The 72,089-nt window shown below is 37.5% G+C and overlaps 1 protein-coding gene across 1 annotated transcript; it reads right to left on the reverse strand.

Moving 5' to 3' along the window:
* Positions 1–299: 299 nt before the first annotated feature.
* BMP5 (bone morphogenetic protein 5) lies at positions 300–57,091 on the reverse strand. Its single transcript, XM_057372212.1, has 7 exons — positions 55,899–57,091; positions 32,021–32,213; positions 26,686–26,834; positions 16,032–16,229; positions 8,613–8,689; positions 6,650–6,760; positions 300–2,996 (listed from the first exon to the last, which is right to left on the reverse strand). The coding sequence occupies exons 1-7, from the start codon at positions 56,380–56,382 to the stop codon at positions 2,847–2,849; spliced, it is 1,362 nt and encodes a 453-aa protein (XP_057228195.1). The 5' UTR covers positions 56,383–57,091; the 3' UTR covers positions 300–2,846.
* Positions 57,092–72,089: the final 14,998 nt, after the last annotated feature.

The following is a 72,089-nucleotide window of genomic DNA, read 5'->3' on the forward strand; positions in this document are numbered from 1 at the left end:
AACTTAAACAACTTGRAAAAGAACACAGCTCTTGTGTCCTCAATGATAATGGAATGATTTTCATAGCTAGAGAAACAGATACAGCTGCAGTTAAGGGCATATATTTTATATAATTATGTACACATTGCATTAAATAYGAGTGTGTGTGTGTGTATGCTATGCATAAATATACATAAAATAATGGGTATGTGATATTATTTGACTATTTGACCAAGCAAAAGGACAAAAAGTCATGTGTTAGTAGGTACAACTGAAGAAGACTTTACCTGAACAAGTTTASATGAAAACATGCATTTATTTACTTCTCCAGAGACTGCAGAAAGTGTGGTGCCACTATCCTTCATTCTGAACAGAGGAATGACCAGTTATGGGTTTATTGACAATTTTAAAAAACATTTCTCCTATGTTTTGAATAGAGAGCCAGCGCTTGGAGGTATGATTTGAACACATAATTTTTATTACTACTGTAGATGKCTCACTGTTCGCTGTTTAAGAGGCAAAAAAAGAAAAGTAATTTTGCGAAATGTCTGTACTAGAAATGAACTGAAACAAAAGCTATCCATAGCCATTGGTGATCTCCTGCTTTTCCTTTTAAAAGGATACATCAAGTCAAGTGTCATTTTGTCATGTGTCTAAGAAGCAAAGTCACAGCAGAGGAAAATAGTATTACAGGTTTATTATGTCTCAAAATATAGAAATATATTCCAACAGCATATTTTAAAGAATAATAAACAATAATCTTCAGCTTCTTAGTCTCAAAATGGTACACCATTATTTAAAAATATATTACTTAATGTGCCCAGAATTTAGTATCCATCAAATTCCTTTTAGAATTTATTGAGTTCAAAAAAGCATATCCACCRACCCAATTTATACAACAAACAGTATTTTTTTTTAAGACAATAGAGGAATTTAACTTTTTTAAAATGGTAATTCAGGTGGAGACGTATTTTTCTATACACCCTTGTGCATCAACTGCAATTAAATGTAGGTGTTTAGGTAATGTCAGTATAAAATACAGATGAGAGTGTAAAATGGAACTGTTCTATTAAGCGGAAAGATTCCCGAGGCTGAAATCAGAATGGCTAATTTTTATTTATTTTTAAATTGAGTGTATGCAATGAAAGGATTTATGTGTTACTCCAATAGCAAATTAAAATAAATTAGTGTCTGCAAAAACGACAGCTGCCTATTCACATGCRTACATGCAGTCACACACACATGCTGGTTTTATCAGTCTGTAATCATCTGAGTTTTCTGAGATATGTTTTAAATAACCAGAGAAGTCAGAGTTTACGAGAACAGACTGTTCAGAAAAAAACTGATAAATCCTATCCATTTTTTAGCCACTCTTTGAGAATGGTTTAAAGAAAGCATTTTTAATGAAGGCAATTCATGATAAAAGCATAYGTTATAATGAGCCATGTAATAGAGAAAGGACAATTTCTGTTTTCCCATTTACATGAAAAAAGGGGTGCCCAAAGGCATTAAATGCAATTAATTAATCAAAATAAACATATATGTAGTAGTGGTAGGAATGGTAATCTGTAATTGGTTGTGCAATTCACAGCCAAAGTACTTAATTTGATGCCAAAATTTAGTGTGATTAAAAAGTTATTTATATAGATTTAAKAACTATCAAAGTTACAACAGTTAATGATAATTAGAAGGAAAAATATTCCGTATTGAGTCTCATTATTTAAACCAATCCCCACCAGATAGAAAAGAAGATGGGACTAAAAGTAGGCTGCAATATACCCAACAGCTTCTTATGAAAGGTGTTTTTTATCTTTGCCTGAAAACAGCCACCACCAGGGAAAAGGGTTTTTATTAAAAAGGTGACAGCAGCTGGATCCCCTGTGCCTTCCCTTGCACACTCATGAAACACATCCAGAAGTGGGAGCTAAATAAAGCAAAGCCCTTCCATACCCTGTATTCTGTATACTTTGTTTATATAGTAATTTGTGCATGTCATGGAAAGGTTTGCATGATTTTTTGTTTGATTTTGGCTTTTTACACACTATTATAAAATACCTGCTGGAGCAATGTAGTAGATAACAGATTGATATGATTTGAGGTAAGAACATTGTAGTTCAATTTTTAGTGTTAACTTGGTAAGTCACAGATAGAGGCAGGAGTCTGTCTACACAGAATTGCCAAAGCCTGGAGCCTTTTGCTAACTCTGCAGCTCATGAGCCAAAAAGTAACATATTCCTCCAGTTACACTCATCTTGTTAAAGAAAATAGTTATAACAATTATGTGCAATTTTTTCACTTCTATTTTTTATCTGCTATTTATTTACTTAAGTACTGTTCAACATTTCACTTTCTCTAATGGRGCAGAACTTCTAAAAGAAAAAATATGTTTCGCCAAGCAGTTTTGTTTTAGCTTTTTCCTCCTGCGCCTTTTTCTAAACAAATACCATGCCACAGTTTTCATTGGCACAATATGACCAAATGCATTTTAGTTCCTCTAACAATACAAAGCAGTTACAGAAGTTCTGAAGTTTCTAATTTAAAAAAAAATCTACACAGAAAGGCTTTACTTTACTATATTGAAATGGGATAAAACAGATTTCAGTATGGTCAATTGAAAAATTAATTTGTGAACTTTTACTGTTTAGTGAGGTGACCCATAAAATAAATGGTTCTGAAATTTTGCTCATACAAAAGAAACTATATACTTTTAAATAAATAAAAGCTACTATATACATTATACTGTACAATTAAATGAGAGATGACATGAAATGGAATAAATTTAGGCCTGCYTTTTCATCAGCAAGGCTCATATCTTGACTTTATTACAATTTGGAATAAAACCCTCTGCTTYAGATTAATTTTTTATTTCAGTGGCAGCCACATGAACGCACCACCATATTCCTGTATTTTTTTAAAATAACATTGGAACTGTCATCAAAGTAGAGCACGGAGATTGCGTTCAGTTTTGTTGGTGCACAGCATGGCTTTGGYACGTGATCAGGGAACATCAAATGAACCTGAAAGACAGATAAATACATAGCTCATATGAAACAGAAAGGTACAAGGACAATGTCAGTGCAAAACATGTCTTTGCAGTTCAATGAGGGCTGTGGTCACAAATTTTCCTCGGTTACAATGCTTACCTCCAGCACATTTCTCTGATTTCAATTGCATGGGCAGAGTTATACAATCAAAGCAGATGGAGAGATAAAGGAGGAGAAGGTGGCCAAGAYAGAAAGTGGGTTTTCAGATGAAATTTAGAGAAGAATTGAAGTTAGGCAGTGGCTCAGAAAAACATTCAAACACATTTTTCAGTACCATCTTTGCYGAGGGCAGGGCATAACATGAAGCAAAGGCTCAAGCCCCAGGTCTCACCAGGACTCCAAGACTTGCTAAAATGATTCCCTGTTTTGGGGGCTCAGTGTGGAGGAAAATCTATGGCAGACAGCAAAGGCTRTGCAGGCAAAGCCTCATACTGAAACTGTTTTCAGCCTATGCAATGGTAAGAAGTGGGGTCTCAGGCAGTATGAGTGCTTTTTAAGGTCTTATCTAACAGTGGATCCAATTCTACTTCCACTGAAAAAAAAAAATCAGTTCATAAGATGGGTGCCAGATGGAAAGAATGTTTGGGGAAGGGGCTGAGGCAGAGAAGCCTTTAAGTTCACTAGGCTGAAATATAACAATGAAAGGTTAAAGAGAACAGAGAGTTTTGAACAGCATCCCAGAGCAAACAAGATCTGGTGGAAATATCTGAAAATGGGGGAAATGCAAGTTCTTTGTACTTGAAAGAAGGTTGGATGTAATATTCTACACATGCTGAAGACTTGGAAACTGGGGAGGCCAGAGAAGAGGGAGTTGTAATAGAGAGGGCAAGAGATTATTAAGGCATGGATGAAGACTTCAGCAGTAATAGGTTTCATTTGTATGTTAAGTCTTTGTAAATCTGTTAGAGCCATCTGTCTTGCAGTGATATAAACCCAGAGCCTTTGCCAGACAACAGAGAACAGTCTATCAGGAAACGATTTTTACATAACAGTTACCATGAGAAGGCCTTTTGAAACGAGCAATAATAAATCCTGAAGTAGCAGTTTTGTAACAGTTTAGACACACATTTGAAAACTATTTAACAAATGAATAGCAAAGCACTGGAGAAAAGAATGATTGTGCCTCACCTAGGCAGATGTTTGCCCTGCCATAGATCCTGATCCCACCAGCCCCTGCCATCCCAGATGGAATTTCTGCAGCCCCACGATACCCCCATGGAAGTGATGTTCACAGCCTTTTCAAGAGTTTACCCCAAATTCAGTGMAAGCCAACCTGATGATCCACTGCCTTGCATGAGCAGGAAGTCATGTGCCTGTGCCTGTTCTGAGGGTGATGGGAAGTGAGAGAGGAGAATAAAGTTTATAGAACTCATTAAATGCACCCTGTCTTGTATTTATTTATATGCATCTGTATTGTCTGTTTTCCTGGGTTCAGTTGCAGAAAAGAGAGAGAGACAGAGAGARAGAGGTACTGGCCCAGTATTTCTCTTGTTCTTGTTACAAAAGAAAATGAAATAGCATCAGTAAGGCTTGGAGGGGTACCAAGGAACAATCTCTTCCCAACCCAAAGGGTAGGCTTTTTCAGGATGGTGTAATCGGTATGGCTGGGAGATGACTGCATTTGGATTAGGGTGGAGTTTATGAATAATTGCTTCCCAAGCCATCCCCATGTGCACACCTTGTGTAAGTCTGAATTTTATATAATTTAAACCAGAAAGCATTCAACTACTGTTATCTCATCTAATTTATGTACGGCTAAAATTTAATTAGCCTCACGATTTTTTGGCTGCACAACTGAATGCATGTGCAGTACATGCAGAGGGAGACACACTATTCCAAAATGGTCATAAAAGGGGGAAAATTAAGTATCCAATTTAAAAAACAGGACAAACTACACACATTTCTTAACAATGGGAAAATAATCATTTTGGGACAGGAGAGACACACAAGAGAAAGTAGCACTAGGCCAACTCTTATTTAACAGCCCATAATTGCCAGAGGGAACTCTAACCTGGGGCTCTCAGTGATATTGGCAACTTTTCTGGACAATGTTTCCATAATGCTAAATATTGCTTTGCTGACCTATTTATTTTCAGCTCAGGGCTGCAGATATGCTGTTCTGCATTGTCTTTTAAGCACATTGCTATATTCTTTGCCAACTGGCATTTTCTGTTCCCTTTCACCTGAACCCCTTAGCACACTTCTACTTATTTTCAGCCTCTGACATTTCCCCTTCTTTTTGTAAATCTTGCTGACTCGAATTGTAGTATAGAGGAATAATGTTGCATTGGTGACTAGACTTGGAGAAGGTGAGTAAATGAAAAGCTGGATGGAAGGGAAAAGGTCTCAGCACACGCTGAATTTTTTAAAATGTCCTTCTCGTGTAGAAATAATTGCCAATTTTCCCAAACAGAATTTGTTTTCTATCAGAAAGAAATCAAACTTTATTTTTGTTTGTATGCTTGTTTAGTTTCGGTTTGTTTTTTGGCSTGGGGTTTTAATTTGAGGGCAATACTGGGGGTGGTATCCCGGGTAGTATTTCCCCTCATTTCCCAAGGGGGAAAGATTTTTCAGGCCAAGACTTTTAATGTGAAAATCAAAGAAAAAGATCACTGTCCGTGGATAGACTCATCAGCATAATCTGATGGGCAGGAAACTTTACTATTATCAGTTTAAATCAGAGGGAATCTTAAGTCTGCACTTCAGTAATTGCAGTTGAGTGCCTTGACCTTTCCAGAAACTAACTGGGGATGGCAAYCCTTTCCTGTTCTAATTTCATGCTGTCACTTCCTTCTTGTGTGCGATCTCTCATTCCTCTCCTTCTCAATAATTCTGCTAATACCAGTTCTATTCAGAGCCAGTTCTTCAGCTGGCACAGGTGAAAAATCAGTTTTTAATCAGACTGACCAGRTTTTGGCCTCACAGCATTCCATTTAGTCATAATCTAAAGGTCATGGATTCTGTACTGAGCGCTGCTGGGTAGAGGAAGCCTAGCCAGCTGCCTCAACTAAGATCATCTTTTTGGCTKCTCTAGCTGAGGCACAGGACTAACATAAGAATTAGCAGAGGCAGAAAGCTGGCTGCAAATCCCCTTTTACATGTACCAGGCAGAGCAGCAGATCCAAACACACTTATTTTTAAATTGCATTTGTAAGCCAGGCATGACTGAACACAATTTCTTACATGCAAATGCATCTGTTTGCAAAGCTTCACATTAAATTACAGCGTAAGAATCTCTGCCAACAGTTGACAACAGAGGTCCTCAGAGTGGCCAAGTGTCATCATTTCTGGAAGGTATAACATGTAGATGTTAACACTGAGCTTCAATAAGCTGCAAAAACTCTTGGAAGTCAGACCAGGGGGCCCCTTTGGTTCCTGCCTACACAATTCTCCAGTAATATAATACAGTCTTCTCATGTCCTATTGCATTTGAAAYAGAGGTGAAACCTACTACACAGACCCCTCTGAGAAGCTCATCCTCTCTCCAAAACAATCACCAAAGCTGGGTTTTGAAATGAGCTATGATTTACCCGCAAATAATCAAAATTCAGTGGTAAACAGAAGAGTCAGACTGAGCAAAGACACAAAGTGCACCACAGGTAACTCTAGCACAGTCAGRGGCATACCAGAGTCTGAACAATGGCGTGGTTTGTTGCATTCATGTGGGCATTCAGGGGGAAAGAACACTCTCCATCACAGTAAAAYGCAGCGTAGCCCTCCGGTGCAATAATCCAATCCTAAAACAAGAACAAATAAATCAACTCGTTATATTTTCTCACTCAGGGAATTTATAACTATATCAAACTAAGACTTGCTCAACTACAGTGAACTTCAGAAGGTGGCATGTGAAATGAATGGGTTTTTTTTTTAAAAAAAAAAAAAAAAAACTTGCTCAAAAAGTTCATGCAAAATTGAGATGAAAATTAAATTAAATCTAAAAATCTGTACTGAATATCAACTAATGAGGCTATATGGGAGATTAAAGATTGAAATAAACTTGCAGAATACTTTTCCTTCCAGGCTTAAATTCTTGAGCACTTCTGATTGAACAAAAGTAATTGAAATGTATTCTCTTCCTTCAGCATACTCAGTACCATTAACTGTATTACTGTGTGAGACTGAGGGTTGTTAGTGATTACCCACTGGCATGTCAATGAATCATACATTTTCAGTATTTCAAGCAACACAGCATGGGCAAAAGACCACAAGAGGGAAAATATTTTAAAATGTTAATGAAAGCTGTGTGTTTAGTTTGCAGAATTCCTCCTTTGCCAGGTAATGGAGGTGCTGCAGGAAGGGYAGAGAGAAGCAAGTAGCTACTTCTTGGGATTTGTATCTTTTTTTTGTATCTTATTTCACTCTGGGTTTCACTGATCAAATATTTTACAGTATGGATCTGGCTTTCCAGATGAAACTTTTAACTATTTTAGTAGTTTTTGTGTAGATTTTTTTTTTATGTAGCTACCTTGGCCACTATGGCCACTGATCTGGGGGCCTTGCACATCTTGGAGCATACCAGAATTTACTGCTTTTTTTTTTAAAAAAACCCAAACTGTTGATAATTTGAAAAAAAAAAACCAAACCCCTGTAATCTAGAGACAATGGCTCACTTGTTCAGTGGTGTGAGTTCAATACCACAAGCCTACCCTGTGGCCCTGGACAGGGTAATCGTGCTTTGTAGGCTTGGGAAAACAGGCTCTGCCTACTTCTGCAGGCTGCTGTGGGGATAAATACACTACARAATATCAGACAGGATAATGAGGCCATGGGAGAATCTGGGCAAGGTACAGAAAGAATGAGCTGTCACTAAAGAGGTAGCATACTGTTTCTCCTCATAGACTTGTTCTGCTTCTGGAGAGTTTTTTTAAAATAATTCAGAGAAATGTGAAATTCATGGGCAGCCATCCCTGAGTTCTTACCTACATATGCAATAGTTATAGGTTGCWGATGGCCTTCTTGTTCTTTCTTTACAGAAAGTTCCTTGCTTTCTGGGAAAAAACCCTAGACTGATCTCTATTTTCTTTGACCAAGATGCCCTTCCTCTGACTTCATGACCTTTTACTGCAAGTGCATTATTTTTTTTGTTTCTGTATGGCAGGATGAGTTTTTCTCAGAAATTATATAAAATTAGCCATGGTGTTATAGAGATCATTGAGCGGTGATSCAAGATTTATTTCACTTAGAACCCTATCCCAGCAAAATCTCTATGACCTGCAGTAGACAACACTGAACCAGGGAGGTTTAAATCTGAAAATTTAAAGCATTTTATTACTTGGTGTGGGGATTTTGGTTTCATTTATTGCAGATTCATTCATCTCTTGAGCAGTAGTTCAAATTTATGTGAATAAATGCAAATCATGAAGCCCCAATGTATGCAATGTYTTTGAGAGAAGAGCAAAAAAAGTTATAGTGATAGCAATACTGATAAGGATTCATTGCAAAATGCATTTAAAGAATTTGTCTCACTGAAATACTAATTTCATCACTGAAATACTAATTTCCATAAAGAAAACACAGTGTAAATAATGGGGGAATTTAAAATAGATTGTCCCAATTTGAACTGATAGGAAAGAGCATTTATAATCATACCTGCCATCCTAAGTCTCGGAAACTCACATAAAGTTCATGTTTCTTACACGCTTGCTTTTGCTCGCTTGTGTTATAATCTACAAGAAGAAAACAACATTAATAAATTATTTGGAAGCATTGCTAGAAACTGACTAGATTTTGTACCAAGCTATACAAAGGAAAGGAAAACCATACTGTCATTTATATTYCTAGGGTTAGTTGTAAAGGCAACATGGACCTGGAAATACACAATCAGCACAGTCAGACTGGTACAATTTCTGTGCCCTGGCAAAATAATGCATACAGCATAAGGGGGAAGGGATTTACTAAATGTCTTTTTGCTGGCTACCTGGGTAACACCTCTGATAATAGGCACCCAGGTAATCAAAGARGATGAGGGACATCCTGATCCAAAATATGGGGAAGTCAACTGTACGTTGCCACACTTCATTGCCAGGTAGAGAAAGTAGCCCAATTCAAAAGGTAAATTAACAACAGTAAAAAATATCCTGAAGCCAGGGAATTTTCAGAAGTCTTTTAGTTCAACACATATTAGCACCTTTCATACTCCCTAATTTKAACCATATTTTCTGGAAATGTTCACCACCAGATGATCTTTAAATGATAATASTGGTGTAAACAATGTAGACTAACAGGTGCTTTTTAAAGGACTGAAAGCTCACTGCCACAGATGTGTCAGGATAGGACACAGACAACCCTTCATGCATGCTTCAATATGACAACTTTACTCCTGGACAAACTCTAGTTCTTGTTCCTTACTGCTCCTAAGTAACAGGAAAGGAAGGGAAGAGGTCCATCCCTTCATCACATCAGCTCCCAAATAAATCAGCTGGTTTATAAAGCTGATTGTGTGACACCATAAGAGAGGCATGTGACAGAGCAGGGAGTACAGGCTGTCTCCTCTGTTTCCAATTCAAGAATGCTTGAGGTGACTTTTTAGAACCAAAAAAAATAATTCTGGTAAAAAAAAAAGTTCACAAAAAATTCACAACAACAACATGAACAAACAAACAAAATTCCACAAAACCCAAAYAAGGAAGACATGGTAAAAGAAATAAATCTTTCTGTTTCAGGAAAASATATATTTTAAAAACATTTCTTTTTAACATTATAAGACTTGAGACTGAAATGGGAAGGTCTCTGAAAAAAATTTCAGGACAATTAAGAGAGAAACTCCTTTTGCACAAAAAATTTAAAGCATCTTCTACAGTCTAATCTGTGTAGTTCTTATGTATCCTTGCAGAAAACTCTTCCAAATATATGGCCTAGAGCAGTTTTTCCATAAATTTGCCAAGGGCCTCTTGTCAGCCATCCTGACCTCTGCTACCATTGCTTCTCTGGAATTCTCTGGGTTCTCTTCAGCTTCTCTGTTTCTTTCCCAAGATGTGATGGCCACAACCAAACACAGCGTAAAATAGAGTAAAGTAGTTATTTATTTATTATTTCAGCCTTATTTTTCTAGTAGYATAACCCAGAGTAACAGTTTTGCAGCAAAGCCACACTGTCAAATAATTAGCTTCCAAACTTTTTTTTTACTCCTGCCTCATCAGCTTAGGACTCTGTTGTAGTTATACAAATCAATGAATAAAGAACAAATTGGGGGTGAGGATGCTGATGAGAACTGAGCATGATGTAGCTGCAGCAACCATGGTAAAGTTTTAGGGATGGCATCAACAACAGCATTGCAACCTGTTGCAAGCCAAGCAAGTATGGCACAAATCCACAGTGGCTGACTAGGAAAACCTTGACTGAACTCAGATTCAAATAGGAAGCAAAAGTAATGTGCAATTGGGATGAACTACACAGAAATAATGTAAACAYATTGCCTGGACATGCAGGGATGGATATTAGGAAAGCTAAAGCTTAGCTGGAGTTGAAATGTGAGGGATGTGAAGGTCAACAAGAAGCACTTCTATACCTACATCCAYAGCAAAAAGAAAACATAAGAAAAATACAGCTTTGATGTTCAGGACAGAAAAGGACCTAGTGAMAAGGACTCAGAACAGGTTAACATGGTCAATTAATTCTTTGCCTTGTTTTTAACTGGAAAGATTCACCCTCAGAACTCCCAAAACTAGCRGCTGAAGCTCTATCTGCACTAAAAGAAATAAAGTTAGGAATCAGTTAAGCAACTTGAAGATACATCAGTCCATGAGARCAGAACAGATGAATTTCAGGGTGGGGAATGAGCTGATCAATATTGCAAGTCACTTCTTGCCATTTTTTGAGCATTCATACACGGAAAGGCATTTCAGATGATTCAAAATGGAAAATGTCACACCCATCTTCAAGAAGGCAAATCGGCTCAAACTCAGTTTCTTGGAAGTCTTTGGAACAAATTCTCATGGAAACTGTCCAGGCACACAAAGAACAAGAAGGKGTTTTGGGAACAGTCAGCATGAATTTACTTGTTCAAAATGTGCCTGACCAATCTGACTGTTTTCTGTGATTATCTGACTAGTTTTGTGGGCTTTGGAGGAGCTCTGTGTGTTGTTCCCTTTGCTTTTAGGAAGGTTTTGGATATGGCCTCCCATAGTATTCCTCAAGTCAAATTGGTCAAACCAATCAATAACTTTGATAGGGAAGAGAACCTTTGATAGATAAGAAGAATATAATGGGTGGAAACTTGGCTGGGACCAGAGAGTTGGGATCAGTGGTACAAAGTGCCCCTGGCAGTTGGTTACTGGGAATGTCCCTAAAGGATCAGTGCTGGTAATAAAAGCTTTGTTAACGACTTGGACAATAGAACAGAATGTGCTCTCTGGAAGTTCACAGAGGATATGAGATCTAGGAGGAGTGCTCAATCATCCAAATTACCAATAAAAGATTGGACTGAACCGGATCCAGAAGAGACTCGACAAGATGTCATTCAAAATACCCAAACAAATTTTTCTCTTATTGCTAACATGCTCTTTGAATAGGCTTTTTCTTTATTTTTTTAGATAGGCTGTACACCTACTTTCTATTCATACACATGGGCCTGATACAACTTCCAGAATTGTGACAAAAACTGTCCACAAGACAAGATATGTCCATTTGAAATACCAAATAACCATCAGGGATGTTAAGTTAGGCTTTCTAAGCTATAATACCTCAAATCCTCACACTTTTTAAAGGCAAACACTGCATTCTTTCCTATGGCATTTTCCTAGCYCTTCAATGACAGTCATGGAAGGATATCCACATGCAGCTGGTTATGTGTTGCTATCTCAGATACTCTCAGCTGTCCCAGTGCATGCAGGATCAAAATACACACCCACATCCCATGGGAATTCTCCAGTTTTCATGGAGTAGAAACTTTGAAAGCAAAGCAGGATTCCCTAGTCATCACAAGTTTTCAAAAATCTGTATGTCTTTAATGCAACCAAAACCCCTAACTAATGTCTTATGCTGAGTTGTCTGCAATAATCTAATATGTTCCTCTCACACTCCAGAAGTACAGTGAGGGTAGCTGAAAGTAAAGGAACTTAAAAAAAATAGAGTTGTGTTCATTGATCATTCTTCACAGGGAGCTATACGTCTATTTTCCCTGACATCAGTGCTCATAGGAGGTCAATATTGAGCTTTTCTGTCTCAGCTATTGGTGGGAATTGAAAAGTCATACATATAGAACACAAGCCACTTTGCAAAAAAACTGTGACTGAAAAATGTGGAAAAGATGCACATGAGAAAATCAGGAAAGTCATTATATGGTTTAAAATAGCATTCAAGCAAGCAAACAAGTGAAAACTGAAGATTGTGGTTGTGCCAACTTTCTCTGCAATGACATTTTCATATTCGAGAACATGTACAGAAATTTTAATGCCAGAATGCAGCAGAAATCCCTACAGTTAAAAGAAAAAGAAATATGTAAATTATCGCACAGATGTCRTTATTGTTGAGATATTCTGAACCATTTGAATATAGGTTCAAAGGATGTGTTGTCACACCAGAATGCCTGATAAAATGGCCTGCATATGCAGACTGTAAGCCACCTAACCCATTCCCCTACGAAGAAAGAGAGACTCAGGAAAATCTGTATTCCCTCCTTGAATTCTATCTTTTATATAAGACAAATGTTGTGTGTAATATAACATTTCATATAAGTATCAAATGTGACATTTATAATCAGATCTGGTGCCAAGGATTCAATTTCACATACTGTAGCTTCAAGGCCCATATACTTATTCTGTCAAGAATCAAAACCATAGGTTATTGTGATTGAGAAAACATTGTTCCTCAGCTTTGCAGGGACTGCACTTGGAATCTTAAGCCTTACATAGCAGAAAGAGCTGTGGAAGGAGGGCAATAAAATATATGTATAAGAAATTTCATGAGGGTTTTTTKKTTTTTTTCCAGGGGAAATAAAGACATAAAACATGTTTATACATGCTATTCCAAAGTACTATATTTTCAATCAGTTAGTGAAACACCAATCAATAACATACAAAAAAATGCAACCTTAAGTATTGTTTTCTGGTTTTATCTCACTGCATTATGAAAAAAAATATGTAGCTTTGGTTTTTAGTTTCCTGGTGTAAGTCAATATTCAGTGTTTAAATATGAATTTTCTCTAGTGTCCAGTTACACCGTAACTCTTTTTGGACAATGATAAAACAATAAAATTAAGGCAGGCTTTATTTAGGGGAGAGTTATGTGGTGTACTTTGTGAACAACTTGTCTGGTTTTGGTTTTGGTGTGGTTTGGGGTTTTAATTATTTTTTTCTATTATCTACAGTTTGACCATAGTCAAAGGCAGGTAGAGCCTGAATGCTAAGCTTAATTCTGGCTGTATTTACATTGCAYTTACATCATGTTTTCTTGAAATTCTTAGCAACACGGGGGTAATAACCCCAAGTCTGTTGACAATTTCCCAGCTGTTRTAATAACCAACACAGAAGATCTTATTTTCTTCATATTGTGATTGTGTATATAACAGAATCACAGAGTGTTACTTGGAAGTGACCTTAAAGATCATGGACAGGGACACYTTCCACTAGACCARGTTTCTTCTAAMCTAAACCATTCTATGTTTTTGTGAAACTTCACAAATAATTAAAATTGCCCTTTGGAAGGGAAGAGCTGAGTTGTCCAATGGGGCCTTCCTTTTTGACATGCTGAGCACACAATAAAGTTAATTGCTGAAATCCAAGAATTTAAAAAAAAAAAAAAAAGGATGACAAAAGGCAAGGGCAAAGGGAAACAGGAAAAAAAACAAAAGAAAAGGGAAAAAGGGAACAGAAAATGGAGAAGACAGAAGCAATGAGAAAATGAAGACATGATTGGGATAAAGTTGAGACTGATGTGTAGAGAGGGGTATATACAAAATCTGTGAGCTGTGAATGACAACACACCTATCTGGGTCTGGCTACATTACCTTTGGCTGTGTGAGTGAGCATTTTTCGCTGTCAATGTCTGTCTTAGATGCTGTAGATACATGATGATGGAAGAAGCTTAGAAACAAAAGACCTACATCACACAATTATCTTTTCCCAACACTGTGTCAAGTGTCTTGCATCAAGGAGTGAATGAGAACTGAATATAGTCTATGACAGTCTTCCATGAGAAAGATGATGGGCAGAATTCTTTGGTTTTTTATAAAAAAAAAAACTTTTGTGTTTAAATATTATGAGATGAATTATACTATTGAAGTTCTGCTCATTACTGGAAGCTGTAGAGAACTTGGAGAATTAGCCTTCTCTCAGAAACCTGAAGGGATGCAGTATATCCCCAGATATGCCATCTTCTCCAGCCCCCCCTCCAGGCAGTGGTCAATGCCTTGATTTTGATGCAATTGCATGTGAAATTACTTATTAACCAGTATGGTTTTCTTGAACTCCAATCTCTTTTGAAAGAGATCTGCCAGGAGTCAACATATGTAGTGATGTACTCTACGTTTATGTAGACCTTAAAAAAATTAGGAGAAAATTTGTTTCATAATGCACATTTCATTACAGATGTCCTGATTTTTTAATTTTTTTTTTTGTTTCTCAACAGGTCTGGAGCAAAACTGGATGCACAGGCAAGGTTGAAAAATATTTTGAGACTTACAAACAGCTCTCCCTGAGGTAATTCTCATGTCAATGCAACTTGCCAGCCCATGATAAGGTTGTGTTTTTCCCAGGTTAAACCAGCAAGGATCTTACATTCAGCTTTCCTGCTACAATCAACAAGACATAAGAATCTGTTCAATTCTCTTTTTTTTTCATTCACTAGATACATAGGATTCAATCTGAAAACGTGATGTTTGTATTTAGGTATCTTGTGTGTATTTATCTCATCTAAATATATCTTGTGATGTACTTAGATGATTTTTCCTTCACCCAAAATAATGTGATTCTCAAAATTAGCAGGCTTTTTACAMTATTACAAAAATATTTAAATAATTTCTTTGACTTCTTCAGCAACTCAATACTCRTTTTTGTTTGCTTTGGTAAAATTATATTTCTGCAAATTATCTGGGAAAGGCTTTTATATTGCATTAGAGTAGTCTCTAGCCTGCCTCTGCCAAGGTCCTGAGATGGATATAAGTAATCATATTGCTGATAACATTTCTCCTCAAACAAATGGGTCCCACCTCCAGGTTAAATTCCTTCCACAAAATGCTGATTTGCTTACTTGTAGACATCCATGGGGTTTAAGAACAGAGTTATATTAAGGTTTTGATATGCTGTTGTTAAATCTGCCATGGTTCTAGAAAGATACACTGTCCCACCCTTTTCCCAAAAATAGAAATGTTTGTTCAAAAGTGACTTATTTAGCAAGTGAATTTGTGCCTTCAGCTGAAAGGAGCGCTTTGGGAAAAACTGGAGCAAAACTTATTCCAGGCTCTAAAAGRATTGAGAACATTGTCATGTGCATCATTGTCAGAACATTTCAGGTGAGGGACCGAATTCACATCATAGAGGGATATATTCTATATTCACATCAATATTTGTCAGCTGATCTGAACTCATAACCAGTTTTACAATTTTTCAGATTGCTGAAGATTTCTCATTTCCAGYATTGAGATTTTTGTGTTATATCTCRTCTTCTTCAGCTGAGAGGCAGTTTAGTAAAAGTCTAAACATTGTCCTTTGCTGAGGCTTCCTAGACAAGTAATTAGGGTGCAATCCTTCTTTTTACCTTCTATTTTTTAATAATGCATAGCAAAAATATCATACAGTTACCTACTGCCTAGGACTAGTTTAAAATTCAGTCATARCCTGCCTTAAACCGCCTGGCCATTTCACCCTCCTGGGGCCCACGATAMAGGTGACTGCTCTGACTTACAGAAGGTCAATCATGCCTGCGGCCAGCATAACAAAAGAGGTGTGGGAATATGGTTTCGGAGAGTTCAGCTTATAAGCAGCATCTTTTTGAGCTGTTGTGACTTCATTGCATTTGAGCAGGTGCCCATAACTCGTATGAACAGACCAGGAAATGATAGCTCCATCTTACCCCCAACGCTGGGCATCCTGGAAGACTCCTGCTGACTACCGGATTTGCTGCGGTTCTGATTTTTCCTTTTATTGTTGGCTGCTCGGACAGAACGGAAAAGCACTTCGCTTGCCTTGAAGAATGCAACCATGAATGGCTGCTTTGACTGAGGTCCATGTCTTCCAACCAGGCCAGCAGATTTAACATTGATGCTTCGACCTATAAAGCAATGGAAATTACAAGTTTAAAGGTGAACTTGTGCCCSACCCAAAGCCACGGTGGGAGTTCARTCGCTGASTGAAGCATAGCAAGGAATTTGCWRTAATCCTGAATTTACATGATTAGGAATCTTCTTCGCACTTCGTTGAACAGAACATAAAAGACAAAAAACTCAACCACTTGCAAAAGTTTCAACAGCTTTATAGGTACAATTTGTTATTGYATGAAATTGCAGTCTCTGTGTGCTATATATCTTATTCATTGCACAGGCATTTTAATTCAGTCTCATGCATACATCTATAGAACTGAAAAATAAATGATCCCCGCTAAAGTCCATTTGCTACAGAAAKGATAATGTAATGCGGTCTTCTCATTTTTGCACCATTTCAGTGTGACGTGGAACCTTATATTCCCAAAGCAAATCAGTAGCAAATGGAACTGTAGATAATAAATATAATTCTGCTTTAAAAATAAATATTGTGCAGTGTTAGTCAAACTGATGTTCATTCACCAGTAAAGGCAGGAAACCATTCAGTCTTTCAAGAGAAGAGAGTTTGAAATATGTATGTTATTGACTCTGGTTCTGTTCCCAGGAGATGTGCATATTTCTTTAAAATATTTGTTCAGTCAGGACTGTGTGGTAACCTCACTATATTATGTGGTCTAAACCTCACTGAAAGAAAGGAAAGCAAAACAAGTCACTGAAACGGCATCAGTGACATTTTAGCAAATAAACCCTTGCTCTTAACAGAATTTATTTTGGCAGCATAAACACTTTTGTGCGTACGTGTATTATGCAGAGCCCTTCAAGCGTCAGAAAATGAGACAGTGTCATGTGAAGCTGTGCAGCTGTGCGGGGTGGGGGACACAGAGGTCCTTTACACGGGAAGGTACGGGCACAGGCACAGCGCCGGGCGGCATCGGGGCGCCTGGGGCTTCTCTAAACCCACTGGAAAAGTTTGCYACACGGGCAACCAAGGAGCATCTGCCTCACAAACCTATAATGCTGTTAACTCGAGCACCCTGGAAAAGAGCTTGCAAACAAGCATAGGAGCAAACCTTATAGAAATAAGCATATAGGCTTCCTTTTCAAACACAAACTTACAGTGGCTGCAYGCCAGAGTCTATATTTCTTAAAAAAACTCTATCACTGGCGTAAATGAAAGAGGCAGTTTGATTTGTGGTTAAAGTAGTTTCCATTCTACTTCCACTGTAACAAATGTATTAATTCAGCTCAGACTTCCTCCTTCTGGCAGCCCTTTTGCAGTAAAAAGAGAAATTAGAAGTTCCAGCCAAATACCATACCTTGAACTGACCCACTTCAATACATAAACACTTTTACAACATGTTTATTCAGGTGTAGCACTTTAAATTGGTTTAAGATGTTTCCAGTGACAGAGAGCCCAGCAAAGGCAARAGAAGAACTGAGAAAGTTAGCAGTTATGGAGCAGAGTAATTGGCAACATATTCTGAACAATTTTGATAATTACTTTTCTGACTGCAAGGGAAAAATATATTTGTTGAAGCTTCTGATTTCATTTTAAATGACTTTTTAGTCCTGTGTTTCTTTAATTCTTCTTTTCATGTGTTTGAGTTACTATTAAATAATTCAGTAACATTAATTTCTATATGTTCCAATCTTCTGTTGCAAGTCAGATATGAAAAACTGTACAGACTATTCTCTATTCATAACAACATGGACAAGCTAGCCTCTTACCACAAAGTTCCATGTTTCCCTTCATTTCTAGAAGGAATATTTTTACTATTTTTTTTTATTTTTCCTTCCAATGACTTTCAGAGTTTTAATTTTATCTGTAAAATATTAATGTTTTACTGGTGAACATTTTAAGAATGCTATTAGATTTATATATTGAGAACTGTAAARATGTGTGAAGCTTTTCTGAATTTGAATCTAGGTTCTCTGAATTTACAATGGTGGATATTGTGTGYGAAGCAAAATATCCTTCAAACCAACGTGAACTCCCTTTAAAATAACTTTTAATATTATTAAGTTTCCTCTGGGTTTCCTTTAGACTTCAGCAATGAGATGGCTATTAAGATTCCACAAGTTAAGGCTTACTTGGTTATCCAGGGTATAGAGATATACTATAAAAAATTAATCCTGTAACCCACAGTCTTTTTGCACACAGAAACAACTTATGTGACTTTATTCTTTTATGTGCTTGATCTTCCAAGCAGCCAGCATAAGTTTTTAGGACTCATTTGTTCAATTCATGAATGGTATATGAACTGGATCTGCTTCTAGTGCAGRGGAAAACTTTTATTGGCTCCTGTGGGTTCATCGCTAAACTTTTCTCTCTCAGTTTATCATAAACCTTAGCTTAACTGCAACTTGCAGAAGACGAAGCAATCAAAATATACACTGCCCTTGAGACACTATATTTCTTCCAAGGAAGATCTCTGAACTGTTTGGTTTGGAAATTCAAACTACATATGTTGTCTCCATTTTAGGTTGCTCCTTTTCAAAAGAAAGGTTGCATTTATAGAACTTCTATTATCCTTTATTTAAAAAAAATAAAGAAAGAAAAAGAAAAAGAGGTATACATATGGGATATTTTCCTTCAGTCTAAAAACACAAAGCACTGGCCCTTTTTGAACAGGAGGTATTTCAAAGTATCGTGCCTCTGAAAAGCATCAAGCCTTCTGCCACAGCAGTAGCTCCACTGTGTGTGCCATGGCCTTGTTAGGCAGTCTTTAATTTTGTCTGTAATATCAACTTCAGAATACATTAGGAAAAAAATTACTCTATCCTGAATTTCCCCTTGTAGCAAGAATTCATGTGCTTCATTTTTGTGAGTGGTTTTAAACTATCATTTCTTGTAAGCATTTGGAAAAGTCTTGGCTTCAAGGACAACTGAAAATCCAGGCCTCTCAGGCATGTAGCAGTTCCATACTGTGGCATTAAAGCAATATTTTCTAAAATCAGCTGAATGACTCAGGCTGACCTGCTTAACTACACTCAGAGCTTCAGCCAGATGAAACTTGTAAAACCAAACCAGCAAGGTTTGTCTTTCTGTTTCTCTTGAGCATTTCTGAACAAGAATTGAACATGGTCAAGAATTCTGAAAAATTGGTTTGGTTTTATCCTTCCATCATATCTTTAATTCTGAGGATTTCAAAAATTTTCTTCAGATTTCAGAAGAAAAGAAGAAAGTGCAAGTAACCACCAGTCAGCTTGTGCCTGCTCCACTAAACTTGGCCACTGCAATTGCCCCTGCACCTCGGAAAAAAACCCAAAAACATAACAGATGGATTTACTCTGTGCTGTGACAGTCCAGAGCCTTTGTATTCTTCACATTCCAGCATGCACTTTTCATTCCTGCTGTGACAATTAATTATCTCTTCTACATACTGGCAGGTATATTCGGAGACTAAGACTTATTTAAAGACTTATTAGTTAAATAACTAAGACTTATTTAAAGACTTATTTAAAGTCTTATTTAAAGACTTATTTAAAGCAAATTTATTTCAAATTTGCTGAACTCCTTAGTCCTTATTCATAGGATTCTGAGTCTTTGGCAAGATATATTTGTTTGACTTGGCATTTAAACTTTTTATTTTTTTGGCTTTTATACTATTTGATAGTAAAGTGCCCTTAGCAGTTTGCATAAAAGCTTGTATAGAAGTTCAGGTCTGACTGACTGAACTGAATGAATATTATTTGCCTTTTCACTTTATTTACCTTTTTGCCTTAAAAAAAGGTCCYATTTCAACAATCCTGATAATTTTGTGCTTTTTGGTTTTTTACCCACAAAACAGGAATAGCAATCAGGGTGATAAGTGCAGAACTATTTGCTGTGTCACTATGGCTGTTTTAGTGCTGTCACATGCAGTCATATCATGCAATTCTTTTCATGACCAGATCAAGTTCCATCTTAAAAGTTCATTTCCCCCCCAGCTGCTCCAAATGGAAATGCAAGAGCCCTTCAAGCTTTCAATAACAATCTGACTCGCAGTCTTGACCTGGAGACATATCCTTGTTTTTCATAACATTCAGAAAKCTGACTTTTTCTGAGATTGCCAGTGTGGATGCCAATGATGATGGTAAGATTTGTGCCTTGGCTTTATCTCCTCAGATAGTGTATATTTTATGTAAAACATTGATCAGACACTAATTTTGCAAGAGCTTTCAGCTATTATGCATCCTAGCCAGATTTACACTGGCAACACAGCACAATGAGTAATTCCAAAATTCATTATTTTGTCCTGAGTCATCAGACTGCAGCAAACCACTCATTTTGTTATGAAAAACCAACACTTATTTACTTTTWAAAAGTGTTCAAGGATACATTTCAAAAAATTCAATTTCACATTTTCAAGAAAAAACACATTTTACAGATTAACCACAACTTCTAGGTCACAGTAGTTATTTTGGTAATAATTTTACATATTTGTAATTAAGAATGAAACATTTACTGATTCTGAGAATTCATTTCAACATGGTTTGCTAAAAAAAATTAAATTCCAGTGCCACACCTATGGTTTCCTTCTTTTGGGGAGTGGCATCTGAAATGTGGATTGGGAAGGGCATTTTAAAGAAAGATCCTGGACATCCAAGGTCCAATAATATCCAGTATTATAGTATATTATGATATCCAATATTGGAGAAAAAAAAAACTGCCCGTAGGCTCTGAGTCTGAAAGCTCACAGAGTAGTTTTCAAAATTAGATAGAAACTTTTGTGGTTTCTCATGCCTGAACAGTACTCTGGAGAGCAATAGGACTTGAAACAAAAGAATTGAGGTAGAGTTTGGCTACCTAAGCTTATTTTTTAAAAGGAAAGAGAAAAGCTAATAATGCAAATGTGATGGTCCATATATAACACATCCTCAACACTCCAACTCCAAAGTATTTTTTACTGTCTCTATTGTATCGTCTACATAAACTGTTACACAAACTTTTCCTTGGGTGGACACATTTATCTACAACAACATAAAATATGCTTTTGACACAAGTTTTATGTGTTTTATTAACTCTTCTTCTCCCTGGAGGCTTTAAGGAATTCTGAAAAATGGGTGGTCTTGGATGGTCTGCTCTGCCTTTCCTAGGCTTCACAGTTTTAGTCAAAACTAAAGATTAATCTTTTGTTCAACAACTTTTGCATTTAGTTTTTTTTGCTSAGCTCATTTGAAGGAATTTTGGGTATCTTTTTGTGCTAATTTTGGTATTCATAAAGATGTTGAAGAAAGCACTTGGGAACAGTAAGAAACCCTGATATGCTGTATAATGTGGCAGTACCATGCATACTTACTCAAAATATCAGAAGTAATTATACACAAAAATGCTCTGTAAGTACTTGATTTATCCTTTCAACTTAATGTACTTAAACTGTGAGTGGCTTGTGGGAGTCCTGGGGCTTTTCTGCACCATTAAAAAAATGTGTTCAGGAAGACAATAAAACAAGAAGAGATTAGATTAATTGGTCATCCACCAAAGAAAAAAATGGATAAAAGCCTTCTGAATGGAATGGAACACAAACGCCATTATCTCTAAAATAATGGTGTTGAGAAGAAGATGTATCCTCCATCTGTCTGGGAGCAGGGTGTAGGAGGAGTTGCACAGCTGTAGAGCCACAACCAGTGTGCACCAGTGAGGGCAGGAGAAGGGGCAGGATCTTGTTTCACTCCCYTCCTTGACCCTTCTGCTTAAAGGGAGTGTGCCCTTACCAACAGAGGGTGTGGTCACTTGCTGCRAGCAGACACAATGCTGACCAGACTTGTGGCACGGCTGGAAACATGGTTTCACCTATCAGAGCAAGTTAAAGAGTGCTGGAAGTTGATTATCTGCTCTGCTCAGGGTGGGACCGTGCTCCTGGGGCATTTACATCCTGTGCCAGCTCCACTGCAGAGTCAACAGAACCTCAAGGCAGCACTGCATGGGACCTTGCTCACGGGGACAGCTCTCCTGGGGTCACCCTCTTTTGGAGACTGAGAGAGTCATCCCTCCAGCTTGTTTCACACCACAGTAYTCCTGAGCATGTTTAATTTACTAGTGCACTTTTGGCCAAAGCCAGCTCTGAACCAGAAATGAATGTAGCTGTACTTAGGCAGTGCTTGAGCCCAAGCTAATAAAACCTGCTGAGGGGCAGGATGTATTAGCTCGGGTTCAGTGCTGTGCTAACATGGCTATATGGCTTCCAGATGGCTCAGAACTTAGTCAGAGCTCTTGCCTGCCAAAGTCCATATATATGCACATCAATATAAATACATATATCCTAAGTTCCCCCTCCTATAAGGACAGTAATGAAGGTGAACTTGCTCCTCATACTTGGCCTTGTAAATACCAGATCCATCAAGAGATTTTATGGTAACAACCCAGAAGCATYCTCCAGAGCACTTGATAGCTACTTTGGTCATGTAAGTGAGGTGACAAGATTTTCTGGGGTCAGCTATGGCAAAAAAGTGATGACATTTAGTATGGTAACAGTGAGGCCAAAACCATGCCAAACACACAGCCAAGTACAGGAAGAAGCCAGGGTGCCCCACAGGCTGTCATGGCTTGAAAGCAAACCAGCCACTCCGTGAGACAGTGAGGATGTGGTCATGCTGCCTTGCTGAAGGTTCAGTAGGAGAAAGGGACCTTGGAAGATCCAGCCCAAAAGGAAGAGAGCCTAAAAAGGGAGCATGTGTTTTAGTTTCTTCCCCATCATCTCTGGAGAAGAACCACCAATCCTCCATGAAGCATGTAGGACTAGGATCCAAACCCCCTTCCAAGGGACACATGTCAGAGGATACCCAAATATATGCTGGAGGGACCCAGGCCCCATTTGGATCAAGGAACCTATTTTTTGGTGGGGTTCCCTTTGTTCTGAGGAAAAAAATACTTGAAGTCAGAGTCAGGGAGCTGAGGTTTCCCGCTGCCTGCCCACCTCAAACAGCAGGAAAGCCCAAAGAAGMCTTCTATGGGACTATGTGGCAGCAGAAATCAACTTAACCAGCTTTGGCTTTTCAAAGTTGCCACCAGTTCGTTCCCTTCTGATGTGCTGGTGGATGGAAAATAACAGAGAGCTGCAGAAATCTAACAAAAGGCACAGAACAGCCTGACTGTGGGGCTACTCAGGATCTTGGATTGGCAGCTGTGTATTGGAAATTGTTCTATTCTGTGGATCACCAGCCTTCATCATTACACGTTATCTCCCTCTCCCATTTTCTGTAAACAGTTCCAGGCTCTCAGCAATGACACAAACTGAAAAAGGATGACTCTCATAGCGTTTATATCCCTTCAGCAAAAGGGATGTCCAGACCGCTGCTAACATCCACTTTAAAAAATGCTAAATGCTAATACAAAGGTGCTGATTCACTAGAACATGTTTTAAGTCTTAGGAGATATATAATATATACACAGGGAAAAGCCTTGTGTGGAACTTTTTGAATTGCTTGGGCATCTGCACTGATTTTATKCTGCATTTCATCCAACACCCATGCACCCATCAGCGTGAAAAAGATCACCTCTCGTTTGAATCACGACAGACAGTTTTGGTGTCAAAAGGAGGGAATCAGCCAAAAGGGGATGCTGCAGGATGTTGAGAATACTATAAAAAAAGGGAATAAAAAAAACCTGATCCTTAATTTACCACAGCCCCAGGGAAACAGTGCATTATATGTTGACAGCTTCCATATGTGTCATGCAAACCTTTATTCTTACTGTTCAAAATAAAATGACCCATTAAGAGAAAAAGTCTACATTTCATGCTAAAATGAGAYGCATGATACCAAAYACTGTCCTAAAGAARAAAGAAAACACATTCCAATGTCATRTGGCTTCTTGTACTTTTTCAGGATTTTCACAGGGGGAAAAAGATAAATTATAACAACCAGACATTTTTCTGAAGATTTGGGGCTTTTTTTCACACTCTTATATTAGTTACAATTTTTTTTGATTCCTTATGTAGGCTTTATTATTATTTGTGCAACATCTTCAGGAATCCAAAGAAATATGTCTACACAAGTAATTGCCTAAAATGTCTCTGAAAGATAAKGGTAAGAATGATTACTTTTGGTGGTAATGATAACAATATAGTAGCACCCTGGAGTCTCAGCAAATATTGGCACTCCATATTGGCTGTGTGAGTAAATCTAAAAATTACTGTGTATTTACRGACTGGATTATCCAGGGCCCCAGTGTAGCACCTGAATACCTCAATCRGGGATCCTCTTACTTAACAGAATCCCATTTAGTTTAATGATCTGTTGCAATAGAAAGGTTAATGGAGCAGGACTTATAAATATCTCTGCAGTTACRGGGTCAGAAGTCCTATACCTCCTGTAAACTCAGCTGACAGCTGGAGGCATGAAGAAATGTGCTTCAGACTGGCGCAGCCTSAAGTTCACTTGAGCCAAGGGAAGGTTTTTCAGTTGATTTGAACCAGTCCCTGAGTTTCACAGAGAACTGGTTGGAGGGAAGGTGGGTGGGGTCCTCTGGGTTACAAACCTAGTCCGCTACATACTGAGTCATATAAAAATTCATGTTCCATCTGTACACAAACGTGTCATTCAACTGCTGGTGTTTCTAATAGCTTCCAGAAGTAACAGCAACCCAATAAAAATAATCAAAGCCTTAAGAGCAAAATTGTAAGAGCATGAAGGGTGATTTTCCTTGTGCWAAGCTGAAGTGGTGTAGCACAGGTTTTCTCTATAGTTTTGAAAACTTTTGTCCCTAGAAGTRGACTCTTTGCTCAAAGGAACTGGAAAAGGGAACAAAAAGTGAGGGAAAAGGCGAATTCTTTCCTCAGTCAAGCAGCAGTATTAAGTCAAATAAGAAAGRTACAAAGGTAATGCTGCTTGTGAAATTTAAAATAGAAAAGTATCCATCGCCATTCTGATCTGGGGAGTAGGACAGTGGAAACATTTATGCGAGCTATTCTTTTACAATTTATTCAGTATATTAACCTAAAGGTCTACTTTTATGCAAAAAACCTTTCTTGTAGTTTACCAAACAGATGCAATTTTTAGGCTAGAACCAACAATTGCTTGTTGTGGAGTTTCTTAATGAATGCCTTTCATGGATATTTAATTTTCAACAGTTTCTCTGCTCAAATATCCTGGGGGAAAAAGAAAAAAAGAARTYAAAGATKGAGTTTATTCTGGAGCAGGAAAGCTGGCCAGAAGCCAACCCACCTAATTTGGATTCCTGATGGAGGTGTCACATCCCCAGAATTGTAAGGGCTTTAAAATGGCCTCACCAAACCAGGCTGCCTAAGAGATCTACTCCCCATGCAGCCCAGGCTTAGCAGTGGTGCCTCTCAAGGCAGGAAAATCGTGATCTACTTTGCACTGCTGCCTCCCCTGTCCAAGGGCTGCACTCTGACAGTGCAGGTAATGTTAGATGGAATGGCCACGTGCTTGGGGGCAAACCTGCCAGCTCTCTTTTCAAGCATCGTGTCCAAAAGAAAGTTTTTGCATAAGTCCTCAGCAGCCAGGGCACTTGCTGAAAAAGTATGAGACACTTTGTTCACAGCCCAGCAGAGCCTGAGGGAAAAYTTAGATCAAAACCAATGAGAAAATGTAGCCAGAACAAAGAAGAAACAAATATTAATCCTTACACCACGGTTTCTTCTGCTACTCATTAAMATTATGTCAGCTAAGGTTTAGATTAACTGGCATCATAGATCCCTTGACCTCTGACATAAAAAGCTTTTTGACAAAAAGAGTTAAATCTGAGTTTGCTTGTAAAGTGGATGGATTAAGTGAACCATCACAGAAAAAACAATATATAAGTCTCTTTTTATTAGTTTCTAAAGAAGTCTAAGTAAAGAACATTTCTTCAAAAAATCTTCAAAAAATCTTGTTTTACATTGAGATGCATTTTCAATTTTAATGACGAGCATAAGTATGAATAATGCAGTAGCCCAGTAAATTTGTACTAAACTCCCACAGCTCAAACTTCAGTTTTTATAGTGGTTTTTCTAAATATCAGCTATGTAAAATCTTCAAGATTTTAAATTTCAAATGCATTTCAAGATTAAAAAAAAATCAGCTTTTTTTTTTTTTTCAAACTACAGAAAATCAATTCTCACATTACCCTATTGGTAACCTTCCCTCAACATCCATATCAACAGATGATACATCTTCTGAATGGCTCTGAGGTTATTTTATAACTTTCTTCATTCTGCAGCTCAGAAAGCTCTGCAAATCTGCCCAGGTTTCCTGAAACCATCAGTGAAAGAATATTAAAATGGAATTTCATTTTGTATGTAGGAGMTCTTCTCCTGAACCCAATTTCACTTGATTTATTTGCTTTTATAATTGACGTATTCTACAGAATTAAGAATGATAGAAAGTTTGCAGATCACAGCAACAGCAGGATAAGATTTGGGTTATTTTCTTATAAACTCAGTGAATTGTCATCCAGTCAAGTGAAAAAACACCCATCCAGAAAAAATTCCTGGCAAGGTACGACGAGCATATATGGCATTACGATGTAAATTTGGATCTTACCATCGCCAGTTTCAGCGCAGAGCTGCAAGCCCAGGTTGTTCTGTGGGTTGATCACCCAGTGATTGCTGGTCACAGTAATGTCAAAGACAAACCAGCCCACATCAGAAGCTTGAGCCTTTCTTGTGTCCAACAGGAACAAGTCTGCATCCCTAAGTTAAAGAAAACAGAGTTAAGGCATTCAAATATTGTTATTTTTGTCTCTAATTTCCTTGCTGATAATAACATCTTGGAGTCCAAATTAATAATCCTTTGACATGTCTAATCATGACACAGKACAGCAAGTGCTGTTGTTGACAAATACTTGTTAAGTATAATACAGGTATTTCCCCTAAGAGGCCTTTCTGAAATGAGTTTCAGCAGTAAAAACTGCATCTCTGTAAAATCTGAAAAATACAGCTTCCGGATATAACTRCACAAAATACATAATTAAAGCTGTGTATAAAAAACCTCATCTTTCAACATTAGAAAGTCTCAGGAAAAGTAACTTCTATAAACCTTTTGGTGTAAAGCACAAAAAATGTCAAAATCACATTCCCATTTCAGCTAAAACTCAGAGGCATAATGTTGCTAAAAAGATCTGTTGTTAATAACATTTGACAGCAGCAGTATCCTATGACAAAACATGAATAGATGGCAGTCCAGACAGTTTCCTATTATTGCAGATGTTTAGAAAATAAGTCTCTATATCAAAGCAGACATTATATATCTATTCAATAATATAATCATTRCATTTTAACCCTCAGTTCCCTGGTATATTCTCAAATTTGTTCCCATGAAATCTCTCAGTAATTCAGAAGGGCTGCTCAGGGGAGTTAGTATAATTGTGTTACTAAATTTTTAGCATGGGTCATTTATTTGTTCTGTTTTCACATATCTCCTGATACAATTGGTTCCAGATCATTATCTGTATTACAAATAATTTACTACAATGACTACACTAAACCCAAGATATTTAACTCCCATCAGTTTCATTTTACATGCTTCTATGAAGCAGCATGCATTATTAAAAACGGTTTTCACCACTTAACCTCTTAAACCTAAATCTATAATTATAGAGACCTATTTCTTTCATKCCATAAATAGCAATCAAAACAGTAAGATACAAGAAAAAGTGTTTTATTCTGATTTTTTAATGTACAARTCAGTTAAAGACAGACTTGGCTCGCACAGATCTGGGAATTCTACTGTTGCCTTACAGACGGAATGAACATGCTTAGAGAGGAAAGACAGACACAAAGAATAGGCTTTGTAYAAAAAAGTGGATTTAAAATTGCTAGTGTCTTGTCACTGCATTCTTACGTTGCTTAATCACAGGACAGCTTAGAAAGTTCTGGTCTCATCTAAACACAGTAAATGCACCTAGGTCTGATACTGAAAAAGCATCAAGTKCATCTTTTGACATCGTGGTTGCTAAATACTGAGGAAAATACGACCAAATKAACTACGACAAGCATATGTTTACTTACATGTGAGCTGTATCTGTGTAATCAGGTTAAAAAGCTCAGAAATTATAAAGGAAGATTATTAAAAAAAATTAATTGAAAGGGCTTTTTTTTCAAGTCACCYTTTTTTCTCTTCCATTAAAGGATAATCTTTTGCTGGGCTCTTCTCACTTCCACTCTAGTAGAACTGTGCTAATGACCACACAAGGAGAAAATATACATTCCCCCTCTGGAGCTAACATGAAGAAAATCTTACAATTCAAAAGAGCCTGACYTACTATGCTAGCACTGAACAAATTAACAGCGTACCACAAGCTCATAAATAGTACTCTCTGGAGTCTTAAATGCCAATGCTTTTCTCTAAAGCAGTTTTATCAGAACTTTAAACCTGAAAAGTTTAATTCTGACTGTAATAGTCTTTGAGATGTTTATTTAGCAATACTTTTTCATCACACAGTAGATTTAATAGAAAACTGTAAAATTGTTTGGAATATAAAATAATACAATGTCACAGTGATATAATTCCACACTTGTCTTTTYTCCTCTTAGAATACATAATTGTTTTCTCATATAGTCTTTCTGTTCCAAACCCAGGACTGATACTAAATGTTCTCAAAAGTCAGGATGCACGATGTGTCACATTCCAAACCAGATTAAGACTCTACTAATAGTACAGTCGAGAAATTCCTATGAAGGACAAATTTCTGCTCAATCTGACTTTATTACTTTGTACTGCAGCAGAAACGCAAATTAAATTTTCTTTGGTATTGATGTGTCAATTTTCTTGTCTGTCTTCCTGCAAGAATAGTGATCTGGACTGATTCTTGAAAACACACAGTAAAATGGCGAAAATATATCTGGACCAACACAAATAATAACATGTTACTACAGAAATTCAAAGTATTTGTCAGTGAAAAAAAACAACTTTCACAATTGATACAAACACAGGGTAAAAGCCTGACCCCYGAGAAGGCAGTGGGATCTCTGGGATCAGGATTTTCCCAATAGCTCATCATTCATTCAAACATTTAATCACATTTTGTGACATTTTTAATTTTAAAATTGTCCTTTATTTTGTGAAAAGAAAAAACAGTCACRCTTAAAATGAAAAGCAGCTGCAAATTTTGGCTGTAATTTTCAGAAATATTTCTATTTTAAAAAATAGCCCACAACACATAATAAAGAACTAAGGCATTATGCAGTAAATAGCCTGAAATGCAACAGTGRATTCATTCAGGCAGAATACAGCTGATTGGCTTTGCCTTTATGAGACTGTTTAAGTTTAGTGATCTCAGTCTGGTCCCCAGTGWCCAGAGTTCTACAGGAGAAATGTTGCCACAGTCAAGAATTTCAGCAAAGAGACTGTGGGMAGAAGGTCTATGAAGCTGCACATCTCCTGGGCCACTTAAGGAAGTAAAGGTGGAATAAACCATCATTAAATGTTCATTATGTATGTCTATTAAAACCTGGAATAGATCTTGATCAGATCAAATGATCACTGTGGTGTAGTAAACCATCCCAGTAATGCTGTTTTACCTCTTTCTCATTCAAAAAACCTGCTTTTGTATCTTACTGCCACTTGAGGRTTCCCTGATGTGGGAAGAGCCCTCAGGGTTTACTTTACAGGCCAGCTGCCACCAAATCATGAACAAAGGTTTGGCATGTTGGGACTATATTTATTTTCATCATGAGAAAAGAGCCRGGTAGGAGGACATTGGCAGGGGCTGCACAGGRAAATCAGCCTGCCATGGGCCRTGCTGTRCTCRCTTCCTTAGCAAATAGAAAAGTTCAATCCCAAAGGCTGGAACTTCAGCAAACTCCTAGGAAATTAAACACACACACTTCAGTAGCCATGCTGCCCTAGAGACAGAAAAACGCCTGAGACTACAGCACAACCCTTGGTATGCAACTTGGAAATACTGAACCCRGGCCACTCCTTGCCTGAAAGCAAAGCAGGATTGTGTTTGGGATTGCAGAGTCCTGTGACACCCATTTTTCCTGCTCAAAGCAAAGAAGGGTGGAGGAGCAATTTTGCTGTGGAATTTCGGTGGTAGCAACTGTGGGACGTTATAGAATCATAGAATCACAGAGTGATTTGGGTTGGAGGCGACCATAAAGATGGGCCACACTAGGACATGTGTCTCAAAGTCCCATCCAGCCTGGCCTTGAAAACTTCCAGAGATGGCACATTCATAATTTATGTGGGCAACATGTTCCAGTGCATTGAAAGCCATTAAAGCATTGTTTAATGGCTTCACAGAGGCAGTTGTCATTTGAACAAGTCAGATAATATTAACTGTTAAACTGTCAGAGTTTTATGTCAGARTTTTGTTTATCAATATTAACAGTTTAATATGGTAAACAGTTTTGCTTTCTCTAAAATAGAATACAAACTTCCTACTGTGCAAATATTAAAAACTGAAAAGAAAGCATCAAATGGATTAGAAAACTAATTTTTCCCATTAGTTCATTAAAAAAAATCTTAGTTCTTAGGTGAAGAGCTTTCACCACCTTAGCCTTGACCTGTGCTCTTTAAAAARATATGTTTTTTTCCTACTTATTTCATTCGTTCCTCTAAGACGTGTCTTTTGGAACCTATGTCAAAAKAATTTTGGTGAAGATCAAGATAGTGGTAAAAAAACCCCAAAAGTCCTGCAYTGTTTTGTTCATCCCCAAATTTACTAAGAAGGCAAATGATATTCTGGAAGGATGAGTGCTTTCTGTCTTGTTGATTCACTTGATATAAAATGAATCCCTGTTTATAGCCATAAAAATTTTATAACTTGATGTTCAGAGATCTCACCTGGGGGATACCAGCTCAAGGCTGTGTGGGCAGAAAAGTGATTTAAATTCTGGCCCAGCCTTCAAGATAACTGCTCATGGGGCATTTTGTCCTCCAGAATACTGTGCAAATTTAAGCTGACATTTTCTTTGGTTCTGCCAAACCTTCCTGGGACAGAAATATTTTATCAGTTCCAAGATGAGGGAAGGGTTTTGTTTTTCTTAAAACAAAACTTTTTTTCCTCCTACTTTTCTGAAAAAAAAAGACTAATTTAATTTCAATCCTACATTTTGAGTCTCTGTAGCTTTTTCAGAAGCATCTTGGAATTTATATTAGTGTTCAATCATAGTTTTCAAGTATTTAGGTACTTTGCCCAGTGAAATCTGCTAATTTACTGAGCTCTTGTAGTGCCTTGGAAACATGTCATACACAGAGCTCTGCAAACTGAAACTCRGGGATTTGCTCATGTGCAACATCATATGTGGCACTTAGGGACATGGTTTGGTGGTGGATTTAGCAGCATTAGGTTTAGGGTTGGACTCAATCTCAGAGATATTTTCCAACCAAAATGATTCTATGATTTGTTTTAATTTTCGTTTATGGTGAGCAGCATGTGTAAAGTGTGCACATGTCATCTCAAGGTTASTGCATGAATTTATCTTTTAATTATATTCTGCAATTGTAAAAGACAAGCAAAAAAGCCACACTTCTTCAAAATTAATCAAAGTTAGATAGTCTTTCTGCCTCTAAGGAACTAAGGTTGAATCTCGGCTTGTAGTACCTGAGTGTCAGCAAATGGTGCATTTGCAAAGTCCAGACACTTTGTGCATGTGACTCTGCCCTTTGCTCACTGAGAGCATGAACCCTCACCTGCTCTGTGCATGGGCGGATTATTTGGTGATCTTGGACATAAACCTGGAATAAATTACATTTAGGATAAGTTTTATTCTTGTTCAATGTTTGCTGTTGTTGCCTAAGGATTAATACTGCACAAGCCACAGCGGTGGAAATGACACCTTGTCAGGTGTACGCTCATGACTGCTCCTGCCTTCCTCCTCAAGACAGGCTTGGGATGGTGTTCAACATGTGATGATTCCGTGCCAAGAGRTACCTGTTGGGATACTCCTTGATGATCTGATAGATGCTAATCTGGATGGTTTCRTTCTCAAAGCGGCTGTTGCTCCGATCTTTGTATATTCGGAATTCGGCTGCTGTCACTGCCTCTCCATGAGGGATCTGAGTGAGGTCAAAGCGAAACTCTTTGTAGTGCCTTCGGTGGTGGGAGAAGTCCTTGTCTCTTTCAACTGTAAGAAAAAGAATTTAATGTAAATTAAAGATGTGAAACAAATGTCCATTCCCCATGATTAATGGAGCATTCCCTCTGCTTGGGGGTAAACAAACATGACAATGTAAAACTGTGCAAATAATAAAACCACAAGCCCAGACATACTTCCAGTTAAAGGAAATTCCACCAGCCCAGTGTCTTCAGTTCAAAAGGAAAAAAACCTCTGTGGCTTTTATATAAATTCCAGAAGCTGGAGTGGAAAGAATATCAAAAAAAGCTGAAAGGGGGCATGCTGTAAAGTAACTAGAAATATGGACAAACTAAAAGCTGTGAAAGGATTTAGGGCTTCAGTGTAGTCATGAGCACAGCAACAGCAATGTCAGAACTATAGATGACTTTGGAAAACACTAATTGCCACTAATAACCAGGCTGATGAGAGGAATGCAGCTCATTTCCTTTTAACATAATAAAAGTGGTACTAAAGTGCACTGCAAAAACTATATACWTAAGAAGCAGTTAAGTCACATAAATTAACACAAGTTGTATTCTAATGGCATGCAAGTAATCTTGCCAGTGGTCAGCAGAAGGAACTGTGGGTCAGGAYCAAGTGGTTCTGGCACCCCAGCAGCATAGGGAGCACAGTTTTGGCTTGAGAAATCCCCTCAAACCTGTTCTGGGTGGGCAGGTGCTGGTTCACTGTTTCTGATGCTGCCACAATTTAAATAAAAAAGTAAATCTCRTTACTGCCTAATTGAGGTTTCTACAGAATTTTAAGAGGCACAAAACAGAGGATTTTAATTTTCAGTTGGTTTAGGCCTAATTCCATTGTTTGCTACAGTTCTGACTCCGAGTTAGGAGTGACTTCTGCAATGGAATATAGGTTTTGATGTGGGAGCGGAAACTACAGCYGTAGTACTGGCTGATGATCACCTTATGGGATTAATACTTCAGATTTTAAGGATGTGGAAAGGAAAATGATGCATGGTTTCCACTTCCACAGAGTACAACGTATCATTGACCTATGAATAAGCTGTTCTCCATGGGAAGACAGAATTTCTCTCTTCTGGAAAATTCTACCTGCCTCATGACATAGGTGCTTTGTTTTACTGATGTACAAAGTCTAAAATTCAGAGCTGGGATTTGGTTTAGATAACCAAGTAAACATTTATGGCTGCACCCAGCTTCCCTGAGTGCTCCCTCCTGAAACTCCAGCTCTTTTATTGCGTTATAGTCCTCATATCTGAGGGAGGAACAATGTCAGTTCCAAAAAAGCACACATTTGGATTACTAAATGCTATATGCATAAATAATATGTACGTTATTATGATATTTATACTTATATGCTCATATATACGTCCCTCCCATTTTTTCTACATACATAATGTGTATAKGTTTGCATGTATACACATATAAGAGTATATATAAACCTGCATATCTGTAGTGTTATAATGTATACGTTGTCTTACAAAATAAAAATGCACCAAAGGGAAAAAAATTCATTTTGAGCTTGCCATATAAGGGTACAGTTATGGACCTATTAAAGTGAGAGCTATTGAAGGAAATGTATTTAACCTAATTTTCAGAGCAGTAGTTACTGGTTAAGTCACCTGTGGTCATGTAGCTAATTCTTTACAGTGTAATTCCATRTCACCTTTTCAAAAATGTGAACTCTCCTTGTCTTCATGAGGTTTTTTTATTTTTTATGTACAAATCTACTTTGCCTTAAGAACCACCAAAAATAAAATGTATAGGCTATAAGAACACTCTATCTTCAGTGAAAATGAACTTTCTCCTGGCTGACAAAAGGAAAATTGTCTGCTAACTGTGAGGATTACTTGGCTCAAGTGCATATTTAGCTTACATAGGTTTGCCATCGAACCCCATGTAGAAAAAGTAAAGCAGAAAAGCAGCAGAAGCATGTAAACTGGCTGCTCTGTACCTGGAGATGAATGGGCTGCTGCTGAAGAGAAACAGGATACASTCTATTTAGCAGCTCCACTGCCCCCTTCTAAACTGTGAGATATATACAGAGAGCTGACTTGAGGTTTGGGAGTTGTTTGCTTTTTTTTTTTTTTGAATACCCATGTAAAGCCTTTCATTTCAGAGGAACTTGGCAGAGATTAGCATATGCAAAAGCACTGAGCCAGGAGGTTTTTTTTCTAGCACAAAGAGTCTGCTGCAAGTTTCTGAGGTTACAACTGAGCATTTCAAAACTGTCATGGAACAGATATGTCAATAAGCTTCAAATGAGAATTATATTTAAGACAGACTCAGTGTAACAACCCTTTCTGCTGTCTCTGGATAGTGTTTATTCAAAAAGTATTTGCCAGCATGCATGGGTAACTAAGCTCTGCTCACTATGAGTAAATATTGAATGATTAAACACTGAATAAAAAGTTTAAATGCCACTACTTCTGGACTGATTGATTGGTTTGAAGCTTCCTTTTGCCTAGCTTCTACCAAGTACTTTCTAATTAGTAACCTCAGTTTGGAAACAGTAGTTGTCTTCCTATATGTTATAGTTTGGGCAGAAATCTCTACAATTCCCCTCAACACCATCAGTGGGGATCTCAGGACCACTCACAACTGCTGAAAGAATACTGATAGCCACTTTCTGGGCTTCAAATTAATTGTTACAACTCACAGAGATAGTACTTATCTGTGTTTCCATGCACAGGAAGATGCATCTCTGTTCAAAATTTCTTTGGTTTGTGACAGCATTTACAGGCAGACCAGGATGTCAAAGTAGCAACAGCCTTCAGAAATGAAGGGTTGTAGGAGACAGGCACTGAACAAAGCCACAAAAAGCCCTGGGTCCAAGGAGGTCCCATTCTCCCCAATGATGCCAGAATCTCTAACTGCAAATTTCTGTCAGCCAATGTACAAACAAAATGCATACAAATGTAGACAAGTTAAAACCTTGCATTATAAAGCAAACTGCAAAAAAGCAGTGATGGTGATGTTGCAATAAWGCCCAATAGTTAGAATGGTAGCCAAGTTAAAAAATGAAATATTATTTAATTATATTGAATATCTTAATACTGAAWATAATACAGAAATCTTGATCCCTTCGACATCTAATAAATCTCTTGTCAGACAGGACTGTGAATGCTCAGTGGGATGTCTCTCAGGTCCTTTGTCCTGCTGAAATGGCATGAAGTGCAGGGAGGCGCCATGTCTCAAATATTTTTATTTCACAGGCCAGAGCTTTTCAACACTGGCAGCCTGAAAAACACAGGTTAAGATTTTCAAGTATTTGGTCCTTTCAGAATGTTCCCATGTCATTCCACTGCTGTTCAGTACTTCTGTCAAAAGGCACCTCTGTGGGACCAATCACAGCATCTAAAAACCAGTTGACCAAAAAATCACTAAGTATTTTTTTAATCATTGGAGAAATACAATTTTTCTAAGGAAAAGTAACTATAATATTCAGGTCGATGCTGATTGCAACCAAATTCTTCCTGTGCTCTCACTGGTCAGGATTCTTAGCACTGACTTTTAAAAATGCTATTCCTATACCACCTGAAACTAATATATGCAGCAGGATGGTTACATCAGAGAAATCATGGCTCAGGGGAATATCACAAACACCTGTGTGTAAGATGGGAAAGAATTATATTTTCCAACCATGTGGCAAACTGATGAAACATTCTCATTGTATTACCACGAAGTCCAACTCTTAGAAGAACAAAGTCAAATTTATATGAAAAAGGTATTTTGGAAAGGGAGTCTTCTTTTACACCAAGTCTTCTTTGACATTATGCACTGATTTCCATTAACAAAAATAATTATTTTATGGAAAGAAAAAACAAAAAAGAAGAACTAAAAAACACCCAAAGTGCTTATATGGATAGTATAACAAGTGATCAGTATTTTAGCTATTCAACTATAAATATCTGTTAATGTTGACAGAGATTAAAAAAGTATTAAAACTGCCAGCAGTGAGTTTAGTTCAGTGCATGAGGAACTATTAGATGTGCTCTTTCATTGGTGATTAGCTCCACACTAATATGCGCTTCACTTTTCCTAAAAATGTTGGTGAGTGGCTGTGACACGGAGGGAAAGTGAAAGCTGAGCTGGAAAATGGGAAACAAACACAAGATATGCTGAAAGATATGTTGGAATAAACTGATTTTACAATATAAGATCCCAGGATCCCAACTGGATTCACACACAGTGAATCAACTAATCAACTTAATGTCACTGTTTAACTACTAMATACATGTGCCAAGGAAATTGGAGGATCCTAGAGACCTGTGTAACTATAAAGGGTCATTTACACTAATCTCACTAAATTTCACTGTTTGACTCGAAATTCTTTGTATAAGTACTAAGTAAACCAGTCAGTTTTAATCACTCCAAGGTGATAAAGGTTACAGTAAGCTGATACACTACAAACGACACTCATTTACATCTTGAATATAATGAAATGATAGTTTATCTACAGTGAACACTTGTGGTTATCTGACCAAAACAGGTCAAAGGTTCCAGGCATTTTCTCCTGAAATTACTCAGTTCTGCCTCTAATGACTGATAATTGAAAGCAGAGACTGGAAATATCAAATGTGGTAGGTGACAGATAAGCAACAGATTAATGCAAGTACTCTGTTACAGGACACTGAAAGGTCAGAGGCCCCAGGAATTAGCTATTGTGCTACTGTGAAAAGACAGACATCAAATAGCTGTTTACCTCATTCTTGCTCTTCTCTCTCTCCTTTACATTCCAGTATCATACATGAGACTGTTTAAAGTGATTCACTTTCCAYAAATTAAGGCAACAAATGTTTTGTAGGGTGTGAGGATAGGAAGGAAGTGATTCTAGAGAAGCATATGGGGTTTAAASCCACAAAAATAAAATAGCTATTCTAGGTGTAAATATTTTAATGAAGTGCATCTGAGAGAGGTTAAGGATATTTATCAGAATGTCATTCTCTGTTGAAGAGACCCGATTACAGATTCTAAAATACATATTTTTATATTGTTAAGCTTTGTAACTTTTTTGGCTTGTAGAGAATGAATATCAACTTCAGAAAATCGGTTTATCCCAGCAGGCATGCCTTTCATCTTTTCACTCTGGTAGTCCTAAAAATGTAAAATCTAGTTAATATTGAARTAAGTGGCTGCCATTTCATTCTACTCATAGGCCTTTGAATGAGGAGTCTTCTAAAAAAGGCTTTAAATCAAGTGGATTTTTAAAGTCCAAGAATGAAGAAAAATAACTTCTCAAAGTGATGATTAAAAAAACAAAAAAAGCAGCAGACTATGATTCTACTTCTCTAAGCACAACTGCTTTGCTAGGTTTAATCTGTATTTTAGAATGGTMAGGTTCCTGATCTGAAATCTATTTTGAGTTAGATATTGAAATTGATAAAAATTGTCGCCTATCCCTAAAGCATTGTTTTCGACACCAGAGATAGTGATACAGTGGAGATAGAATCAGTGGAGAGACAATTCTGTTTGTTAGGGGTCAACTGTCTTGTACCAGCCAGTAAACAGAACAGAGGAGTTTATCTACATTTCCCCTTCAGTCCTCTGCAGCTCCAGCAAATCGGACTAAGAGATAGCCCTTGCTCAGTCAAAGGACATTTCAGTCCTTATCAGCTGATTTCTGTGGCTGTACCCTGACTGCCAGGATGCCAAGCAGCCCAGCAGTGGGACATCCTGAGCCATTACACAGAAGAAGTGCAGGGCTTGAAGCCAAAATTAGAATAAGTTTTTGTTCATCTGACTGTTTTAATTATTTGGCATTACACATTTACCATTTACATTACCATAATCATTCAGCTGATTGTTTTAACTACAAAACTTCAGTCAGACACCCCATTGCACATTTTCCTTTTAGTATGAAATAGTTGTCACCACAGAGACATGGTGGGATGGCTCGCACCGCTGAAGTGCCACAAAGGATGGCTGTCAGCCCTAGATAAGGGATAGGCAAGAAAGGAAAGGCAGTGAGGTAGCCCTCTATATTAGGGAATGTTTTGATGGCCTGAACTTCATTATGGTGACAATAGGTTTGGGGGTTTTTAGGCAAGAATCAGGGGAAAGGCAAGCAAGGCAGATATCTGGTGGGATTTTGTCATAGACCATCCAGCCAGGATGAAGATGAAATGTTCTACAAGCAGCTGGGAGAAGACTCCCAATTGCCAGCCCTCATTCTCGTGAGGAGCTTCAATTTACCAGATGTGTCCTGAAAATACAACACAGCAGGGAGAAAAGAGTCTAGGAGGTTCCTGGAACAAGTGGAAGAGAACACCGTGACACAATTGGTGAGGGATTCATCTAGGATAGGCGTCCTGCTGCACATGCTGCTAATGAACAGAGAAAAACTGATGGGTGATTGATGGCTGGAGGCCTCTTGGGCACAGCAATCACARAATTGTGGAGTTTTAATGGAGTTTTAAATTCTTGAAAAAGTAAGTTAGGGGGAGAGCAGAACTGCTCCTTTGGATTTGCAGAGGTCAGCCTTTGGCCTGGTGTTTAGCAGGCTGGTTGGCAGAGACCCTTGGGAGGCAGACCTGAAGGGCAAAGGAATCCAGGAAGGATGGACACTGTTCAAGAGAGAAATCTTAAAGACTGGGAGCAGGCTGTCCCCATGTGCCAAAACACCAGCCAGTGGGGAATAGGAGTAGCCTGCATGAACATGAGCTTTGGCTGGAAATCAGGAAAAAACAAGKGGAGTTTATGCACTTTGGAAGAAGGGGTGGGAAATCAGGACAACAAGGATGTTATGGTGTTATGCAGGGAGAAAATAAGAAGGGCCAAATACCAACCATAACGCAATCTGGACACTGCCTTAAAACACAATGAAAAGGTCACTGTAAATGCATCAGCAACAAATGGAGTGCACGGAGAATCTCCATTCTACTGGATGTGGGGAAAAATACAGTGAMAAAGGATGAGGAAAAGGCTGAGGTACTTGGTGTCTTCTTTGCCTCACCCTTTAATAGAGCGAGGCCAGTTGTCCTCTGCTGGAAGACAGGGAGCGGGAGCAGAATGAATCCCTCAAGTGGAATGATGACCACCCTAAAGACCTTTCTCAATATAAATTATTCTATGAATCTGTGATATCTTACATAAAAAAATGTAGGCTGAGGTTGAAAACATGTGTCCCCAAAATTACATTCCACACATACCTTATCTTAGATGTGAAAATTATTGTCAGAAACTTAATCTACATTCAAATCCCCTTCCAAATGAAGCAAAACCATTTCCATTATCAGTGAATCCTTTGCTTAATTAATAAGGGCAAATCTGGATTTTTTTTTTTCATTGCAACAGTTCTGTTTCTTAAAAACTGATTTATTTGTGCACTTTATATTTGAGTTTCTCTGCATTTATTATTATTATATTGGTTTAATTTAAAAGAATATATTTAGATGTGGTAATTATGATGTTATGTATTTATATTCTATTTTTATGATAATTATGTGTTTAGATGTGGGTTTGAAATAGTRATGGAAATTGCTTTCACATGAAAAATACTTCCTTATTCTTTATATCAAAGAATAAAGTTTCATCAGTCATATGCTGAAGCTAGATATGCTGATCTAAATTTGAAGTTATTTCACTAAATTCTTTATTTTCAGGTCAGCTACTAACATCAGTGAGCAACATTTGCTTATTTTGCATAGCAAACTTAGAGGCAGTTTGAAATTGTTTGACGAAATACTGTGCAGTTAGTGACTGTTTTAATAAATGAAATATTKTTTATTGAATCTGACTTTTTAGTGGTAGAATATCCCTTCCATAACCAAACAGAATTACTGAACTGTATGAATTACAAAGAAATTCAAATCAAAGTCAATGAAAAAATTTTTCAACAACTGTAACAGAATCTAGACCAAGAATGAAAAGAGAAAGCATAATAAAAAAATCAAACCAACAAAAAAACAATTGCCCTTTTTTCCAGGCAAATATTTCACTTATTGGTTTTCTTCCTTTAACCCTCAAAGAAATGCATTTCAATATCCCATACTTTATAAAAAAAAAAGAAAAGTTAGAATATATTAATGCATTTTAACCAAGCATTTAGTATTACATCTTTTGAGGGCACTGTTTTATTATTAAAATGTTCATTTGTTCATTTTGTTAATGTAGTCAATAAGATCTCATAGATCCTTACCAATTAACAAAACGCACATTTGAAAAATCCAGAACAGTGTAAAGACTAAAAGCTGGACTTCAGAATTATGTGATTTCTACTTTCTAATCCCTTCAAAATGYATATGCAATGTTTTCACTTTAGTCAGTGATAGACAGCAACTAGGTAAATAATGAAACTTACACACCCACACCAGAATACGTGAATATGTAAAAGGTTACTTTTTTTTATTAATTAGTTTAAGAGTTCAGATTTGTTAATAGTTAAAAGCTTTCAGCATTCACCATGAGAAGGAAAGAGTTCTCAGAAACCATATAATAGTGCCCGCCAGATACCTAAAGAAATGTCTTGATCAAAGAGGCAGAACTGGGTTTGGCTTTCTCACACATAATCTCCCTGGTGATCTGGACACTGTGAGATTACCCAGGAGACCTTATTACTTTACATTAAAATATGGAATGAAATAGAAGTTTTAATGAAGTTGCTGGTCTTCATTCAATAGCCAATGTCCTGTTAAAAATTTCATTGTTAAACATGTGTTATTCATTCAAGTTACTCTTCTTCCAAGTCAAATGCACTTGCTCAACAAGTCAAAACAAGTGCTGCACTGCAGCTGGTCCAATAATAATTAAGTGCTGGAAGGTTTTCAGTTGTTGATACAAAATAAGTGGGAAAGCAACACCCTGCTTTCCTTAAGCTGCCTTCAACCCAGCCAGTGCAAGAGGAGGAGTAGGTAACCAGATGGAGATAGAATTTTGGAAGTGAACAGAAATTTTGGGAGCCTAATTTTGGGTATTATCACAATCCTAACGTAAAAGATTGTTGGCAAAGCRATTCCTCAAATTCTATTTTTTTCTGATGGTTTTGACACTATAATGCACTGAATCTTTTAACCTCACAAAGGCAAAACTCACTYCAGTTGTTCAGGTGTAGCACAAAGCACAACAAAAGATACAACTGCACATATTTGCTGTTTAATCAATAAGGAACCTGTGGTTTCTGTATTACGTCACACTGTATTACAAAGGCACTCCAATCACAAATACATACATTAATCTGAATCTACTTAGCTTCTGACGGCATTCCATGTCATCAGTGATAAACAAATCTTTATTTGCAAAAATAGAACAGATCAGAGAAAAGATCCCTCTATTACGTGGTTCTGAGCTAATGCATAGATAAATTAGTTAATCCTTACTCCACCATGCCTCAGGTTGCTAATTTTGTCTGCCATTCTCAGTGATGTCTATTTTGCCTTACCTTTGGCAAAGCCAGTACATTTTGATACCATCTGTCAACAGCCTTCCATTTTTTCTCATGTTTAATTTTGTTTTTCTATAATCACAGATCATCACAAAGARAACTAACAATTATTGCCAGGTTTCTGACTGTGTGAAAGTCAGGATGTCAGATCAACACAACCTCAAGGTTAACAGATGACAGAAAAAAAGATCCCTCTTGGGTTCAGCTGCAACTGAATAGAAACAAAAGTTATACCTYTGGGATCCAATGGTCAGAAAATAGGTGTAAGTTATAACTGTTTTGACACTGTAAAAGTATACAGATGGAACATTACTTCTGAGGAGGGTGAAAGGGCATATATCATCATAGGGCAACTGGCAGGGGAGGAAAAGCTAAACATTAAAGTGCACTCTATCTTCTCACATCTCTTTAGTTTCTGCTCGTGTTAACCCTCTGCTCACTTCCACCCAGAGGTGGCAAGTCACTCCACCATTTACCACTCACACATGTCGTCTAATAAACTCCATCTATTTTCTGCTGTGGAAATGCTTCCATGGAAGTTGTGCCTGCACACCAAACWGGATACAACTGGATAGGCAATATTTTCTGCTTCCTCTGTGCTCACATCTGAGTATTTTAATATTACCCATCCCCATTAACACTGACCAAACATTCCATAAAAACAGTTCAGCTGTGACAAGGACACGGAGGGAAGGAAACTCTCAAGAACATCTGATTTATAGATTGGAAAAAGACTTTATTACAYATAACGAATCAAAAATTATTTTACTGGACTATCTTATAGATAGGATATTAAACAGAGTTTAATAGCAAAAAATAGCTGCTCACAGGCCATGTGCTTAACTCTTATGCCAGCTTGGCTCAAATAAATTTACAGGTCCYCTGATTTATACTTTGGTTGCACAAGCATGTAGCAGGCTAATCACTATGCTGAGCCATCACCTAAAAATTAAAAAYGTAGGGAGACTAAATTTTGTCTTTTATGAACTGCTGGCACTTGTTTTGAAGGTTTGTCCTGCACATTCTTGCTGATGGCCAACAACAAGGATACACCTGGCAGAGCCTAAGCAGTGATGCGGAAAAACAGAGCAATGGGGCCAAAGCACAGCAAGAACAGACCCTCCCAAATATTACCCTGGAGGCAAACAGGAGGAAGATGAGGAGGAGGAGCAGACAGGAGACACTGGCCAGCGGTGCTGCACTTTCAAACAGCAGGTTTTAACAGCCAGTTTGGGATCTGGTTGTGGCTTTAACAGCTTGTTAATACTGGTTCAAAACATACCTTCTCCTCTGTAGCTCTGTCAGTCTAATCTGACCATGATTTATTCTCACCCCTATATGAAATTATTTCACCCCTATATGAAATAAAGATTCATATTATTTCACCCCTATATGAAATAAATCTCCTCAACAAGAAGGAAAAAACCACTTGGGTTTTTTTTGTCCCTGAAAGAAGTTTAAAACTTATCGAAGTTAATGACCATTTTGACCCTCTTTCTGGGCAGAAGCTGTTAGTGAATATTACCTCTGCATTGGCCATCTAGCATTGCACCTGCACTACGAGACRAAAGGAAAACTAATCTTCACAAACAATGTTTGTGCCATGAAAGAGCTCAGATTATTTCCAGGTGACATGACAGTAGGTTGTGATCCTTCAGTGTAGGTTATTTTTGACAGACTTCAGGAGAGAGACACAGGAGCTTCAAAATGACATAAAAAGCAAGAAAATAATTTCCAAAGTAGAAAGAGRAAGTATGGCACTTTGAGCACACAGTATTGTTCATCCAACAATTGTCTAATGCAAGACCATCACTCCTCCCCAAAAAAACAAAGATTGATGTCAATGTATGAGACAGGATAAGGTCCCCCTTCATTGTAGCTACTCTATCACAGTCACAGAGAGGCTGCAGCTGGAGGGGACTTGAGGAGGTCACCTGCTCCAATACCCTGGCTCAGAGCTGGCTGCCCAGGACTGGGGACTGGCTTGTAATTCTGCATTTTCAGTGTTATCCCACCGGGGACTGCATTTCTCGTATTCCTCACAGAGTTACTTACAAGTACAATACCCAAGCTGACTGCAGAGGTATCTATAGGTGTAACACCTCTGTGGAACACCAGAGATGTCTCCTGAAGCTCATACTCTGCTGARCTGATGTGCCCCAGACAAAACTTGTGTGTCTTTCTGAGCAGAATGTAAGAGTGATCAGAGAGTGGGAACCTGACTTACAATCTTTTTGGTACAACACCTTTGAAAATATTTCACACACATTTTGCAGCAGTTGACCAACCTTTGTCTTTGCATGTGTTTATGCTAAACCTGTGTTTCCACTAGGGTTGGAAGTGAAAAATGCTCTAACTTTGGGGATAGGCTCAGGTCTTTTTATCAAGTAAAAACCCMATTTTCCCATCCCCAAAATGGAAAGTATCACACTCTTTTCTTTTGGGGACATGTTTTCATTCCCATCTCGATGAAAAAATGATCCCAACCTGAAGACAAGGAGAAGCAGCATGATTTAATGGAGTCAGTGATAAATCTCTCTGATACAATGATGTCATCTAAATGGTATAGCAATATGTTAATAAAAGAAGCTTCATTAGTGTGCAGCAGCAGATGGTCACGTACGCACAGGATGAGTATATCATAACTTGTTTGGGAGCTCTGACCAAGATTTCAGTTCATGAGTGTGCCTGTGGACTGATTCCAACTGAGTGATGACCCCCTTTTACACAGGGTCTCCCTATCACACACACATGGTAGTAAGCACGGCTTTTGTATTTTGCATTTGTAAGGAAAATGTACAAATACGGAGCAAGCAGAGCACAACTGGGAAATCAAAATGGTGGCAATGTGCTGTTAATCCTAATGACATTACTCTCTTCATGATGGCCCAATGAATTGCAGCTTGAACTTGAACTACCCGACCTCAAGATTAGCTCAGCTGGTCAGTGTGGTGCCAATATGACCAAGGGTGTGGGTTCAATCCCCATATGGGCCATTCACTTAAGAGTTGCACTTGATCCTTGTGAGTCTCTTTCAACTCTGAGTATTCTGTGATCTATGTCTTAGAATTGATTCTTAAGCATCAATTCCCTCTAGATTCTGCATTAATGCACATCTATATTTCTACAGAAAAATATATTTGTACATATATTTTATAAAACAACATTTAAAATATATTTACTTAAATTTAAATTTTGATAGATCCTAAAATGTTTCTCCTTGTAAATGTGATCTCATTATTATATACAGCCCCATTAAACATGATTATTAATTCAATAGTTTAGGAAAGGATGAAAAAAAAATTACCTTTTGAAGAGCCATAGTTGATAGCAGTAGGATATGATGTAGAAGAAAACCAAAGAATCAAAGAAAAGAAAGAACTTTATTCTGGAATAACACCTAATTTTAAATTACTGTGATACATYATGTTATATAGTGCCACATTATACTGCCTCTCAAAATTCTGAAAAACCAACCAGCCCTCTTTGAAGGTCATCACATTTAACAATGTGTTTTCAGGAATACTTTCTATTGCTTAATACCAAAGAGGATTTAAAAATTATGTTCTTTTGAATACCTTACTCTGACATCCAGCAAATTCTGTGGTTTATTTTTAATTATATAAGCTTTTAATTTAAATCAATACATAAGAAGCATCAATCTGTGTAAAAGCAGTTGTGTCTGGTTGAACTGTAGGTTTAACCTTTGCTAAATGAAAGACAGTACAGACTTCTAGCTTCCACAATAGYGCTCAGTTCACAGTGACAACCAGGGGTAGTACTACATCAGCCTAAGGGCTCACAGCACAGCCCTWAGTAACTTGCCTTTTTTATCTAGAATTTGACTCAAGATGGATGATAAACCATTGCAATAMTGCCATAATTACGTGCAGTTAACCACTACAAACAATTAATTCTCTGTGCGACTTAATTCTCCAGTAAGTCTATTTATCAGTGTTACAGTAAAATTGAAGGTGTATTCTTTTGCCCAGTGCTCCTTAAAGCCTTGGGACTAGACTTTCACTTGCTAACAATAATTTATAGCTTCTGTATTTTTTATTTGTTCGGTTTAGGAAACCAAGTTTACTGTAMTATTATAAATTAAAATTTGTGGAAAGTGAGCTATGGAACAACAATAAAGGAAGCATGTACGTACCTCTCAGCACGTGAGAAGTGATATGGTGAATGCCATGCATTTCAAAAGCCATGGACTATATGAAAAACATTGTAAAATCAAAAGTGCTTGAAGCTGCTTTCTGAGCCTTTAGAGTGACCATTTTCATGAACTGAGCTCTCTCTGGATGATGATTTGTTTTCATTTTTGTTTTTCTGCAGCTGCAGGGGATAATTGCTGCTCTTTAATGAAACCTTAGATGTGCTCATAAATCATCATTGCACAGAAAATCACTTAGCAAGTATTATATAAATGTATATAAAAAACTTATGGGAACTGGCAATTCTATGGAAGCATAAGAATGTGTGAAGTTTTGGAAAACCAAAGATATCACTTGTGGAAACAGAGGTTTGTGACTTTTATATCATCAGATGTGAAAACCAGCCCTTGCAGTATTGTTGATATCTCACCCCTTTCTTGATCTCTTTGAAGAAATATCCAAGCTGTTGATCAGACAGGAGAAGCCCTTCTCAGAATAAAGAAAAACATGTGATTTTATTCATAAAAGATCCTAAGTGGAAGGACTTGTTTAAGGATCTGATTTTGCCATCGACTGGACAAGACACAGCTCTCATTACCCTCACRCCAAGATTACTCAGCACCTCATACCACCGAATTCTGCTGCCATTTTAGTCTTCAGGTCTTTGGAGCAGATCCATAAACTCTCCTCCTTATTTCAAAATGTTACAACAGGATGTAATTAAGTRCAATTAACAAGGAGGTCAAATGGTCATCTGATAAACACCGGTCCAAACAGGCAGCTTGAAAGGTCAGGGCTGCTAAAGCCACAAAGTATTGATGGGAAAGAATATTATGATTTAAGGGGGAAAAAATTCCAATGACTAAAACTGAAGAGATTTACGTGCTTTCTCTATTACATACACAAAGCCATGCACATACATATGCATGCTCACATGCCTCAGAGGGGCACAAACCTATATTCTGAGGAAAAGAGCTAAGCTAGCCACACTTCCCCTCTCCATTACATCAGAATACAAGTCTCAGTTTTGCTGCTTAAATTCCAGTGTCTCTTTTTCATTTTCATTATTTGTAAACTGTCTGTTTTAAGAATACCAAACTTGTTGCCCTTTTTAGCCCTTTCTAAAATAACATTTGAGATCACCATGAAGAAGTGCAAGGTGTTGTGAGGCTTTTCAAAGCAAAATGTTTTATGGAGCACACAGAGCAAAAAGAGGCTTCACAAGAACAAAGCTGTACCAGTGCTCTGCAATGTCGAAGAATGAGAATACWCAGAACTGAAAATGAGTACTCATTTGCCCATCCTCATTTTATGGACTGGAAAACAGAAGCACCCTGTKTTCATTCTCTGAGGCTCTTCAGGATTTTCCAGTGAGGCTGCTCAGACATTTCACTCTCTGATTYCAGGTTTAGACTCAGCTGGGGGAGGGACACAATCACTGCAAAGCCTTTACACACATTTCATTTTCATGTATGAGGCAGCAAGGTAACCTGGTCAGGAGCAGCAGATCAACCTTTGGGATCACTAGCATGTTGAGACTTGTGGTTTTATGACAGATATTCCAGCTGAGCTAACCTTGGGAACAACCTTCCCAAAGCTATGTTCCTGCTGGATCTCCACCACCATAAATCACCACAAAGCTGTTGTGGGGCTGTACCCGGAGCCTGGACGTTCTCCCCCAGGGATATCATCCTGTTCTTCCACTCTTCAATTTCTCAGCTAATGTGTTTGGAAATTGTGCCATTGGAATCCCATGGCTTTAGGCACCAGGTGCCATCAGACACCATCTGCCCACTGCCCCAGAACCAGAGTCCCTGCTCATTCAGTGCCCCTGCTCCTTCTTTTTCTGTGGTCTAGAACAAAACTAATCAGCTTTGGGGTTTCTTTTGGCCAGAATTTCATTGTTTGTCAGAATAGAATTTAACACCTCTACCTCCAAAAATGATGCCATTCGCAATTGAAAAAGTCCAATAATTTTTTTAAAATTATTTTGCAGTATCTTACAGCTGCATACTCCACATGCATTTCCCTGCCTTTTTAAAAAAATAAATATTATAAATGGCTATGCCTAACCAAATTGCTCTTAATTTATGATAATTACTCTAGAATAGGGGTGCAGCCTTACCAGATCATATKAATTTAACTTCATTAATTTGACTACAGTCAAATACCAGTGAATTAAAGCAAAAATAATTTAATTTAATTGACCCAGTCTACATAGGGATATAATTGCAGGATCACTGAAGCTGGAAAAGACTTTAAGGTAGTCAGGGAGTCTGAATAGATGATATTGTTAAGCCAGATTAAAAAAAAAAAAAAAAAAAAAAAAAAAAAAAAAAAAAAAAAAAAACAACAAAACTTCAGCTGTTCAAATTTCTTCATCATCCTGATTCTCATTGAAAAAGAGAGTTGGGTGGAATTTTGCTTCTGCAAAGCCACTGGTTGCCAGTTACAGATACACATCATGAACTAGCACTAGCTGTCCTGGTTAGTTTTCTAGGTTCTGCCCCATTAATAATTTTTGCTTCAGTTTGCCCTGAATTTTTGTGGGAAAAAAAAGTAGAACCACATTTTGGTGAGGTACCACATGTGCCATTAAATTGTATAATGGTAGTTGATAAAGCCGGGTTCTTGACCCATTGCACCAGAATAATTGCTCAAAAAGAGCTGGGACACCTAAGCACCTAAAATCAAATCTTGGAGCATCTCTCAATAACRGTGGGAAATTTCTGAGTGGAGAGCTGAGCTTTAAAATCTCTCCTTTTCTACTATATTACAGTCATGTTTTGTATAGAAACAAAATTGTAATTCACTACAAAACACAGCCAGCTCTTGCTTGGTGCACCACACCCACAAACTTAAATAATGKAGTTGTCAGGGTTGACAAGTTCTGCCTGCTGTAGCATTTCTGTGTTTTATAGGAAATTTTAACCAGGGGTGTTATTTTAAGAGATGAGCAAATGGGGAAACCCCATGGCCTAGCCAATAAATATGAACTTTAGGTGCAATGGAGCACTCGTAAATATGACTCAGAACAAGGGGATTCATTGTTTCTCCCGACCCCTCTTAGCTGCTCCTCTGATCTCAACCTCTGTGTGCGTCACGGCAGCCCTCATCCCTTAACCTGCGGTTTTTAAAAGCAGCTTCCAAGTTATTTATGGCTGCAAATGTTAGTAGCCYGTCTGTGTACTCCCGACACACACATACCAGAGGGTGGGGGGAGCTACATTTTGTTTTGCAAGGATGAAAAGTTTTGCCTGAAAAGCCTGGAGAGGCTGAGGTAGCTGGGCTGACACAAGGGATTGAGGAGAAAAGTKCTCCCCTTCCTTCAAGGCTTACTAAGAGAAGAAACCCATACCTGGACAAATTTGGCCTTTCATTTGTTCATTTTCTATCTTTATTGTGCTCTTTACTCCTTCTCTGTCTGCATTCACCTTCTTCCTACCATGACAAATTCCACTTTTGTGATCTGACTGGCATGGGAAAYGCTCTCAGTGCTGCAGCATCGCGCTCCACGTGAGGCACAGAGGAGCAGGACTAAACCTTCCAGCAGCACCAGCTCCTGCAGGGGCTGTTCCTCCATGGTGAGTCTTTCCCATGCCCAGCAGGTCTGGATCCAGCCCTGCTCAGCTGCTGCCTACTGAGAAGAGGGATGTCCTCCTTCTAAARCCCRSCCTKTGCTTTGCCCTTTTTCTCTCCTGCCTGCTGTCATTGCTTCCCTCTCCATCTCCCGCACTGCCGCCTGGGCTCAGCGCTTCTCGCCCTGTAATCCTTCCTACAGCCAAACGCCACTGACATAAAACCAAAGTTCAGTGACCCTGCCTAGACAGCAGGGGTTAGAGACAAGGGAAAGGACAAGCAGGAGAGGATAGCGAAAAGTGTGGGAAATAATTATAAAGTCTGGTAGCAGCCAGAGCTCTCCTGAAGCCCTGGGGAGCCTTTCTTTAGCTGGAGGCTGCAATTGGCACTTCATAAACTGTTCATTCTCAGCTATGTGGAAACACCAGACAACACCTACAATGATCAGACTGCAATCAATCAATCTTTTTTTCCAAATTCTATTAGTTTGTGGTCCTATGAAAGCAAGCTGAAAGGAAATGCCATGGCAAAAAAAAGAGAAGAAAAAGGASCTGCCCCTGTCATAATTACTCCTYAATTCAGGCAGTAAGTAGGCAGGTAGCCATGGTAAAATTCTTTGCATAATTTAACATTCAGAGAAAACAATAACAGGAGCAATAAGTGTGGGAGATGACATATATGCCAAAGTTGTCCTGTTATCTAAGAAAACAACCCAGAGTTTAGGGACAGAAYCAAGAGGTTCTCCATCCAATCCATGGCAGGATTCCTCCCCTAATACTCTCCTCACAGAGATGTCTCCACAAGCCTGCCTCTTTCATGGTTAGCCAGAGTCACTGCCAGATTGTGTTTTCCTGGGAAAATATGCACTGTACAATACATACAATCCCCAAAACCCCACCCAAAGTCTGTGTTTAGTCTGGAAAGGAACATTTTCTAAAGAAGAAGCGGAACTGGGTCAGCCATTCTTCCCAATGGGAAAAATATTAATAATAATACGCATTTATATATATCCATACATATATATAGCTTTTCACCATGCACGTCTAACCATCTGCTAAATCAGTTTCTCTTCAGTTATCTGCAATTCCTTTCAAACCTGTCGGCAAGGAGAGTCAGACAGTTTTATACACCAGTTAATGGAGAGCTTGACATTTTTTTGGCTGGGTAGACACAATAATTTACTTGGATTTAAAGTGTTAACTTTGGCAAAAAAATTAATTGACAGTTATAAAAACATTATTTTGTTAGATGATATTTATGGATCACACAAACCTATTTTGAGGTAGAGCTATATAGTTCGTAAGATTCATGTAACTTGAGAGATTTCAAAGGAAATATAAAATATTTCAATATAAAACAACGAATGTGGTGTAATTCAAAAAAGGAATATGGAGAATATTTCTTGTTAAAAATTAAAAAACAATCTCTGAAAACCTGCTTGTCATTTCACAAGAATTGGTTAAAACTCTAGTGAATTTTAAGTATTGGATGWGGATTTTTAGCTCATGTCATCCTGYCAGTAAAGTCCTTTTGTTCTAKAAATWARTAAAATTATTTTGCAAAGAGTTGTCTTAATATTTAATTTGATCATAGAAAATTATTTCRTAATTCATAGTTATTTCTAATGCTTGAGTGCACTTGGTCACAAGAAATTCATTCCGTTTACTGATAGGGTGACAAAACTTTAATATGGGGGAAAAAATCTTAAGATTTCAAGATGCTGAGTGATGTTTACTTTGGATGAAAATTGAGATCTACTTGATCTAATTTGCTCTAAATTTTATGTAAAACAGGGAAGAACAACATCTTTTTAACTCGGGGTTGCCATTGAATAAAAACTTCACAAATATTTTTTCAWTTTTTCTCAGCATTGGTCCAATTCTACAATTAAAGACATTGGGGGGGGGTGTCTATTTGTTATTTAACAAGTTTTATCTCTGTAATAGCATCCCTCTGTTCAAGGCAAGATAATAGCACTATTTCCATCACCTCAGCTAAGGCTGTGTCAATATTTTCATTAGAAGCCTGCATTTATATACTAAAACTGTACCACAGCCAAGAAAATTCACGTACAGTTAAAATTAAGACAGCAACATCTGAAATCCTGTGGAAAAGAAAGAAAATGTGCTCATTCCTAAGCTTTAGGAGAGAAGTTAATGATCCTGAGGCCTTTTTGTGTGTATCCTTCAAACCCCTTCCTCAGCTCCTGGCATTTTATAGCTTAGCACTCCATATCCCTCGCTGATGATATGTTAGCTGTGAGTGGAAGGTTGTAGAAACTGAATTAGTTTAATTTAAGAAACGAGCTACTATGTATGCTCAAGGTCTGATTGCAGTAAGGAATCCTTTCTTTTTTGTGTGCAGCAAAAATATATTTTGTGGGGGTATTTTGTGTGGATTGATGTACTATAGGTTTCTCAAAGTAGCTGTAAAAAGTCGTTCTATGCCAAGTTAGCATTTTCCAATGAGCACAATGGATTATAAATCTTTTGAATTTATGTATTGGCTTAGTGATTCAGATTTTAAAGAAGMATATAATCTGTAAGACAGTGTACAAACATGGGGTAGAAAAACTGGAGATATATGAACAGTCCTCTGTACCACAGATAAAATTTCCATTGATTTCAGTGTCTGGTTTAAGAAATGAACTCAACACGTGCAGTTTGAAAATTATTCTAAGACTGTGGACGCATTTGCATTGTGTGAGAAGAAAAAATGTCTTTCTGGGGTGCACCGGTTACTTAAAAAAATCTCAGTAATATTGTATCCTTCTTAGCATATGTACATCAGGATCATAAGTTTTATTGTGATCTTCATATTCAAGTTTTTGAAATCAATTTTATGTGCTTACAATAGAAAACATAACAGAAAACCACAAAACTTGCATTTCTATCTCCTATTTTATGGTAGGTTTATGCCAATTAACAGGAAAACATGAAGAAAGCAAACAGACTTCTTTAGTGAATGAARCAATCTGCTAGGAGAAAAATTAACAGATGTGTTGAAAAAAAAGGTAAGTATAGACCATTTGAATTTCACGAGAAGGAACATTTAAGTATAACAGATTTAATGATTGCTTTGATGATAATGAAAAAAATCAGTATTTGAAATGTTTAAATATAGTTTACAAAAGTGCTGCTGTTTTTCCAAGCCTCATCCATGTAGATATTTTTTATTCATTCCCCCTCTTTCTGWAAGAGGTGAGGAGTGGGAACACTAACATTTATCTTTAAAAAGTCCTTCTCTAACTAAATTTTGAGTGAGCAAAACGTGAGTGGGACTATGTAAGTATTATTTGCCTGCTCCCTGGGGAACAGGGTATCCTATATATGTCATTTTGGGAGTCCAGCCAAAAAGAAGATGCCAGAACTCCAAAGAGTCAGGGCTTTGCAATAATACAATAAAATATAATAAGAGGATAAAAAAACACACAGTCAGAAAAACAAAGTTCTGAATTTGTAGGTGATATAATCAGATCTTTGAAAACCCCAGTGCGTGTAGTGGAGGATTTATTCTCTGGCTGTTGGACCAAACCCAGTTAACTCCTCTGTTACACTCATTAATATTTGTGGAGAGTTGCCAACGCACACAGTCTTATACAAAACACAGGACAAGACATAGTCTCTGTCTTGTTGTATTTTTCAAGAAAGAAAGAGATGGAAATTCTGATATGGATTCCAGTAGAAAGAGCAGGTGTTTACAATTTTAACTTCAGGAGAAATAAATGCATTCTTATTTTTCTCCCTCGTTGCTTGACAGAATTATGATTGCAGTTCCCTTGATGATTATTTTCTAAATTTGTTTTTGAAAGTGAGGTATTTACAACTCTGACAGCTTGGGGTTTAAATCAAAATTAGCATATAAGTTTAAATTTTTATTCTTTAATATAAAATTATTTGCTCATGTCTGGTTTTTTTTTTTCTTTTTAACTTTATTCAGTGTTTTGAATTCTCATGCTTAATAATTTCTATCCAAAATCTCAAGTGCATATTTATTGTTTTATTATATGTATTTTAAATTACTATAGCTGGTACAACTACATAGAAAAGTTTCAATTTAAAATTTCATGATTAATAGACTTTTATAATTACACACTATGTAACTAATGGTGTGCAAGTATGAAAATGGTGAATGCTATTTTCAGAGTAAATTTATTTGATGCAAGTTGACTGAGGCTTCAATTCTAAATCCATTTGAGTTATTACTGCGCTGCATCAGCATTTATTGATTTTAAGGTACAGCATTAGCATTCACTTATCACTGCATATTTTTCCCCATTCTCCATTAAAAGAGCTTGCCCTCATCTGTCACAATCTCATACTGCGTAAATCATATAAAATGGTTACTTGTTCCCATGATTTATTCCATTTTTATGTTAATTATGCTGAAACATAGGATTGTTTAATAAAAATGTTGAAGTTAATCTATATTGGTCATCAATATTTTTTACGCGTTTTACACAGTGGAATGTGTGATCTACCGCAATATCCAACKTGTATGGAAGGGTATTTAAGGGAATTAGGTTTTAAACTGACTTAGAGCTGAGACACATTTTAATTTTATAGATGCCAAATAAAAGCTGATATTTGCACAGTATTTTGTTATACGTTTGTGGTGTTTATTAATATTAATCACTATAAAAAYACATCTCGCCCCCAGTTTTCACAGTTTTGAAACATAAGATGGGCTTTAGCTTTTCAGAATTACTTTCTTAAGGCAACACTGGTTTCCCAACAAAACGAGACAAATACTAGAAACTTCCCACCCAAGGTAAGACACTCAGTGGAAATTTGAGTTCTTCCAGAGCAGGTTTTTGTCTGGGGAAACACAGTAGGATCAGCCTAGGATATATCTGACACTGAAACTTCAAAGACTTCTACTCATTCACTGCAAGAAATCCTACTGTAATCAAAGACATTTCTGAAATCAAAGCCTAGGTCCCATGTAAATAGTCCTCAGGGACGCTGATGGACTAGTCTGTGAGATATTTACAGAGGGGATTTCTCAGGACAYGTCAGGAAGATTTTTGCAGGATCAGTGCCTTGACTAATGCTGAGGATCAGAGCATTTCCTATTTTTCTGTATAATTTTGCCATTCAAAATTCAGCTGACTCTAGATACTCTGGGCAAAGCAAGTCATGCAATGTTAATTTAAGAGTAATACAKGGGCAATATAGAACTATTTCTTATYGATARGGAACACATATTCAAAAAAACAGATTCTGTTTTTTCCGAGCCTGCTATTTCKGGAGCAAAAGCAACAAGCAAATGTATTTAGAGGTGTGGACATATGCTACTCTTAAGGAAAAAGATCTCAGGCTTGAACACCTCCTTATGAGCCAAATAATTAATGAAAAGTGATTTGATTATTATGACAAATAAACTCTAGAATGTTACTTTCCTACAATTTTAGTATATGGAGCATTTAGTATTTATTAAAAACATGGTAGACATAAGAAGTACAGAATGTGTGTGATAAACTGAAGGTATTTTGGAACACGTGCCACTGTTAAAAATGTTTCTATAGAAAGTATTACCCTGGAAAACAGGAGTTCATCAGAATTTGTACCAGCTTGTTGTGACACTTCACGTTTTCAATTAAATCTCTTGCTATTCATGTCCAAAGAGAAGATACTTTTCCAGCCAAATGTATGAGTCCTGCAGTATTCAAAATACTTTAAAAAATACCAAATTCCTTTCATGAATTATTTTCAGCTTTCTTTATGAGATTTAATTTGCCTTTTAGTAAAAAAAATCTGTAACTGCTTTTCTTTAACCTACAATTTAACTGGTAAGCATGTTTATTACATTCAGAGGCAAATATAATTTAGTTTTATCAGGTTTGTGTCTGAATTGATATAATTTTCAAAAGCATTCTTTGCTTGCATGTTTCTGGAGTTTGATACTGTACTTGTCATTTAATTTATTTATGACACAGAAAATAAGAACCATTGTAGATTCTGAGCACCACAGCAGTATAATAAAACACAGCCTGTGGTTATTGAATAGAAATAACAAAGGAGCAGCAACAGATTGTTTAAAATCCAGCCATCAGCTAAAAAGATAATAAAACTCTGACTCTTAACAACAGAAAACCCCCCCACTAAATAACATAAGAATGTTTTGGGGGAGGGGGGTGTTTAATGGTTCAACTTTTTCCTTTTCATACCTTTCTAGGCTTTAAAATGTTAACAACTGATGTTTGTTCATGTGTGAGTTCTAAGGAAAACGCTGAGGGAAATAACTGAGCAATAGGCATAAGTGTTTGATTTTTAGAGATTTACAAAAAAAAAAAAAAAAAGGAGTTAGTTGGCCTAAGGCTAGAATTTTCATTACATCAATGAAAGAAAGAAAACAGAAGCCAGCAGAGGGAAGTTATAGAAACTGACTTTATATAAACAGTGAGAAAAATCTTTTTCCACGGCCACCTACAATGTAGCTACTTTACCATCCATATGATTTTTCTTTTAGCAGTGGCACAGCAGCCTGGGCCCAATCCTGCTGTGTTAGAACAGGTTACGGTTYGGCCGAGAGGTTTGCCCTTCACAAGATCAGGGCTAACAGTTTGTCAGAGAGAGCAAAGACAAAAAATATTTCCACGTACCTAAATTGACAAAGCTCATGACCATGTCAGCATCATTCAGAAAGTTGGTGTCGTGCAGGCTGGCTAAGGGAGGATTCTGTGTGCTCAGGGGGGTCATGCGAGATAATTGTATTCCACGCGAATATCCATTTGGAGAGGCAGGGTATCCTTTTCGTATCCCTCTGGTCTCCCCTGCCACTGATCCCTTTAGTGAATACTCCAGCTCCTCAGAATCCTCTTCATTTGTCATGGCATTATACAGGTCCAGCATGAAGAGGGGTGCAGAAGAAGCCTGCTTTCCTGGTGAAAATGGTCTGGGTCTGTGAGGTAAACCCAGGATAGAGAGAATCTCTCTCTGAATCTCCCTTCTCTCATGGTTCCGCAGCCTCCTGTAAATAAAACTCGAATGGACATGATTGTCTCCTAAACTTCCCTGTGCGTGACCCACCAGAACCCAGCAATTCCAGAGCAAGCCCACGAAAGCTTTGAGCGCAGTAAGGTTCATCTTTGAAAAGAAAAGGAACAAGGAAAAAAAAAAAAAAAACAAAACTTTTCTCCTACTTGTTCTGAGTTCCTATGAGGTCTGCTTTCCCAGTAGCTGAAAAACAAAATTTACCTATTCTTCATGTCAATGTCATCTCTAAACGTAACATCTTTGGTGATTCCTCTCCCCCCACCCTGTTTAAATATTATGGAATGTGTCAGGTTGCAGTTATTTCTAAGAAAGCTGAAATTCAGACTTCCAATTTTCCACTGTTGTTATCGTTTTTTCTGCATTTATGGAGCAGAAGACCAGTATTTTGTCAGCTGACCTAGGCATTCCTATATAAACCTTAGATAACCGGGTCTCGGGTGGGGAGCTGTATTAGCAAGAGATGTTCTTCTGACACATTGTAGTTCCCAGAGTTATCTTCCCTCGTTATTCTGAGTTCTTCGTACACCTTGCGCTCTTCCCAAGATAAAATCCTGAGTCACAGATTTGTCTTGATCTGTACCTTGGTGGTGTAACACATATTTGTCCAGCAGCCTGGTGACAACTTTGACATCTTTTGAATCGCTTGAGTGTAAAGTAATTCTAAAGCATGTACTAATCAAATTAATGTGTTGCCATGAATTTACTTGCAAAAAATAACCTTCTGTAAATCCATTCAACCCTTTTCAGCTTCTGAACTGTTATTTCCAACTGTAGCAGGCACAAATATAACAGCTCTCTTCAAGAGAGATCTAAAGACTAATGTAAGCACAACCCTGCTGGGAAAGAAGAGGCTTCTCATTGTAATTTGAAACGGGTATAGCAAAAAAGTCCTTAACCCTTCTCTTGCCAGATAGAGCTTTAAACCTCTCCCCCGTCTCTCCAATTTACAGTAATATACCTAATTTTGGCTATTGGCTGTTTCTTTCGTTCCTGCTTGCACAATCAATTTTAACTTTAGCAATTTTTGGATACAGAGATAACTAAAGGCATGGTGTAATATGGGAGCTCTTGTGAGTCTCCTTATGAATCTATGTTTTAGTAAACCTGAGTAGGAAATTCTCATAACAGACTAAAATAGCATCTCACTAATTAAAGAAATGCTTGTGTTTTAGGTAAATTTAGCAAACAAAGGTGACCTTTTCGATAAACCTGTAGGAAATTTTGTCGGTGAGGTTTGATTCACTATTTTCTCAAAATGTTGGGAATGTAATCTGAATGAAAACAAATTTATTCAGCAAGCAAGATTTCAAATTGTGCACAGCCAATGTTGTAATTATGGTTATAGAGGCAACTTCCATAAGCTGTAATTTGCAATGATAATTTATTCAAAGTACATTTTTACTCATAAATTGCTATACTRCTTTTCCCAGTAAATATGAAAAGCTAAGATTTAATCCCACAACCTGTTATTAAGGAAGGAGGAAACAACTTAACTGAAGAAATAAGAATATTAAATAGATTTTAAAGCTGCTGCCCATGATGTTAAGGTTCAGCATGKAATTTTTTGACAGCCAGCAACCCGTATTTTCTTCTCACTGAAACAAAATTGCCGTGTTAAATTTCATACTGCKCAGATTATTGGTGGTCATTTTCCTTGCTGCTAAAATTTGCCTTAGCCTTGAGGAGACTTTCCTTTGATGAAAAGTAGTAAAAAGGGACAAAAAAGGCTTTTTGTCAACATGGAATTAGGGGGAAAAAACAGGTATATAAAATCCATCCCGTTGGGTTTTCCTTTACATGACACCTACKCAGCAAATCACACAGTCCTTGAGTAAACTTGGGAGCGTGACAGCAAGTATAGTCACACCCTAAGAAGCCAGGAACAATTTATCTAGTATATTAAGCACAAACGAGCTTTACAGTCTAGTGCAACCATCACTAAAATACAGCTGATTCTGTGTCATAAATCAGCACATTTAATGAACAATRCTTCTCCCAAGGAAGGATTTGTCTCATGCTAGACCTGCTGAATTGGCACTAAAATTAGGAATATATTTAGCAGAATATCTTGCTCTTGTTGACAGAAGAGCAACCTGAATACATTTTCTTTCCTTTTGAGGTGTTCCCTAAAAATCTGTTATAAGAAAAGGTTTTTTTCCTGTTTTTTCTTTTTCTTTTCACTTGCTCTGCTCAGTCAGTTGCAATGATACATGAGACTTTACCATACAGATGCATTTTTTTAAATATGGCCTTTGCATATCCTGCAGCAAGATTTTTTATCCCATATCCAGAAACATATTCCTTTTTTTCCCTAAGCATTCATAAAGCCAGTGGATTGATTGCTCAGAAGATTTAAGTCCTCAGCCTATCCATATGTCCAGCAAGAGAAATTTCCTATATTATCCCACTAGTGTCTGAAGTYCCACAGTAGTTAATTTTTTTTCATTAAAAAAGCCAACCATGCATTCAGATTTGAGGATGCTTTTATGTAGCAAACATCTTTCTGTACAGAAACTAAACAAATGTAGTACTAAACTAGTAATCACATGTTAGATGAAAAAAGCTCCTGTTCTTTTTTGATGGAGCTACAACCAAACAAGTTACATAAATACAAAGCATTTATTTTACATTAATTTGCACTACACTCAGRCACCAAATGTCTCTGAGTAGAGCACAAAAATAAAAATTAAAAGTTTTTATTAATACAAATATACTGTCTTTTTTCATAATCCTATATTCCATAAACAGCCATTCTTAGCATGGRTATCCCATACAGGGGAAAGACAGCTCTAAAACTGAAAGTCTTTACTAATGAAGTGAAAGGTGTCTGTAATAGCTGATAGATCCCATTTTCTACTTCCCATATGAAACAATGAAGAAAAAATACTACATATAATTTCAGTGAAGATATATGCAGATAGACTTCTTGCTTCCAGATGTTAAACCTGGTAGCAGTATAAGAAATCACCTGGCCAGCCCTTTAAAAATAGAAGGAAGAYTAAAATGACTTCAGGAGTGAGCTGCCATGAGGGGTAGGTGTCTGACAGAGGAGCACAAAACCAGGGGTGCACCTGGAGAGCAGGAAAGCAGCARAGCACCATCCAGGCACCCCTGGCAGTACAGATAGGAAGCAGCTGCATGAATTCCTCAGACAATGCATGCACATGATGAGTGAATTCAGAGCTCATTGCCTCTGCACTAATCTAAACAATGTTAGGGGAAATATCATAGGAGAAGTAATGAAACCTGGGAATCCAGGTCTTGCCAATCGCGGATCCCACTATAATGGTGAAAAAAGTTGTAACTTCCCAGCAGGTCACTGTRATCACAGAAGGCACAAGTTTTTTTGTAGGCAGTGCCAACTACTCAAAAATCAGTCAATGGCTACTGAATGCAGAATCCCTCTGGTTCTCAACTTCACATCAACAGAGGCAGATTCCCCACAGCAATGGTTTTCTGCAAATTTTGACAAATTAGGCTAAAATGCAGACCATCTTCAGGACATTTTCACCAAATGCCTGCACATCAAATGTTCCAATGGCTCTTTCCCTCCTTAATGTCCAGCTAAATTTGGCATTCAGATCAATATTATGCATAAACAGATGATCTAGCATTAAAAATGTTTAAGTCTGTTCTTATTATCTCCCTGCAAGGTTATTGCTGAAAAAGGTACATGGARAAAGACTTCTATAAAAAGATTTCATGTGAGCTGGAGAAAAATTAGTTGTTAAAGCTACAGATTCCCCAACCAAAAGAAAGCAAGAGGTCTGGACTCCTCCTGGGGCAGAAATGTGACACTGACACCATAATTTGRTAAACCTGTTACACTGTCTGTCTCCAAGTCAGAATTACAGTGGTATGGACTGCATTTGAGCCTTTGGACATAACTATGTACATATCCCTATGTTTTAAATGTCCAGTCAAAAAAAAAACCAAAAAACATGTATGATAGCTTTCACTCAGGTTTTTTTTTTTTATTGAGTTTGATGTTTACGACAGATGTATTCTTACCCTGCTAACATGAGAATGAAGCTCAAATAGATTTTTCTGCAACAATGAAAGATATGTCTCCTAATGCAAAGAGAATTTCATTTGTAATGGACATAGTGTGAAAATTGGTAGATTTAGCTCCAGAAATTGGCAGTTGAGAMATAAATTATGATGTTTGTAAACCCTTTTTATTCAGAATATTATTTATTTGTAGAGAGCGTACTTCTACTTTATGCTACAGCAAGAGRAATGCATTGCAAAATAACATTTACTATGTGGAAGTGTTCAATACTTAGATTATAGTGTTATTTATTCAGTTATCAACCAGTTTCCTGTAGCAAAAGATTTTTTCATTCAGGGTTTCAAAAGCCTGGGCAAAATGACAAATAAGCCTAGGAGGTAAATCATCAAGCATTTAATAMATGGCATTTAATAGAACACTTTTTTTAGAATTTGCAGAAGGGACTCCCGCATTAAGTACAATAATTTGTGAAGTTTGTTCTATTCACAGTACATACACGATGTTGTAAAACTATCAGCACAGAACACTCTGCAAYATTAGAATTAAATTTCTCTTTAACATTAAGAAAATTGAGAAAAACAATTTTGCAATCTGCCTGAGGACATTTTTTCAAAACTTATTGTACTCCAAGACTGGGAAACAAAAAAAACCTTGTTTCACACATATGCATCAGAATGTGAGAACCAAAAAAAACAAAATTAATAATATCATTCAACATCACAGTGCAGTTATTTGCATAATTTAAAAACCCAAAGAGCTCCCAGAAAATCCCCTTTGGTTTACAATAAGCCTTTTAATTATCTTAAAGAAGAAAAAAAAAAAAAANAGGAACTGCACTGAAGCAAATACAAAACACTTGGAAAAGAGCAACAACATTTGTAAGTAGTAAAGCCCTCTCAAAGAAGATTATTCTTGGCTCAGCTTGTAGAAGGGTTTTATTGTGCCCCAGCTGCAGACTGGTACCTGCTGGTCTCCTTGTTTTCTGGCTGCAGCACCGCCAGAAGTATCTTGTGCTGTTCCCAGGCTGGMTGCAGTGCTTTTCCAGGGAACCTCTTCTGCCTCTTGCTGGAGTTCTTTTTGTTTCCAACTACAGACTAACACAGAAATTAATTTCTAAATTGATGGCTTCTAGGTAGCTGCACTGCACTATTGTTCATATCGTGAAATAGTCTACGTACCTAAATATAGGAATTATTTCTTCCCTTGAACGTTTTCCTACTTTATTCCATAGCCGTGGCTTTAGCACCTCTGCTGGCAATGGGATGGTGCAGCAGTCTCTTAATCTCTAAATGAGTTTGGGGGGTTTATACCTTTTTCCTGTGCTTCGTTTTACACACACTCTCTCTCTCTTCCCAGTATTTTCTCCTTTTACGTCTCTTTACATTTAGTCTGCCACTTGAATGTGCTGCCTCTGATCCCACGTGGACTTTCCTTTCAGCTTTTTTTAACTTCAAATCTTTTTCCCCCACCATCTCCATTTTCACATTTCTTCTTTCCCTCCCCACATATCTGTAGACAGATGTTATTTTCTTGTTTTAAAATTACTTCCTTTGTTTAGCAAAGTTTCCCCTTTTGTAAGAGATCAGCTGGCCTCTCAGACAGTAAAAAAGGAGCTGCTGCTGCAGTACTTTCAATTGAAAGTGATCACTACCATGAATCRCACAGTCCTTGAGAGACTGGTGATCTGCTGCTGTTGGAGGAGGATTGTGAAAGAAAAAGATATGCATGCTACAACTGCTAGACTATGTACACCCTAAAATATTTGGTATATGCTAACTGATCTTTCTACATAGAAATGACCCATTTCTACAATGACTCATTGATCCAGCCTGTCCAAACCCCTCCTTAAAATCCAGCATATCAACACTCCTGCCCAACTTGGTGTCAACTACAAACTGAGGTGCACCTGATTCCCTTGTCCAAATAATTAAAAAGATATTAAATAAGGCTGATCCAAATACTAATCCCTGGGGAACCCCACTAGTGACCAGTTACCAGCTGGATGAGGCACCACTCAGCACCATTTTCTGGGCCCAGTTTTYAGTCCAGCAAACAACACAACTGCTCAAKCTGTGGAAYGSCAGCTTCCCCAGGAGAATGTCAYGGGAGAAAGTATCAAAGGCTCTACTGATGTCCAGGCAGGAAACATCCACAGACTCTCCTTCCTCCAATGGCCACCTGGTCATTAAAGGAGATAAGATTGGTCAAACAGGAYCTGTCTTTCATGAGCTCRTGCTGGCTGGGCCTGATCCCCTGCTTGTCCCGTACGTGCTGTATGTTTCTGTGAAGAAGACCTGCTGCGTGACCTTCCTGATGCTGAAGTCAGGCTGACAGGCTTGCAGTTCCCCAGATGCTCCTTCTGATCCTTCTTGAAGATGAATATCACATTTGCTAATCTCCAGTCATCTGGGACCTCCCTGGTTAGCCAAGACTGTGGTAAATGATGGAAAGTGGCTCTGTCAGCACTTCTGCCAGTTTCTCCCTTCCCTTGGGTGGATCCCACCTGACCCCATGGACTTTTGTGTGTCTAAATTGTGTAGTGGGTGCTGAAACCCTGGATTATGGGGATTTCATTCTACTCCCCATCCCTTCCAGCTCAGGACTCTGGTACCCAGAGAACAACTTACCTTGCTATTAAAGCCTGAGGTAACGAAGGCATTGAATACCTCAGCCTCTTCTCATCCTTTGTCATTTCTATGTTTCTGTCACATTAAATCAAGGATGGAGATTCTTCTTGGCCCTCCTTTTTTTTTTTTTTTTTTTTTTTTTTTTTTTTTTTTTTTTTTTTTTTTTTTTTTTTTTTTTTTTTTTTTTTTTTTTTTTGAGTGTCCAGTTTAAGTTACAGTTGGGCTTTGGCCCTTCTAATTTTCTCCCTTCGTAGCCTCATGAAATCCTCATAGTGTTCCTGAGTTGCCTGCCCCTTCTGTCAAAGGGAATAAACTCTCCATTTTTTCCCTGAGGCAAAGCTCTCTGYTCAGCCAGGCCAGTTTTCTTTCCCACCAGCTCACTTTTCTACACATGGGGACAGCCTGTTCCTGCACCTTTACGATTTCCTTCTTGGCCTGTACCCAGCCTTTCTCTCTTCCTTTGCCCTTCAAGGCTGCTTCCCAAGGGACTCTGCAAACCATTCTGCCAAACAAGCCAAAGGCTGCTCTCTGGGAGTCCAAGGGAGCAGTTCTGATGATCCCCATGGCACACAGGTTTTTCCAGGTGTGGGGATCCATCAGGGAAACAGCCAGACCCAGATGAGGAATTGATAACAACTGAGCTACAAAATTTTGTAAGTTTTTCACCACAATGGCATTTGCAGAAAAACAGACACCATGGCAATCAGCTAAGTATCAACAACATGATACCAGAGATATTATGAATTGTTTAGTAATATGATCAAGTGGTGTTCTGCTGGCATCATTTCCACATTCCTTGGGCAGAATGAACATTATAAGTGTGTTTGTAGCAAATTATCATCATAAGAACCCTAAAAACTGTGGCAACCAAGCAGCACTGAGAAAGACAGGTCTGTAAATATGTCATGGAAACTATTTGAACTTTYGGGTGTGGGGTCTATTTAAAAAGCCAACATGCAGTAGCACTGTGGTGGCAATTGTCAAAACACAAATCAAGAAAAGTCTTTTAAAATAAAATACTGTTTTTCCAAATTTCTCTCATTCAGCTGTACTCTCTTCTAGCATGTAGTGCCTTGATCTTGCAAAATTATTACAATTGGCCATAGTTTATGAAATTTATTTAATTGACAATGGGTAAACATTGAGAGTATTTRTTACAACAGCCTGTTCAAGCCAGAATTTGATAAACTGGCAAAGCAAAGGAATAAAGTGAAMAACCAGTTTATGCTGATGGTCTGGAAAATCCATGTGTTTCTCTCAGATGTTTGTTATAGTGGTTGAGAAAAACTGAAATACTAGAGGAAATRTATACCTAAAATCTGCAGTAAACTTGCACTAAAATCTTCACACTGAAGTTGAAAGTTTACTGTAGCTAAACTTTCCTTTATGCAGCCAGAGGTCTAAAAACATGACCTTCATGATGTTAAAGAGAGTAACCCAAGTCTCGTGTAAAGCAGGCTTAGGCAAGAGGAGCATGATTTACATTGCAACCCTTGCATCCGAAACTGMACTGTAATCTAAACATGGAAGAGACACGCGAGCAGCCCTTCGTTTCTGCTTTTTTTAGCTTTACTCTTTCAGTACTTGTTCCTTAACATTGAGACCTTTAAATTGGAACAAATRGTATTTCCTGAAGGAATTCTAGCTAAGCCATRCAAATTATAAAGCAGCTACARATGCTGACTGAGACTGCAGATCAGTCTTTTCCTTTGGGAAGTGGATTCACCATGATATTTAAATAGGTTTTGCTATCTGTTGTTCATTGYTATTCATCCAAAACTATATCTGTCTCTTTAGAAACAAGTGTTGAATCATAAAAAGAAACTGAATTTTGTTCATTAATATCCTAGATTAGGATGATACACATAATCTGCACAGCTCAAGCACATGGGTGTACTTTGTTACCATGATTTCTCAGAGCGATGCCCAGTATTTTCTGTGCTCATTTTCTCCTCTTTATCACCTTTTGGTAATAAAAGTACACTGGGACAAATCAATCATAATTTTCTATGGCCTTTGGGCATTTGGGATTTTTCTGTATGCTCCTGTGAGCGCTGCTAGAAGAGCCAGATGCAATGGGCTGCCAGGAAAGCTTCCACCTTTGAGAAGTTGTTGCCTCTACCCCTGACCACATCTCCCTTTGGCATGAGAAGGGTGCTAGAAAGGCAGGCTCAGTCTCATGGCAGAAGCATTTTGCAATGATTAATTCTGAGGCCCAAGGTTAACTAACTTCTCATTTCTTCTTTGTAATTCAGAGCTAATCAGTCTTTGTTATTTCTTTAAAGAATCRTGAAGTTTGTTTTCCTGTGTTTACGGATGTTAAAAAAACTAAAATTCTTTGCTTTTAAGCAATGACTGATCCTGTTAATTCAGATGAACAAAATAAAATATGTTTATACTACAGAGTGGCCAGAGAGCCTCAAAGCCATAAAACTTCTGGGTTATTTAGTGGTCTCCTAAAAAATACAAAGATGACCAAACAGATTATTTGTATTCAAAAAAAAAAATAGAACAACTTTTTCAGTCTAAAAATTTCTTTTCCAAGTTCAATCTAAAATCATGTTTTATGGCTACATTATAAGTTCCTTAAAAATGGGGTTTATAAATGGAAATGGTGACAAACTTAACTATGGCAGCACTAGCAGGCGCCAGCATAATTACAGTCTTCTCAAGACATAACTTATTACAGGCTACACAGCAGAGCCAGTATTTTGTATTTTAATTAAGAAACCTGGATTTTGTTTGTAATAATTGACTGTTATGTCGCCCCTCTTGCCAGGACACTCTTTTACAAGAGACTCTTGCCTCTAGTAGTCTTTCTTTGTTAAATATTTTAAATACATTTTATATTTTTGACTAGAAGATTGCATGCTTTTTATAGCTCATTATTAACTGTCTTTTGATGACTTCAGTTGTTCTACATTTTTTTAATGGAGACTTTTCGTTCCTCTCATCTGTGACCAGAAAAAGTTTACAGTTTAGGTCTCTCAGAAGTATAATATTACAATATCTATGTTATCTGCCTCAGTCTGTCCATAAGCAAGTTTTTCTTTGGTGATGATCTCCTAATGCCCTGGGCATTACCAAAACCCTGGGAGTGTCTCCATGYTGTCCCCACAAGGGCATCACTGTCAGCTCCCACCATGAGCTGTCCCTGCTGAGATRCCACAGAGCACTTCAGCTCCTGGCACTGAGCCAATTTTCTTACCTGTTATGAGCTGAAATAAGAAAAAAAAAGGTGCCAAATGGTCTGAGGAGCCTCAGCTGTTTGTCAGTGTTGAGGGAGAGCCAGCAGGGCAGTGTGGCAGTGCCACATGGGCTGCTGCCACCTCTCAGCACCTCGGACCCTCAGTGGCCACTGCTGGTCACACTCCCTCCTCAGCAGCAGTAACAAACAGTGACAAACAGCAGCAGCTCTCTACATGCCTGGCCCAGGAACAATGGCTATCTAATTATGACAGGAGGTAATTAGATGTTCAGAGAAGGACCTTGATACGCACAAAATTAAGTAGGTCACACCTACACGTGCAATTTAACATGCAGTAATTTAACAGGCACRTGTACAAATGAAATCTATAGCAGCATTTAGCATTTTTGACTGGAAATAACACATGAATTGAAACRGTTCAGAACAAATAGAATATTTTTCTCAAATTATTTTTTTTCTATGCCTAACTGGCACTGAGTACAGCAGACTCAGCTAAAAGCATTGTTCACAGAGCCTTTCTTTCTCTCTATTTGGCCTCGGAGCAATGCTGTTCYAACACTATTCAGTCATTTTCCCCCAGGACTGTCTACCAACCAGAGAGATTATCAAAGTTAATTATGTCACTTCCTTTCTTTTCTCCAACGTACTTGCAGACTAAGAAAAAAGACAAAGGAGTCAGCCTTACCAGCAGATCTCTCTCTGCTTCCTCCTACAAAMGTTTGCCTCCTGCCAAGAGGATCTTCAACAAGACTGCTGCTTTTGGATCTTCCAAGTGGAGCACAGGAAAAAGAGCATGGGATATAATATCTACTACTACATGGTATGGGAGAAAAAAAAAATCTAGAAAATAGTGGCATTGTCTTGTGATTTTCTTTTGGATCCTGAAGCATTGTCTGTATTACATTAACAGAGACTTATAAATATGGCCAAACAGATGAAAAACAGGGAAAAAAGGTTTTATTTTTATTTTGTGTTCTTGGAGGACAATTCCAAAATGAAGAGTAAGTGAAGGAAAAAATAGACAGCAAGAAAATTCATAGCAAATACACAGAAATTATATCACAGGCTTCTCTCAAATATCTCTATTTGAGAAATCAAATATCTTAAATATCACTGYTCACCAGCTATTTAGTAGCTGGTGATGATTTCAACTGTGTGAGGAAAAAGAGCTGGAAAATATGCTTCAATGATAATGCTCAGTCAGAAGAACTATAGAAATGGAAATTCTATTTGATGCACTGGCGGATCATTTTCTAGATCATGACTTGTACCCTGCTTTTAATCATGAGAAAGAGGGAAGCTTTTAAAGTGTGATGTCAAGGAAATTCCATGCAGCTGATGTGACAAAAGGGAAGGAGCAACCTTGCCCAGGAAAGTTGTCCAGTGGGAGAGTCACACAGCATCTTCCAAACAATGTTACAGAGCTAAGAGCAAAGAATCAGGGTGGGGTATGACTACCAGGATTTTAAAAATGCCAGKAGATTTGAGGACTACTAATGCAGTATTATTGTAGTGAGTGCTAATGTGTGTTCAGGTGCATCATTTTTTATCTGCTTGGCCATAAGATAAAACACCTTTTCATCTGATTCTCCAAATACAGCTCGAGCGATATTCCATCATGCAGGAAATGAGGGACCAACAAACCAACTGCATGTGACAATGAAAAAGAAAAAGCAACCCAGCCCCATCATCTGACTCCTTTATCCAAACTGACTAGACTGATTGCCTTGACATCACRTTTATCAACTCCACATGTTTTATGGGAAAACCTTTTCTAATTCCCAGAAAAGGATGCCTGCAAAGGTGAAAGCAGATACGAGTAGAATCCATCTCCTAGGAGTATGTATTTGASTGCAGCACTTTGTTACTTTGTGCTGCAGAAGGGAAGATATTTAAGCCATCCCAATAATAAGCCCTTTTAAAAGCAGCAAAATATTTGGAAAAAATAGGTGTGCCAAAAAATACAAATAGAGTAWAATTGTCTCTTCTGTGGTCAAGAGGAAGACAGATGGACAGAGAAGTCCTTGAWCACCAACAGCTTTTCCTCTTGAAGCATTTGGTAATGTGAACCTGAGTTATTTTTCAAGATTTAGGCTACTCAAAAAGAGATATAATTAAAAATACTATTAATAGTGATTGCTAGAAAACCAAAATTAGATATCAGTTTTCCAAGAATGTTACACAAATAGGAAGCCAATGAACCTAAATCTCTGCCACCAGATATCAAAACCAGAAAAAAATGTAACAAGTAGAATAAAAGAGTAAGGGTTTTTACTTAAAATATAACTTATTATTTTGTTATTATTATTATTAATATTATTATTTTTACAAGATTTATCAAAACAGCTTCCTATACATGTACAAGAGCTAAGAGCAAAAGCTTCATTTTGTTTACCTGACAGGAAACCTTTTCCATCTCATGTCATGTGTAAATAGAAGGGTCATTAAACCTGAGAGCTCAACAGGAGCTGAGCCACAGGATTATGTGTTATCATTAGTAGTTGTCAATCCATGTTCAGGTTCTGTAATCAACTTCCATTTGTTCTCCAAATGCACTGTGAAGCATGAACTCCTTCTCAGCTGGAATTGTTCTGGCAACTTCTGTCATAACWTTGGAATGATAGGAAATGTTGGCCAAATCATGCAGGCTTTAGTCAGGCAGTGCACCTAATTAAGTCAGTGAGAGATTTTCCCTTTGTATGAGCTGTGGAAMTGGGCCTGTTTTCTTTATTCACTCACAGATCATGATTCCTACCTTTTGTTTGCTCRTTTGTTTGTTTTTGTCAAGGATAATATGAACACTTTCTGGCAGTTTAATGCCATAACAATCATGCCCACAATGTACCTGCTCCATCCTGCACAGGGTGGAGCTCAATATAAAGGTGTGTGTTACAGCACACACACAAACCCATCCTAATCAGCCATAAAATGCACTCTGGCCCCATTCCAGCAGAGCACTCCATCATGTGCTTATCAGTTGAAAGGATAACTCGAATACTCCAAATTATGAACACGCTTTTATGCCTTGTTGCATCACAGCCACAATGTTTGCACCATTAGCTTGGATTAATATTAACCAGAGACTGAAAGAGATGAAATAGGAGAGAGAGGTTTAGGGCAAACTGACATTCCAAGAACTGCAACACACAACTGGGATATTTTAATCCTTCTAATACTTTTCAAATGGTTTTATACAACCACCTGCTTAACAGATGAGATCTCTGATTAGAAACTTAAGCCTCTGGTCTTCAAGGGTGCTAATTTTTTTAAGAAAAAAACCCTGTTTTTAAGTMATCCCAGACCATTCCACTTGCATCTAATTTGGTGTCATTGGTATTTCAGTTTCCTGGGCCAAATACTGAAAATATATTTTATTTTTCCACAATTATTTCTCTTACCTGCTGTGGATGACACAATATCCATAAAATCAAAATCTCTGCAGGTAGCCCCAGAGTGGTGGGTGATGTCTGAGTGAGGCTACCAGCAGTGCTACTGATCAGATTCCAGTTAGACACAGCTTCTTTTCCACAGTCCCATGCACCTTTCACTTTCCAAACCATGGGCCCTACTTTTACTCATTGACTTGTACTAATTTGAAATAATACCCAGAGTCTGAGAAATATTTATGATAAAGCAGTAAAGAAGTGAATGCTTTGTATTGATGATATAAAATACTTTTATTCTTCATTACTGTATTATTTGAGAAAAGGTAATAAAAGAAATACAACAAACCAGAAAAGTTTAGGCRTTAAGACAAAAGACAGGGGTTACAGACAGTTACAGTTGAAGAAATGCATGCACAAATAAGAGTTAATGATAAAAACTTGGAAAACTACTTAGAATAGTAGACACCCATAAGTCTGTTTAAAGTAAATGTAGGAGAGCAAAAAAGGGGAGGGATTCCAAGAATGTWATGAGATTATATTGTATAGAAATTTCTCCATTGTAGGTCAAGAAAATGCAGGGAAATTGTTCAGTGTGAGCTTATAATGAAAAAACAAAAATCAGACATCATTTTTAGATCAAAGCTTTGTGGTTACCATCTTGCTGCAAATATGGAATCTTCAGATTAGAAACCAAAATTTCTTGTACACCTTTAAAAAAAAAAATTAGCAAGTCTCCACCATTAATGGTAGCATGAGGCTGATACCAATGGGAGTGGTTCACTCCTATACTCACTAGGCATATTTAACAAAAGAATTAAGAGTAAAAGCACAGATATCCACACACAATTAACTCAATAAATGAGAAGCAAAAAGATAACAGTTCATTTTTACATGACATTTACAYTTGTAAGTGAAGTTTGCACAGACACTATCATCTGCATTTCTTATTTTACCTCCAATCCACAACAGTGTGAACTACCTGCTATTTTATTTAGATTATTRCTACCTGAATAAAACTATCTACAAGTTGTCCATTACTTACAGCACCTCTTATTTCCCATGAGGTGGCTTGAACAACTGGAAACTGATCTCTGTCATTTTTCATCTTAGCTTCACTGTTCCAGTGCCCAATTTGGTTTGACAGAAACAACCTAGCTCCCTGTTGGTGACTGTTAGGGAACTTTGTAGGACAGACAGATTTGTCACTGGGCTGCAATCTCTCTGGAGGTGGCTGGGGCTTATATCCATCCTGCCTAATGRCAAACACTGCATGAGGCTCTAAATTATGGTCATCATAAGACAAGGCTCTTCACAGTCAAAAGAGAAAAAAGGGTCTAGCCAGGATACATTTCATACCTTGGTAATCCTCATCCTTTTCAAGAAATCACAAGCCACTAGAATTCCGTAGTCTGTAATTCTCCTCAAAGGACACACTTTCCCCCAAGCACTCCAGATTTTCTGTTTAACAGGAGCTAGGTGTGTGAATGAAYCAGTAAAAATAGCTGTGCATGGATTTCTATCATGGTATTTTTCCATAAATACAGAGAAAAGAGAATTGATGTAATATACCATGTCAACAGTCTGCAGGAGCAGAAAGCATTTATCAGACTTTATCCAATCCAATYGTGTGCCTTTTATTTTTCACTGTGCAAGTACCAATGCATAGCTCCTAGCTAAAATAATTGTGATACACTTATAAACTCGATTTGTCTAGAAGACAGAATAATACTGAAAATTAACAATGTCTCATAAAAGTCAGTGACATTTTGATTAAGTTAATTGAGGAAACTATTTACTAAATATCTCAGTGAACTATTAAACCTAATACATCAAATATCTAAAATGTATAAATAATTAATTTTAAATCAGTCAGAGTATGGGCTAAATATATTATATGATAAATATTATTCATCGCCACAAATAAATATTCTTAAGCAATTTTAAATCCTGCTTGTTGGTTTACACTAAAGTAATATATGGCAAGCACTGGGGTTTCACTCAAAGCTTCATTTTTTATCATAAGAGAACACACGTTTYTGGAGAAACACAGATTTACAATCAAGGAGACAGCTATATGACAATCTTGATAGAGAAGCTGGTCGTACTGTGGGCATATTTAATAAGGAAATAAATCAAACATYAAAATAATTCTCTGAGGAAACTTACTTCATTTGAAGGGAGAAAGAAAGGTTCACCAGTAACCATAGTGAGTTCATATTATTGCCTTTGTTTTTATAAGTTGTTGCTATGACTTTTTTGACTTTTGGGCTAGATTGGACTTAAAACACAACAGATGGCTACAATTATGTGTCTGTAACTCTTTTTTAGAATAACTAAACAGAGCACAATAAAATAAACAGGCTTATATTCCGAAGAGACTCACACAGTTTAAGAGAGCTATACATGGTTATTAAAAAAAAAAAAAATCCAAAACATTCTAAACCCAGTATACAATAGGAATAAAGCATAAATGAGAGTTTAGTTTCACAATGTGATATATTCCATAGGCACATGGTTCRTACCTATAATCTAATTCCTTTGACTAGCAATTTCAGGAATAAAAT

Source organism: Malurus melanocephalus, unplaced genomic scaffold (assembly GCF_030028575.1).
Source record: "Malurus melanocephalus ecotype Western Australia unplaced genomic scaffold, MMel_1.1 scaffold_166, whole genome shotgun sequence".
Taxonomy (NCBI): domain Eukaryota; kingdom Metazoa; phylum Chordata; class Aves; order Passeriformes; family Maluridae; genus Malurus; species Malurus melanocephalus.